The following is a 71,192-nucleotide window of genomic DNA, read 5'->3' as shown; positions in this document are numbered from 1 at the left end:
TTTCTAAAGAGTGAGATTACCAGGCCAAAGTTAAAGAAGGCTTTTATAACTCTTGACCTGTTTTACGGCTCTTTTACTGGTTGGATCACTTTATTCTGACACCAGCCGTTTAGAAGGAAACCATCTCCCCACGTTGCCAGCATGGCTATTATACTGCTGCTTTAATTTTTAATAGGTGACTATGGGACCTCACTGTTCTTTCATTTGCTTTTCTTGGCTTCATCAAATTCTACTTTAAGTAAATAAAGATAGAAGAAAGAAGAGGCCAAAATGAAACATTCCTTTTCAGATATCTCCAATGAGATTAAGATGAATAGTGACATTTTTTTTTCCAGTTTCACACCACATTGGATCAATCACTTTCCTCAGGCTCCTCAGACTTTGGATCTTCCCAGGAGAACTTGTCGAGGCTCCTCCCTCATAGCCCTACATCTTGCTCTCTTTCCTTCTGTAGTGAATAGGCAACATAGCAACATAGGAAGACATAGGGTCTGGAGCTAGAGTGAATGGATTTCTTTTATTTTTCTTTGTAATTAAAAAATATTTTTAGGGAGGAGAGAGAGAGAGAGAGAGAGAGAGAGAGAGAGAGAGAAACAATGACTTGTTGTTAGACTTATTTATACATTCATTGGTTGTTTTTTGTATGTGCCCCGACGGGAGATGATGCTCCAAGCAATTGAGCTACCCGACCAGGGCTGAGTGAGTGGATTTATTTTATTTTTTTATTTTTTTTACATATATTTTATTGATATTTTTGCAGAGAGGAAGGGAGAGGGATAGAGAGCTAGAAACATCAATGAGAGAAACATCGATCAGCTGCCTCCTGCACACCTCCCACTGGGGATGTGCCTGCAACCAAGGTACATGCCCTTGACCGGAATCGAACCTGGGACCCTTCAGTCCGCAGGCCGACGCTCTATCCACTGAGCCAAACCGGTTTCGGCTGAGTGAGTGGATTTAAATCCCAGCCCCATCTCTGCCATTTACTAGCTGTGTGACTTATGGCAATTATCCTTTCTTTGCTTTGGTTTCCCAAAATACCAATTCCCCAAGGGTAATAGTGACTACAGTAGTAACACCTATCGGGTTGTGAGGAATAGTTCCTTTATGCAAAGGACTCCGCTGGGATTATTATTGCAGGCTCTGCCTCTGGGAGCTACTCCTGTTCCATTCCAACCATGGGGTTTTCGTGGAAGCTTTTCTCCTCTTATGTGACTCTGCTTCCTTAGCCCCGGCATTTAGTCCCACGCCAGGGCAGGCTCCTGACACAGCAGAGCCAGGGGCCTTTCCTGGGATCTCTGACCTTGGGACCTGAGAAAGGAAGCCTGCAGGGCCTCTCTGGTGGGGAAGCTCTCAGATGTGAGCCCCCAGACTACTGGCAGCCTTGTTTCCAGCCTATGGAGAGAAGCAGACGATCGAGATAGAAGGAGCCTAATATTGTTAGAACTCTTGGCTCCATTTTCCCTAAGCTCACTTGCAACCAAAAGGGTTTTAATACACCTCCTAAGGCACCTTAGAACTGTACAGATTGTGCGGTCTCCTGTCTGACTGTCCACCTCTCTCTGGAAAGCCAAGAACTCTTGTAAGCCCCTTCCTAAAACACACACACACACACACACACACACACACACACACACACACACAGAATCAAGGCAATTCCCAGCTTCTTGTGGCTCCTTCTCCACCTGCACTGCCTGCACACGCCTCGACTTCTCCACACACACTCAGAGACAGCTGCACCAAAGCCCAGTCCTTAGGAACTGCACTTGCTAAACAGGATGTTACCCCAGAAAGCTGTGCCCTTCTCTGTACGCCCCTTGTCCCTTTCTCACTGCCCTATTCAGCAACTTCACAAGTACACAAGGAGCACCTGCCAAGAACCACATCAGGCCTGGGGCCCAGAGAGGCAGCAAACAGTTCCTGCTGTCAAGGAACCCACAGGCTTGCGGGACCATCAGGCTGTCAAAAGGCAACTCCAAGAGACAGTGGGACGAGTGTTGAACAGATGCTATTACCAAGTGCTGCAGCCGCTCAGAGGAGGCTCTGTCACTGGTTGCCTAGGACAGTCGTCGGGCTGGCCTCCCCCTCCAGTGTCTCCCCGCCCAGGGCCACCCTGCCCACTGCTGACAGAATGCCTTCTGAACACAGCTCAGCTGCTCCTTCCTGCATAGCTTCAGCACACATTCCTGAGCCTGGCGAGATCCTAATCCAGATAGTGATTGCCTCAACCTACTTTCTCTGCCACATTGCCCACTGTTTCCCATTCATAAACCTCACCCTCAAGTCTCACCCGCCCACTCACTTTTGGCATCCGTCTTCAGCGTTTTCACACCACTGTGCCTCTCCTCGCCCTGTTCCTTCTGCCTCCCATCCCTGCATGTGTCAGTTGTATCCAAGGTGTGGCAGTGTGTTCATCTCTCACGTGCCTGCTCTGATCATCTGGCTGTGTTGCTGTGTAGAGAAGGATTCTGTGGAAGCAGCTGGGCTCAGGGAAAGAGAAAAGGGGTCAGGTAGCAAAATCTTCCATGGACACCAAATTGAGTATGTGTTGGGTGAGTGTGTGTTTGGGGGCGGGGCAGGGGAGGGGGGACCAGACAACACATTTGGGATGCATTTGCAGACTTTGTTCCAGGTCCAGGTCTAATATCACTTCCTTGCACCTCCAAGTGAAATTAACCTTTTTTCTGGACTTTTATAACCTTCTCTCTACACCTCTATGAGAGCACAGATTGCTCCTTCCTTTTTATGGGTGTATCTTTTTTCCCCTATTTGAGGGTACAGATATATCATCCTATGTTGAGACCAAAACACATGAACTGAACAGATGGAACCATGTGGAGCACCACTGCCATTCAGCAGGAGGGGTACAGCCACTGAAGAGCCTGGGGTGGGGCGGGGGGCTGTCCTGAGGAGCGGGCTTTTCCTACAGGTTGCTGCCCAGGGCAGACTCGGAGGCTGGTGTTATTGTGGCCATATTCTCACTCCTGAATTCATGTCCTGTGTTGTTACCTCTGTCTGACCTGTCATTTGCTATCTTGTGAGTCTGTGAACACCAACATCTGAGCTCCCACCCTCTCTCTCTCTCTCTCTCTTTCATTCTTTTACTAAGTAAACCATTACTGATACCTCCTCGGTGGTCAGTTCTGTGTTTGCTGTTGGGGGTACAGGGAAGATGTCCTGCCGTCAACCCAATCACTGGCTTGGGGAGTGTGGGATAGAGATGGGGAAAGTCTGAGACCTAAGGAATAGGAGATAAGAAGTGACCTGGGCCCTAAGAAAGAAGCAGGGGGAGTACGGAGTGAGAACAGCAGAAGGCTCTGGGGTGGGGAGCGGAGGTTGTTGACACGCCCACACGCACCAATTCCCTTCCCCTCTGCACCCCTCAGCACCTCATACCCGAGTCGCCTGATTGCCACCGCTGCAAGCTCTGTCCTCCCCAGTGCAGGGACTTACATAGATGGAGTCAGGGAACATTTAAACAGCCTCAGTACATCTTACCACCTAGACCCCACCCACACAAACATGCAAACCTCAAAAGCTCAGCATCAATTACCCACCCCACCCTACCCCTATACCTGGGGCCCTCAGGCAACCCACTGGACTCCCTTGAATCTCTTTTACTGAGTTCACACCTGGGACTCTTGTCCAGGTAACCACCTGGGCTCCTGAGCTGCATGGGGCCCTGGTTGTTCTGTTCCCAGGTCTAGGTGATTACCATGATGTCCCTAAATGATTATAGAAGCTCCAGAACTATTGGCAGATTCGCTAAGGCTGCTCCACCCCTCCGTCCCTCTGGGTTTCTGGTCCCACAGCAAGCACCTCCCCCTCCTCCCCACTCCCCCCAGTCTCACGCACAGACATGTTTGGGCTGCAGGCCCAGCTGCAGAGCTGTATAGCCCCGTTGGCAGGAGACGGGCTGGCTCCAGAGAGCTGGCCGAGGGGAATACAGCAGATCACATTTCTTCAGCTCGTGCCAAATATTATTCAGACATAGCTTTTCAGACAGACACAAATTGCTCATCCAATAAACACAGAAGAGCTAATCCCTGGACGTTTATCAGAGTGGGGAAAGACGAGAGAAAGGGACAGTCACAAGGGGCCTTTGAGAGCTGGCCTGGGGTGGCTGGCCCAAGACCTCTATGCACTCCTGGGGTTTTCTCCTGAGAGGGCCTGAAACCCAGCACCAGGGCTTTGGGATTTGCTTTCATCGTGACACACAAAGCCTGTGTTGGTACATACACTTCCTGCAGTGAACAGCGAGGAGGAAACCTACATGGGCCAGGGTGCCTTTGTGGGCCCACAGGCCTCACCTCCAGTTGTCAGTCTGGGTCAGGGGACAGCTGGCTGCAGAGATGTCATAGCTTTCCTCACCGTGCCAGTGTCCCCTGGTCAATCTGTGTGTGTTTGTTTGTTTGCAGAGTTCTCAGGAGACATCCCTCCTGGCCTGGGATCTCTCACTTCTGGCTGACAGGTGTGAGAGCATGACTGCTGAGAAAGCAGGGACTAGGCTGACCACATGGCAGCGGACCAGAGACGCAGGGCTCCTCCATCCAAACCAGAGGGCTGGGTAAGCCACTAGGTCTTTGGCCAGCCCCTTTTTTGCTAGGCCCTTCTAAGGGGCTCCACGAACTTTCCCTTTGAGGGACTTAGCCCAGAAATGAGAGAAGCCAGGCCCTGCTCTGAGGCCCAACCTCAGGGCCCAGGGAGAGGAAGACCCGGTAAGGCCTCTGGAGACAGCCTGGGTCCTCCCACTGCTTAGGCCAGCCTCTGCCCTAGGCTCTGTGCCAGCCTGGGACTCTGAAGGATGCCCGGTGGAGAGGGCACCCCGCTGTTGAGGAGAGGCAATGGCTGGCTCAGGGTAAGGGCATGAAAATAATTGCTGATTTTTATATAGCTAGGCACTATTCTCACAACACGATGGAGTCGCTATAGTAATTAATATTGGTTCCATCCAACTAGTGAATGGGAGGCTTCAGAATCCGTGCTCTTAATCTGACTCTGCCCTATTTGCCCACAGGCCTATGAGAGATGCCTTGGTTTCAGAAATTCCAATTGTGCGGGAATCCTTAGGAGGGTCTGGAGGTCTGGAGTCCCCCACACCTGGAATGCCACCTTGGATGCACAATGCTAAGGCAGGTTCCCATTGCGGACCCGGGGGCTCTATAATAAGGGTGACTAACTTTCCCAGTTTTTTCAGAACTGAGAGGATGCTTGGGATGTGGTACTTTCCGTTTTAAAATCGGGACAGTCCTCGGCAAACAGGGATAAGTTGATCATCCTATCTGTAACCAAAGGTCTGGGCAAGAACATGTGCCCTGGACTTCAGGACCCACCTGCAGGCTATCCTCCTCCTCACACCTCTCAGGACAGAAACTCACAGACTGGTCTGCTGATTAGGAAGAGGGCAAAGTAACAGCTAGCTGGCAGCAGCTCTTCCCAGACGCTTGGGAGAGGCAGACAATGTCAGGTGGCAATAGCGCAGGGACACTGTGACCCTGGAGCTTAGTGGGAACAAGGTGCCTTCTGGTGTGGCCAACCCGAACACAACAGGAAGACTAAGGGGAATTCTCAGGTGAGGACTGGCAGGCAGGTAGGCCGCATGAACTGGTGACCTCAAAGGAAGCCAGAGGCAGGGCCTAACCCACTCTGACGGCAGGGAGGAAGTTTCTTTTCTGGTTCTTGAAACTTAATTCCTGCCAGGAATGGCCTCATTCTACCCACCTGCCATCTGGATTCACACTGACTGCATTCCTAGCCCAGCAGCCCTAACCCTTTTTCCTCTCTGACCTGCTCACCACTTGTGTCCTTTTGTTAGTCTCTTCGGTTGGGAAGATCTGAAACTCAGTGAAGCAGCACCCACATGATTTCAATAGAAGGAACTTGGCTCTGAAGCACTGAATCCAAGGGCAGAAGTGCTGCTGGGCCTTGGGAGGGGCCAAGAAGCCTCAGGATCACAGGCAGCCATTGCTTTCTTCATTTCCAGCCCCACTTCTCTGTGGCCTGTTCCATTCTTTCAGCTCATTTGCATCTCTGTGTATTGGCAGAAGACAGGATGTTTATGTAATTTCAATTCCAGCCACACCCAGGGACTGACGGACTGTCTTGATTGAATCTCAAATCCAAATTCTCTCTCTCTCTCCATCTCCCTTCCTCTCTCGTATTTTAAAAACCCCAAATATTAAAATAAATAAATAAAACCTGAACCCTAGGAAGTTTGTCAAACATACTTGACAAGAAAAGATTATATATCATTATGAAACAGTATTAAATTATTCATTTATCCAGAGTCATCATAGAAGATATCAAAGACAAATATAGGTTACTTATTGTTAGTTTAGCAACACTTTAGTTCTTAGGATTGAAAAGATTGTTTTCTTAAGTAATCAAGGACTTGATTAAGACAATATAAATCACAGAGCTATTTTAATAATACATAGACTCTGTTTTCTAGGCAGAAAACTTTTCATAATAGCTTATCTAGAGTAGAACAATAAATACAGGAAAAAACTGTCTTCAACAGAGCAAAAAAGAACTAAAGTCTAATTCTGTATTGGCTTATTTTTGATATTTAAATTCATTTACTTAAATTTGCCAAAACCGGTTTGGCTCAGTGGATAGAGCGTCGGCCTGCGGACTCAAGGGTCCCAGGTTCGATTCCGGTCAAGGGCATGTACCTTGGTTGCGGGCACATCCCCAGTAGGGGGCGTGCAAGAGGCAGCTGATCTATGTTTCTCTCTCATCGATGTTTCTAACTCTCTATCCCTCCTCTCCCTTCCGCTCTGTAAAAAATCAATAAAATATATTTTTTAAATTCATTTACTTAAATTTATTCCAATCTGATTCAGCTTAACAACACATAACATTTCCTTTCTCAGGATTCCTTTTCCACAAACTTTCTACAGCTTCATCCCTCTTAGTTTGCCTCTTCTTATTCAGAAATAACCAACTTTAGTACAAACTACTTTCTTTTAATTCCCTTAAACTGTATCTACATACCTTATATCTTCTATTATCAAAATCATAATTTCTTTCCATTTTAATTAGAATTCGTAACCCTTAGAAACCTTAATTTCTCATGACAACTTAAAAGTAATTAATCAGTTCTGGCTGTTCTTACTCAGCGGTTAGAGTGTAAGCCCACACACCAGAGGGTCATGGGTTCAATTCCTGGTCAAGAGCATATCCACGCCCTGGCCAGGGCACGTGTGGGAGGCAACCAATTGATGTGTCTCTCTCCCATTGATGCTTCTCTCTCTCCCTCTCCCCTCCTCTCTTCCACTCTAAAAAAAAAAAGTCAATGGAGCCCTAGCTGGTCTGGCTCAGTGGATAGAGCGTTGGCCTGCAGACCAAAGGGTCCCAGGTTTGATTCCCATCAAGGGCACATGCCCAAGGTTGTGGGCTCAAACCTCAGGAGGGGGCGTGCAGGAGGCAGCCAATCAATGATTCTCTCTCATCATTGATGTTTCTATCTCCCTCTCCCTTCCTCTCTAAAATCAATAAAAATATTTTTTTAAAAAAATTAAATGGAAAATATATCCTTGGGTGAGGATTAACAACAACAAAAAAGTAAGTAATCAGCATTCTTTAGATTGGCAAATTTATGAATACATTTCACAACCTTTAGAAACATAGGCTCTTTCATTGGCAAATATATTTACAATTTTTTTAAGAAAAATGCATCTTCATTGGGGGTTGAGGGCATGTATGGGAGTGGGGGGGGCAATGGTAAAATATGTACACATATAATACCTTAATAAAAATAAAGAAAGAAAGAAAGAAAGAAAAATGCATCCTATCTTATAAAAGAGTAACATGCAAATTAACCATCACTCCACTACACCCACAAGCCACGCCCACCAGCCAATCAGGAGCAAGTATGCAAATTAACCCAACCACGATGGCTGCAGCCACGGAGTGAGCAGGAGGCTTGGCTCCACTCAAGGCTACAAAGTTTCAATTATAGAAGATAAATAAATCCCAGATACTAGAGCCTCTGCTTGTGTCACCGGGCGGCGTGGCCAGCCTGCAAACCACCACAGGCCCCTCGCCAGGCCACCCCATACCCAAAGGGAACCCTCACCCTGATCCAGGACACCCTTCAGGGCAAACCAGCTGGCCCCCACCCGTGTACCAGGCTTCTATCCTTTCTAATAAAAGAGTAATATGCAGATTGACCATCACTCCAACACACAAGATGGCTGCCCCCATGTGGACACAAGATGGCTGCCACAAGATGGCCTGCAGAGAAGGGCAGTTGAGGGGGACCCAGGCCTGCAGGGGAGGGCAGTTAGGGGCAAACAGGCTGGCAGGCAGAAGCAGTTAGGGGCAATCAGGAAGGCAGGCAGGCGAGCAGTTGGGAGCCAGCAGACCTGGATTGTGAGAGGGATGTCCGACTGCCCATTTAGGCCCAATCCTACCGGGATTAGGCCTAAATGGGCAGTCGGACATCCCTTGAGGGGTCCCAGATTGGAGAGGGTGCAGGCTGGGCTGAGGGACACGTGCACCGGGCCTCTAGTTTTAATATAAAGTATAAGACATATTCATTAACAGATCCAAATTTATCTTTCCGTTTCTCTGTAATAAGAAGTCAAAAGTAGATAAATTTAGACCACTCTAACAATGTTTCTTTTTTTTTTTTTAATATATTTTATTGATTTTTTACAGAGAGGAAGGGAGAGGGATAGAGAGCTAGAAACATTGATGAGAGAGAAACATCGATCAGCTGCCTCCTGCACACCCCCCACTGGGGATGTGCCTGCAACCAAGGTACATGCCCTCGACCGGAATCGAACCCGGGACCCTTCAGTCAGCAGGCCAACGCTCTATCCACTGAGCCAAACCGGTTTTGGCTCTAACAATGTTTTAGAATTTCATGTTATTTGAGATATCTAGATATTCAATAATTTTTATCATTTAACTTATTAAAACTCTAGGTTTCAAGTTATGAAAAGAATTTGTGAAGCTATGTTTAACATATAATTATTATTGAAAGGCTTTGTCTTTAAAAAAAATGTTTTATTGCCCTGGCGGGGTAGCTCAGTTGGTTAGAGCTTCATCTCTGATGTGTCAAGGTTGAGGGTTCATTCCAAGTTAGAACTGTGGACGAAAGGGGCCACATGCTAACCTGACAAGCTAAGGGAAGGCCTGCATGACAGTCTTGCAAACTCAGAGACCTAAAGTAACCACAAATGATGGTCTGAAATTAAACTTTAATTAAAAGCAGTTATGGTGTGTAGTATAGGCCGGTATCTTCCTTGACAAGGTCAACCTTTACTTTAACTGAGCCTATCTGACTTTTTGCATCTATAATAACATAGCCTTGAAAAGTCTGGGTAACTTCCCTCTTTCTGGACCCCTTGGGGCACAACCAATGTGCCTGGGCGCCATGACAGATACCACAAATTCCTTCATTGTTATTGTTATCTTGTTAATTGTTGAGTGTTAACTATCCTGCACCCACCTAAGTATGTGTCTGTCATTGTTTTTTCTTGTGTCTGTCATTTTGGTTTTAATCCAACCCCAGAGTACCCCCCTCCGCCCCCGCTTTGCTTTCTCCCGCCTCACTAGTCTATCACCAATGGATTTCATGTAACCCACCTATGTCTCCTCCTTTGATTGCAATGTATAAAAATAGATGAAAGACCGCCATTCTCTGGAGCACTATCCCAATCCATTGAGATACTGCTTCCCAGCAATTGTCGACAGTTTGGCTCAAATAAACTCACAAAAATTCTTTACAGGTTTGAATGCTTTTACGTTGACAGGGCACATACAAGAATCAACAAATGGCTCAGCCGGTGTCACTCAGTGATTGAGTGTCGACCCATAAACCAAGAGGTCGCTGGTTAGATTCCTGGTCAGGGAACATGCCCAGGTTGCGGGGTCCATCCCTAGCAGGGGGCGTGTGGCAGGCAGTCGATTGACGATGTTTCTCAATCATCGATGTTTCTATCTCTATCCCTCTCCCTTCCTCTCTCTCTAAAAATCAATAAAAACATTTTTAAAAAAGAATCAATCTATGAATGTGTAAATAAATGAAACAACAAATCAATGTTTCTCCCTTCCTCTCTCTCTAAAAATCAAAATAAAAAAATGTTTTTATTTATATCTATTTATTAGTTAACTCTATGAGATATTAAAGTCAATTCCTATCCATGCTATTTTCTTGACAAATGTTTATGAGCTAACATGAACTTATTTCTGTAAATACAGGTAAAACAAAAATACATGTAATGTTAATGACTCTAAAAGACATGTTTATTTAACCAAAACTGAAACCAGCTTTAATATAAAGTATTTCCCAGGTATCATGTGACCATGACAGGCATTTGGGTTAGTTTCGTTTTCTCGTTTTGCTTAATCGTCTGTGATTTTTATTATGTCATAAAAGTTGACAAGGGAGCATTTGAGATATTCTTTCCTGGCATTTGTCCTCAGTATGGCTCAAATAAACTCTTACAAAAATTCAAAAAAGAAAGAAAAGAGAACAGAAATCAAGATTAGTTTCTTTATATATCCAATTTATATAAGTATTTAATTATTTTAAGGCATTTAAATATTACAAATTAGCAATACTATCTGGAGGTAGAAAATACCATATTATACATACTAGTAAAGCATACAGACCAACACAAACATGTCACAAACAGATTAAAACATAAACAGAATTACTAATAGTTGTATGGAAGGCACAATTTTTCTCATTTGCTCTTTACAATTTTTTGGGGGGGAAGATAGAGATAGAAACATCAATAATGAGAGAGAATCATTGATTGGCTGCCTCCTGCACACCCCCTACTGGGGATCAAGCCCGCAACCCAGGCGTATGCCCTTGACCGGAATCAAACCCAGGACCCTTGAGTCCACAGGCCGATGTTCTATGCCCTGAGCCAAACCGGCTAGGGCTGCCCTTTACAATTTTTAAGTAGCCTGGGGAAAAGGGGATGGAGAAGGTGGGGTGTCCAGGCATGAGAGATTTCAGCCACTTTTGTTTTGTAAGTGCTCCTTTCCCAATTTTTTTCCCTTAGGCTTCCCAGCCTCAGGTAGTTGTGGGCTGTGTTTGCATTTCCAATTACCCAGCAGGAAAATCATATGAGACTTTCAAAATATTCCTATCAGACTTTGAAAAATCAATTTCCAATTCTGCCAAATTTCTGATCAATTATTAAACCCTTTAAATCTTGTTCAAATATACTAATTTTTATCATCTTATATTTCAATAATCTTTTAAAAATTTCCACCTTGTTGGGAAATTTCTGTTGGCCAATGGTCTGACGTCCATGGTCTCTTATCTGTAGCAGTCTAGGGAGCTAAGCAGTGTTCCAGCCACTGAAAGTTTATTTAGAAAGTCACAAAGGTAGAAAAAGTGAGGGTAGAATGGGCTCAAGAAACAAGCTACAGAAGCGAAAGAAGGGCCCTTGGAGCTTAGGAGAAAGAGAGAGGCAAGGAAAAAGGGTCTGGGAGCAAGGGGATGGGGAAAGGTGCTGGCAGGTCCTTAGAGAGAGCTGCCCAGGAATAGATTCTTAAAGATATAAAGGAAGTGGGAATTTCTCAGAACAAGTCAGAGCCAGGACAATCAAATTTCCTTTCTTGACAAGTTCCTGAACTGACAGATCACAGAGCTGCACTTGTTGGCAAATTGGGCCTTCAGCAAGACCTTTAACAATCCCTGCCATGATATTCTTTTTTTTTTGCTAATCCTCACCTGAGGATACTTTTCCATTGATTTTTAGGGAGAATGGAAGAGAGAGGGAAAGACAGAGAGAAACATTGATGTGAGAGAAACACATCGTTTGGTTGCCTCCTGCACGAGCCCTGACCAGGACCCAGGACGGGGTGGAGCCTGCAACCAAGGTACGTGCCCTTGACCGGAATCAAAACCAGGACCCTTTGGTCCACAGGCTGAGGCTCTATCTACTGAGCCAAACCGGCTAGGGCTGCTATGATATTCTTATTGCTTAAAATGAAAAAATATGGGTTAGATGATAGTATAATTAAGAGGAAAATTAACCTCTAAATGACTAGAGTGGCCTTTCTAGGATCTGAGAAAGTTGTACTTGAGGCAAAGGACTGATCCCAACAGATCATGGACATATCCTGTCCTGGAAACAGATGTTGCTAGAAATGCATGGATGAACTCACTATCTGGGGCCTAGCACCAGTGTCAGAGGCATTTTTGTGGAGATTGGGATAAAGAGGGAAGAGGAGGAAGCCTACCTCACTTTAGGTCCTGGGAGGAAGTCCAGTTGGGCACTCAGAACAAAGTGTGGATGGGAGTAGCATCCTGACAGGCTGTTTATTGGTGTTGTGATAGATTAAAATTGGCCACAAATTCTTTATCACATTTTTCAACAATGGGTTAAATCTATTTCCTCTCTTCTTGAATCTGGGCTGGCCCCGTGACTTGTTCTGTCCAACAGAACGTAGCAAATGTGTCCAAGACCTGACTTTAAGAGATCTTCCACTCCCTCCTATGCATTTTGAATACCCCTTCTTACAGTTCATCTGCCATCTTGTAAGGAAGCCCAAGCAGCCACATGGAGAGACCTGAGGAGAACTGAGGCCTTTGGCTGGCAGTTCTAGCTAAGCAGCCAGCCAGCAATCAACAACTACTTTTGGCCATGTGAGTGAAAACATTTGTACTTTCCAGACATTCTATTACTCAGGCAGAAAAATACCTGGTTAATACACAGAATTTTAAGAAATAATTTTTCTTAAATAATTTGCTTTAAGAAACTAATTTTTGGTTAGTGTTTTTTAATAGCAAGGGTTGGCAAACTTTTTCTGTAAAAGATTAGATAGTGGTGGATGAAAAAAGGGGTTCTATGGAAAGTAGGGTGATCTGATCATAAGTTCCTAACTGGGCAGGTCATGGTAGGTAGTCATGCCCCAGACACATAACTTTTTAGTAAAAGGTTTATCTTTGCCTTAAGCAAGACCTGTCCATTGTTTCTATGCATCTAGGTTAAAATAATTTTGAAATAAGCCTTAACCACTGTCAAGAAAACACATAATCTTGCCCAGCCAGCGTTGCTCAGTGGTTGAGCGTTGACCTATGAACCAGGAGGTCACAGTTCAATTTCTGGTCGGGGCACATGCCCGGGTTGCGGGTTCGATCCCCAGTGTGGGGAGTGCAGGAGGCAGCCGATCAATGATTCTCTCTCATTTTTGATGTTTCTCTCATTCTCTCCCTCTCTGTTCCTCTCTGAAATATATTTATGTGTATATATATATATATATATATATATATATATATATGAAAAGAAAGCACATAATCTTAACATCCTGTAATCCAATCCTCCCTCATCCCCACTTTTTTCTAATTTCATGTAGTCTTTCTTACACTCTCTCAATTTCAAATGCATAAAAGAAGTTGCAAAAATGCCCTGGCTGGGTAGCTCAGTTGGTTGGCATGTCATCCAGATGCGCCAGAGTTTCAGTTTCCATCTCCAGTCAGGGCATGTGCAAGAATCAACCAATGAATGCATGGATGGGTGCAACAGCAAGTCGATGTTTCTCTCGCTCGCTTTCTTGCTCTCAACTCAATCCATCAATTAATTAATTTAAAAAAACACGAGGCTGCAAAACTTCATCTCAGGAGCATTTGAGATCTTGCCATGTTTTTTGGTTTGACTCAAATTCTTATAAAAATTCTCTACAGGTTTGGACATATTTTTTTAATTAAAAATATTTTTATTGATTTCAGAGAGGAAGGGAGAGGGAGAAAGAGATAGAAACATCCTATCTAATAAAAGAGTAATATGCAAATTAACTACCACTCCGCTATATCCACAAGCCACGCCCACCAGCCACGCCCACCAGCCAATCAGGAGGGAATATGCAAATAAACCCAACCAAGATGGCTATGGCCACAGAGAGCAGGAGGGAGGCTTGGGTTTCCCCGGTGATGGAGGAAGCCAAGCTTCTGCAGCCCTGGCAGGCCCAGGCCTCCGCTTAAGGCTACAAAGTTTCAATGATAGAAGATACATATATCCCAACAGAAATGGCTGCCACCATGGAGCAAGCAGAAGGCTTGGCTCTGCTTCAGGCTACAAAGTTTCAATTGCAGAAGATAAATAAACCCCAGATACCAGGGCCTCCACTTGGGTTGCCAGGGGGCGTGGCCAGCCTGCAAACCACCACAGGCCCCTCGCCCAGGCCGCCCCATGCCCCAAGGAAACCCCCACCCTGACCCGGGACACCCTTCAGGGCAAACCAGCTGGCCCTCACCCGTGCACCAGGTCTCTATCCTATCTAATAAAAGAGTAATATGCAAACTGACTATAACTCCAACACACAAGAGGCTGCCCCCATGTGGTCAAAGATCCTACCCCCATGTGGACACAAGATGGCCACCACAAGATGGCCAGCAGGGAGGGCAGTTGGGAGGGACCAGGCCTGCAAGGGAGGGCAGTTGTGGGTGATCAGGCCAGCAGGGGAGGGCAGTTAGGGGTGACCAAGCTGGCAGAGGAGGGAAATTGGGATGACCAGGACTGCAGGGAAGGGCAGTTAGGGGTGACCCGGCTGGCAGAGGAGGGAAGTTGGGGGCAACCAGGCCTGCAGGGAAAGGCAGTTGGGAGGAACCCAGGCCTGCAGGGGAGAGCAGTTGGGGGTGACCAGGGCTGCAGGGGAGGGCAGTTGCAGGGGACCCAGGCCTGCAGGGGAGGGCAGTTAGGCATCAATCAGGCTGGCAGGGGAGTAGTTAGGGGGTGATCAGGCTGGCAGGCAGAAGCAGTTAGGGGCAATCAGGAAGGCAGGCAGGCGAGAAGTTGGGAGCCAGCAGTCCTGGATTGTGAGAGGGATGTCCGACTGCCCGTTTAGGCCCGATCCCGGTGGGATCGGGCCTAAACGGGCAGTCGGACATCCCTCGAGGGGTCCCAGATTGGAGAGGGTGCAGGCTGGGCTGAGGGACACGCCGCCCCCCGTGCATGAATTTCGTGCCCCGGGCCTCTAGTCAATGATAAGAGAGAATCATTGATCGGCTGCCTCCTGAACGCCCCACAGTGGGGATGGAGCCTGCAACTGGGCATGTGCTCTGACCGGGAATCGAACTGTGACCTCCTGGTTCATACGTTGACCCTCAACCACTGAGCCACGGTTTGGATATTTCTTATGTTGACATAGTAAATATTTTAGGTTTTACAGGCAAGATGATCTGTTGCAATACTCAACACTGCCATTGTAGCATGAAAGCAAACTGACAATAGGTAAACCTATATGCATGGCTGAGTTCTAATAAAATTTCTTTACGAAAACAGGTGGTGGGCTGGATTTGACCTATGGAACCTATTTGCCAAGCCCCGCAATGGGTAATTTAAAAAGAAAGTGACGCCTGGAAGTGGGGTGCTTCCAAAACCCTAAAACACAGAGCATTGACTTTGGAAGCAGAAAGCTTGCAGAGTCCTGAATAGTAGCAAGGAGATTGCAAGTGCAGTAAGGAAATTGTTACTGGAGATTGTTAGAGACCTAAATCACATACAGGCAACATGCAGGTGAGAGTGGGAAGAGCTGGAGAAGGTTGCCTGAGCAATGTATCCAATGAACTTGTTTGTGGTCTTGCTCTGGAGCAGCGGTTGCCAACTGGTGGTCGGCGGATCACTGGTGGTCCTTGAGGTCTGAAAGGTTGGCAACAGCTGCTCTGGAGAATCCCAGGCAAAATGTTCAAAGTTCCAAAAGACTTGCCTTGTGCTAAATTGCCACCTTCCCCTCCCCACCTCTCACCCCATCCCTTTCTCTTCACTGGGTTTCGATTTTACACACTGTCAATGCTGTTTGGACTCCTCCTACCTATTGGCTTTTTTTTTTAATATATATTTTATTGATTTTTTAGAGAGAGGAAGGGAGAGGGATAGAGAGTTAGAAACATTGATGAGAGAGAAACATCAATCAGCTGCCTCCTGCACACCCCCCACTGGGGATGTGCCCGCAACCAAGGTACATGCCCTTGACTGGAACCGATCCCGGGACCCTTCAGTCCTCAGGCCGAAGTTCTAGCCACTGAGCCAAACCGGGTAGGGCTACCTATTGGCTTTTGGATTGAATTGCTCAGAGAGTAAGAGGAAGAAGGTAATTTGTTTTATGTTTTATAGTTCCCTGGAACCCGAGGAGCCACACCTAGGCCTGATTCAGTATATGTGCTGCCAAAGTGAGCACGTAGGCCTGATTCAAATGATTAGATTCTGGACCCGGAGCCTGAGGCAGAAGTCGTAATGGGATGTTCCTTTGGGGAATCTTTGGAGGAGATGAATGTATGTTACATGTGGAAGGAATATAGATCATTTGTGACCACTGGCCTACTACTGTGGATTACAAAAGATGCCTGCCAATCCCTTCTCCCAAGGAGTCTATTTCTACTCCCCCTGAATCTGGACTCCCCTATAACTAAAATGCCCACATAAGTGATGATTAGGGCTGGGCCTTAAGGAATTTAGATGGTTGTTGAAATGCCCCTTCTTGGGATACACCCTCCAGTTTGTGAGAAAACCCAAGCAACCATGTGGAGAGGTCCATGTGAAGAAGAACCAAGGCCCCTGACCCACGACCCATTCTGACCCAGCCCCCAGCCAGCACCAACTGCCAACCATGTGAGGCCACTTTGGAATTTCCAACTGTGCTAGTGCCCCAGCTGACACCATGTGGAGCAGCACAGCCCAGGAAACAATTGTGATAAAGTGTTAGTTTTAAGACATTACGTTTTGGGGTTGTGTGTTATTCAGCCATAGACAACTGAAATGATTGTCTACCAAGTACCAGGGCACTATTCTATGCCCTTCTGACCTACTAGGGTAAAACAGAAATGTAAACTGACAGGTGCAGACGAGGGTACTGTGTAAGGACAGAGGAAATGCCACTACCCAACTGAAGGCAGTCTGCAGAGAGAAGCAGAGGGCTGTGTGAGTCTGGGCAGATCAGCATGGGATGGGCAAACTACCAAGTCCAGATCCCAACTTTTGGCCAGTCAGCACAGCAACTTCCTCCTCCAAGCATCTCCCCGAATGGATTGTTTCACCTGACAAAGGTGAGAGTGGGAAGAGCTGGAGAAGGTTGCCTGGGGTCTGTCTGGCTCTCTAAATCTAGTTCATGTTGGACAATGTTGTTCTGATGGTTTCTGACCTTCTGGAGCTTTCTGATGCAAGAAATATACTGATTCTAGGTACCTCTGGACAAGAGATGGTGAGGCTGGTGTTCATGCCTCAGTGGACTCTGCATGTTCCTGAGGGATAGAGCAAGTGTCTGTCCCTTCCTTCACTTCCTGGCCACAGAAAGGGACAGGTGTGTCATGTTCCTGAGGGATAGAGCAAGTGTCTGTCCCTTCCTTCACTTCCTGGCCACAGAAAGGGACAGGTCTGTGACCCTAACCTCCTCTCAATCCTATCTCCTGGCCATTACCTAGATGCATGGAGGAAACATCTCCATTTTCCCCTCCCCTCATTTTTTCTGGTGGGGGCCAATCTGACCCATCCTCGCTCATTGGCCAGGCATTTTCCTCTAGGCATACATAGGCTGTTATCGAGTCAACTTCGTTGGCACCAACTTCCTGGTGAACAACTCTTGACTTTTGTGTTCTAAAATAACAATAGTTCTTCCCTTCTCCCCTTCCCACATTAGCAAGACAATCATAAACATTCACTTAACAGGTATTTTTACAAATATTTATTCTGTGCCAACTATGTGCCGGTTCAGTTCTAGGAACCGAGGATACAGCGTGAACATGGAAGTTCCTGCACTCACAGAGCTGATCTGCTGAGGGAGAGAGGCAACAATAAATAAACGTCTAATGTTGGGAAGTGATATCTGCTCTAATAGAAAATCAAGCTGCTTAAGCAGATTTGGGTGGGGGACTTTCTACAAGGTGGTCTAAGAGGACCTCTTGAGTGATCTGAGTGACACATGGGGGAAGAGTATTTCAGGCTAAGTGAACAGCCAAAGGCCCTGAGGCAAGAAGAAATGGGGCAAGTTCAAGGACCAGCAATTAGGCTGGTGTGACTAAAGCAGGAAGAGTGATAAAGGCAGGGAGGAGAAATTAGGCTGGTGTGGCTAAAGTAGGCAGAGTGATAAAGGCAGGGAGGAGAAATTAGGCTGGTGTGGCTAAAGCAGGCAGAGTGATAAAGGCAGGGAGGAGAAATTAGGCTGATGTGGCTAAAGCAGGCAGAGTGATAAAGGCAGGGAGGAGAAATAAGAACCAGAACTTTCTTCTGAATAAAATGGCAGGATGTGATTTATGCTGACAAAGATCTTCCTGGATGCTGTTTGGAGAACAGACTGGGGAGGGGCATGGAGGAGGTAGAAGCAGGGTGACCTGTTAGGAGGCTACTGTATAACCCAGGCCAAGATGATGGTGGTGGCTTGGTTTGGAATGGTTAAAACAGAGTTAGCAAGTGACGAAGTCTTACGACGTCTTGGAGGTAGCACTGACAAGACTTGCTGAGGGCTTGGAAATGGCATTTAAGAGTAAGAGACACCTTTTAGGTTCGGGGCTTGGGGAACGAGGTGAACAATGGTACCATTCTCTGAGGTAGGTAAGAGTGGGAGTGGAGTGTAGGTAGTAAGTTGTTGGGGGCAAGATGTGCTGAGTTTGAGATGCCAGTATGATAGGCAGTTGAATATTAGTCTGGGGGATCTTGGCTAGAGACAGAAACTTTGTAGTCATCAGCATACAGACATTATAAATCAACCCTAAGGAGTATAGACAGAAAAGAGCATCATGGACATGGCCTGGGGCCTTCCACAAGGGGAAGAGGAGGAGAAGCCCATCAGAGAGACAGGAGTGCCAGTGGAGTGAGGAAGACCAGCCAAGTCAGGTGTTCAGGTAGCAAAGTGAAGAAAGTGGATTCTGTAGGATCACAACCAAGGGCCAACTCCTGAGCGTGGGCTTTTTCCACCTGTGAAATGGAGACAGTAACAGTTCCTTTGCAGGGTAGCTGGAAGTAAATGAGATAAAATGTGTGAAGCAGATAGGCTTGTGTCTGACTGGCATATAATAAACTTTCAAACTCTGTTATTCCCCGAACTGCAGAGTGGCTGTCAGAGCCCTCAGCTTCTCCATCCACATATAAGTGATAGCGCCTCCATGAGTCCTCCTCAGGGCTGAGGTTTCCCTGCTCACTTAGGCACTAGGTGGGCATGAGGAGTGGCCTCTGGGTCAAATTTGAATCCACAAAACCTCCAGCCCTTACTTGCAAATGAACAAGGACTAAACATGAGTTTTTTAAAAAAGTTTTGGAGCCAGAATTCTGCCCCTGCCTCCCAACAGCTGTGGGATCTTATGCAAGCTTAACCTTCCTGAGCCTTGAACTCTTTATCTGTAAAATGGGGACAATTCCTACTTTATGGGATTGGGTCCAGACCTGTGTAGATTGTAAATAAAGCCGGCTGCTCTCCCCCTGCTTGCCTGCGTGGGAGTTACTGAGGCTCCTCTCTTCGCTCCTAAAGCGCGTATCCTCGTGGGGTGGGATGCACTAGAAGAGGTACCCCCACCCCCGTCCTCCGGGCGCGCGCGCGCGCGCGCGCGCGCACACACACACACACACACACACACACACACACTAAACCGAGGCGGGCAGGCCTCTGAGATCCCGTAGCCTGGGCTTTTCAAGACAAGCACACTCATCCACTTTCTTTTCCGCAGGGCTCGGGGTGAGCCACGTCTTCACGCTGGGCCCCACAGCCGTAGCCTAGCCGGCCTAAGGAAGAGGGTTCAGGACTTCAGGAGAATCCCTCCGCAGCTGTCCCACCTCCCGCCCGGCCGCAGCCTGCTTCTCGGACAGCCTCTGAGACCCCGCAGGCCCACCGGCTGGAACGCCGTCGCGGCCCCCAACCCCCCAAAACTGTAACCGGCTTGCTCTCTTCTCCGCCCTCTTCTTTGCCACCACGCCGTAGGCCAGGCCCACGTCCTAGCCCTGGAGCACCCCAGGAAGTGGCGGCGCCTCTCGAGGGCGGGTCGGAGGAGGAGGCGCGGCTGCCTGGCGAGCGACGAGGTCCCGCTACCGAGCTCGGGAGGCCGGCGCTTGGGGCTGTCACCGGAGTCCCAAGCCGAACCTGGGCAGCACCTTGCTTGGGGCGCCTTGGGGCTGCCAGCCGCCCCTCCAAACAGCTCCGCCCGCCGCAGCCCAACTTCCCAAGTCCCCGCCCCCAGATCGGCCCCTCCCTCCACCCCGCGCCCCAGAGACCCCGCCTCGCGCTTACCCTGAAAACTCCGCTTCGGCCCCGCCCCCTGCGACCCCGCCCCGCCCCGCCCGCGCCCCGCCCCCGCCCGCGCCTCGGGCGCCCTGCTCGGCGCTCGGCGGCCGGGCGGGCGCGAGTCTCGGCGTCCGCTGTGTGCTCGCCGGCGCTCGCTCCCGCCTCCCTCCGCCCCTCCCCCAATTCCCGTGGTCTGGCAGCGCCTGGCCGGCGGCCCGCGGGCGGGCCGCCCTACCCGTTGGAGCCCACCCGCCTCTTAAAGCGGCGGCGGGAAGATGAGGTTTCGGGAGCCACTCCTGGGCGGCAGCGCCGCGATGCCGGGCGCGTCCCTGCAGCGGGCCTGCCGCCTGCTCGTGGCCGTCTGCGCGCTGCACCTTGGCGTCACTCTCGTCTATTACCTAAGCGGCCGCGACCTGAGCCGCCTGCCCTATCTGGTCGGAGTCCCCCCGCCGCTGCAAGCCGGCTCGAACAGCGCCGCCGCTATCGGGCAGCCCCCCGGGGAGCTGCGGCCGCGAGGGGCAGCGCCGCCGCCTTCGCCTGTGGACGCCACTTCCCAGCCGCGTCTGGGTAGCGATTCCAGCCCCGACGCGGATTCTCTCCCCGGCCTCGCAAGCAACTTGACTTCGGCCCCAGGGTCCCCCATCACAGCACTGCCGCTGCCCGCCTGCCCCGAGGAGTCCCCGCTGCTCGGTAAGGACTCGGGTGGGCGCCAGTCCGAGGACTGGGACTCCCCGGGATTTCCCCGACAGGCCCCCTCCTCCCCCTGTCCCGGACGTGTGCCCACGCCCTCCTCCAGGACAGCCAGCCTACCTATTCCGGATCAGTCCCTAATCTCAAAAGAGGTTCCGGGCTGGATGGGGGTGAGAGGTTGGGAGGTGAGTCCCTTTGGATTCATGGTGGAAGCGGGGGCGGGGGCTGGATGGGGAAGCCGCTGGGCCCTCTGGCCCCAGAACCAGAGAGAAGGCCTTGGAGACTTCCCTGCTCTGGCCCAAGCCTCAAGAAGTTTTGGATTTTGAGTGCTTAGGGCTTGGAACAGCCTTCGCCCTGCTAACTCTGGTTGGGACCACAAGGCAGCTCAGAGTAACCCACTCCAGTTTGGGGGACAGTGAGCTGATCTCCCAGTTCACTTGTCTTCCTCAGAACCACTCTCAACTGAGTGTGTTAACCTCTTTTCCTGGGCATTCACGCAAGTGACTTTTCCCTAAACTTCTGGTTCCTCGCCTGTTTAATGGGGATAATAAATGGTACCTGTTTCCGGAAGTCGTTTTGGAAGATTAGCTACAGCAGTGTAAACAAAGGTTTGTATTAATGAGGGTAAACCCTCAGTAAATTGTCACCATTGTGTTCAGGATCCTTCTCCCCTGCTTCTTGCCCTTGTAGGTTCCCCAAACCTCCATGAGGTAGGTCTTTCCAGGGGCGGTTGGTGTTTGTGGGAATGGAAATGTGAGCCCTGGAGGCTGGAGGGCTGATACATAACCAGTTGGTACCGAGTTGTCCCTTTCCAGGAGCAGCCTGGAGTCGCAGTGATCCTGCCTAGAGGATGTGAACCTTAATCACCAGCCTCTCTTTCAACTAGACTGGGAGCTTGGGTGGGTGGTATCGAATTCCCTGTGTCCGGAGGAGAATGAGCCTCCTCAGGAACTTTTCTTGACTTGTATCCACAGGCAATCAAACCCAACGTGGCCACAGGTTTGCTTCCAAGATTACCAGACAGGTGGCTGCTCATTTCCAATGCCAGGGTTGAGAGAATGCTGTTCCCGGTGAGGGGCCCTGGCAAGCAGGCAGGCATCCTGCCAATAGGAACTCTTACACTTTTCCGCAGAATCCTGGCAGAGCAGGCCTCTGACATGCTCTTGCTCAATTTCTCCAATAATTACTTCAACATTTTTATATCCAGTTTGGGAGGAAGCTCTAGCAATTGGTCAGACATGAATTGTGGTAATAAGGGGGACTTTTCTTAAAGCAGAAAATTGAATTCTTTTGGACTTGATGATGGTCTCTGGGAAGCAGACTAGTCCCATAGAATGAAGTCGAATCTTTGCCCGCTGCTAAGTGCATGAGATACAGTTCCTCCGAGTCTCTCATGTATAAGATGAGGTTGTCTATGTTTAACTCACAAGGTTATTTTTAGAACAAAACGAGATCGTGTGTGTTAAGTATGTGGCAACTAGGACTTGGGACTTGAAGTTTTATTTCTCAGACTCCCATGGAAAGTTTTTGAAAAGAAGGAAGAGTGAGTTCCCTTACTCCAGAGAGGCCAGTTTCCCCCCATCACAGCACTGTTGCTCGGTCCTTTTGTTTTTGTAATAGTTGCCTGGACTTCAAGCAGAAAGAAAGAGAAATTAATTAGCAAATGAAAGTACCCCAAAGTTCATTTGATTGATGTTTGAAGTGTAGGGCCTTCCAGATGAATCAGGAGAGGGCTGTGGTAACTCACTCTGCATTGTTTTATAATAGTATTCCTAGTAATTGGTGAGGAGTTATTGGCGTCTCTGAGTTAACTCCGAATTGGTGGCTGGAAGGGACTCTCTGAGAGAGAAGCTTTTGGAGGGGGAGGAGAGAGGCCCTGGGTCTTCTCCAGCTTGTCTGTCTATGTGACAGCCAGGGGACCCTGATATTTAGGCGGTTTGTTGAGGCAGCCTCGGAAAGTGGAGGCGGACGGTTTTTCTCCGTTTTAATTGAGTCCTTAGGTTTGAGTGGTTGGATGTAGCTCTCAGAGGGGAAGTTCCTGGCCGGGAGGGAGCCTTAAGAGAGCTGAAAGTCTTCCTGGGAGTGTGTGTGTGTGTGTGTGTGTGTGTGTGTGTGTGTGTGTGTTGGGGGGTGGGATGGCCCATCTGTTCAGCTGGGCAGGTGTCTACCAAAGCCCTTGTGGGGTGGTTTTGAGGTTGGTGGGAGAAAGCATCCGTGGGGTTTAGAGCTGTGGCCTTTTCACTACTTGCAGTTCCTTTCTACAATGTAGCTCTACTTTCTTGTGTCCAGGGGTCTGGAGCAGATGCTTCGATCCCTCCCACTGGTAGGTGGTGGGTCACCGCCATGCCCTTCCATGGGGGAGTCATGCTGGGCTGTTGATGGGTCACTGTTAGATCCGTTGTGGGTTGTCAGAGCTTTGAGATTGACTTCAGATAGACTTGGTTTGAATCCCGTCTCTGTCTACACTATCTGTGTAACATAGGGTAGGAGTATAGTATTTGGAGCCATAGTAGGCCCTGCCTCTGGCACCCCCATGAGCTAGTGTGAGGCTCCTGAGTTCTCCCAGGGTGATCTGGCCTGTGGGTCGTGTCCTCCCGCCCACCCGAGGGTGGAGCAGCATACACTCCACTGAACTGCGGTGGTGAGGCCCCTTTCCTGGCTGCCTGGGTGTTTGCCTTCAATATAGTCAGCCTGGGAGGGGCAGTGACCTTGCATTGTTATCTCTGCTCAGGTTTGGCGGCAGCTCAGTGTGGCGCTGGCACTGCCATCCCAGAGAGGGGCTGGGTAGGGAGGGGGCAGTACCTCAGGTTGGACTGCTTAGGGGAGGTAGGGCTGACCTGAGGACTCCACTGGGGCCTGGGACTTTTGGCACAGTCCCCTCAAAGGTACATGGGGGCAGTGGGTGGTGGTGAGTATGAGACTGCTTAAACACAGAGGCCCATTGCCCAGCTGTGCCATGAGGAAGTCCCTGACCTACAGGTGGACACCAGAAAGTCATGGGCACCTGGGCCGGCACACAGCAGCCGCAGGTAGCCAGCGCTCTGGGAGCCATTTGTTCATAGACCAGTTGCCCTGGCTTCTGTGGGGGCTGTCAGCAGGGCCGCTGCCTCAGCTTGTGCCCACGGGAAGAAAAAGCATTTGCTGGATCTCTGCAGAGCTCTCAGCTCTCAGGTGTTTCTCTACCAGCGTGCCATCCTTGCCCCCCACCCCCCTTTCCCTCATATGCACACATGTGGACACGAGCCTAGGACAGTGTGTACTTTGAGGACATCTGTCTTGGCCTCTGTTCGGGCAAGGGCTCTCTCCCTACTTTGGGGTTGAGTCTTGGGACCTCATCACCTTCCATTTTGGGGTGGAGCCTCATCTAAGGGTTAGGGGAGGCACAAGGAGCCCCCCCTTGTGTCCAGATCTTTAAGTTTTGGGAGGTTATGTAACTAGTTTTGTAAGCCAGTATTGTCCTGTTGCTTTTCTGGGGAAAATATTTATTGATATACACACAGACAGGCCTTCTAGTCCAACAAGCTGCGATTGAGAAATACCCTCCATGGCTCTCTGGCTTCCTGATGGGGGCAGGAGTGATTCCCGCCTGCTGTAATTCCTCCCAGACTCTAAGCAAGTGTGGGAACCTTCACCTGATGAACCAGGTGGAAACTCCTTGGGGCACAGGGATCAAGAGCCAAATGTGGGATTGGACTCAAACGGCAGTGTCTGTGAAACATAGCATCCCAGGACGGGACTCTCTAGTCCCCTGGCCCCCAGCCCTCATTGTGCTAGAGGGGAGTGGCTTGCTGAGGCTGGAACCCAGTCTCCTGCTTCCCCGCCCAGTGCTCTTTTCTTTTTCTTAATTTATTTTTTAATTTTGAGAGTGTGTTTATTAAAGCTGGGGACAGTGAAACAAAGGAAGGGTGGAAGGCTTAGGGTAGAAGAAGCAAGAGGAGAGAGAGCCTAGCAGGTCCTCTGCTTTGGCTCTCCAGAAACATGCTAAAGAAATGTGCCATGCTGGGCTGCTGTTAGCTCACTGAAAAGTCAGAGAGAGAAGGGGTCTTGGAGACAGATTCACAGGGTAAGCCTGGGATGAGCTGCTGCTCCCCAGTGCTCTCGTTTGGACCCTTAGAGTTTAGGAGAGAAAAGTAAATATACACGCCTGAGAGGGAAGGAAGGCGTGGGCATGCTCCCGAGAGAGCCTGCCCCTGCTCTTCCTTGAGGTTATGGCTCAGTAGGTACCCAGTGCAGAGGCTCAAGGCAGCCTGATGTGGCATAGAGATCCTGGGAAGATCTTGTGAGGTGTGTTTTTGGGTCCCTTTGTGAGATTTTACATGATGGCATCTTGCCTGGATGTCCTTGCTGGCTAAAGCATCTGGTAACTTCATTTATTAAATTCCAACAATATGCCTGTCCTGTGCTGGGCACCAAAGCTAGAAAGAGGAAGATGACAGTCTTTAGGAACTCAGGCAGAGGAGGCACAATTAAACTGCTGACGACACTGAAGGAAACGTGTGTGTGTGTGTGTGTGTGTGTTTATTTTTTATTTTATTTTTTTATATTTTATTGATTTGTTACAGAGAGGAAGGGAGAGGGATAGAGAGTTAGAAACATTGATGAGAGAGAACATCGATCAGCTGCCTCCTGCACACCCCCCACTAGGGATGTGCCCGCAACCAAGGTACATGCCCCTGACCGGAATCGAACCCGGGACCCTTGAGTCCGCAGGCCGACGCTCCATCCACTGAGCCAAACCGGTCAGGGCGTGTGTGTGTGTGTGTGTGTGTGTGTGTGTGTGTGTGTGTGTGTGTGTTTAGTCTCTCCCTTGCCTTAGCCACCCTCCTTTCCTTTTTTTCTTCCTTATTTCTTTCTCTTATTCAGACATCCAGAGTTGCAATCAGAGTTCTTCAGTCCTGGTTTTATTTGATTGTGTGAAAAAAATGCCCCTCTGATTTCTGAACCCTAATATTAGCTCTGCTGGGTAATCTTTAACTTGCTGCTTTATAATGACTGTGATGAGACATTAGCAAGCCATATGGCTGGGTGTTACGGTCTTTGGGTAACAAGCAGGGTAGGAATTCCCAGCCTGGGAATTTGCTAATTTATGGGTTGTGAATGGCCAGACAGTTAATGCCAAGGCAGCCCCAACCCTTCCATTGGATTCTGCCCTAGGGGCCTGCCAGACTTTGGGGGTTCAGCTGGGTTCTGGGTGTGTGTGGGATGAGCCCAGTCATCCTGTGGTCAAGTCAAACCTGGTGATTTCTCCAGCCGCTTACCCAGTGCCTCCTACCCGTTGTTCCCTGCCTGTTTGCAAGAAGCAGAGACTGGAATTCTGCTTGAATCCACATCCACCTGGAAATTCTAGTTTTTCTTATCCTGTTAAGCACCAATACAGCTGTCTTCGGACAAATGGTCCACCCTTTCTGCCTAAATCCCCTGAGGCCTGGCACTGTGGCTATTTTCTGTTCGGCTCTGGCGCTGCCCAGTGTGGTCTCGGGACAGTGAGGTCACTATGAAGCCTCGCCAGCCAGACCCTGTCTCCTGCGGGAGTGAACAAGGCATGGGATGGGATTCTGTGACCACCACAGGGCCCCTCCTGCCCCTTAACTTGCTGAGGGGTCCTGGGAACCAGACTGCGGCTGTGCTTGTAAAGGCCTCCGTTGTGGGGGGCCTCTGTGTTTATCGGGGCCAACGCACGTCACCAGCTTGGGGAGAGATCTCAAATCCTGTTCCAAAGGTCAGAGCTCTTCAGGCTGGCAGGCTGTGTTGGCTTGGGGGTCGGGGACAGGGTCTGGCAGGGAGCTGGTTATGGGTGAACGTGGCCTAAAGGGGTTTGTCCTTAGAAGGCACAAGGGCTGACTCACACCCTCAGTGTTTCAGGTTCTGCTTTCCAGCCTGGCCCCAGCCGGCTTCTTTCCTGCACAAATGAAGGCCAGTGGCTATATAATTGGCTCTTGCTGAGTCGTTTGGCAGTGATTTTAATCTCTGGTCTGGGTGTGTGAGGTAGCTGCTTCTCCATCCCCAGCCGCCTCTCCAAAGCCCCTCACCAAAACCAGAGAGAGGAGGAGGAGGAGGATGTGCCTCACTGGGAGGCTAGGGCTGTAGTGGTTGGCTTGTTCCTGTTTTTTTTGTTTGTTTTGTTTTTGTTTTTGTTCTTTTTTAGGAGCCGATAATCTCTTTGTGTGAGATTTTACACAAAAATCTCATTACTTTTTCTGTAAAAAGTAATGCAGGCTCATTGAAAATAATTGGGAAAGTTGGGAGGTAAAAAAGCATACCTGTATTCCTGTCACCCAGACAAAATACGTTGGCGTGTTTTCTGCTAGTCTTTTTTCCTTGTACCTGTTTAAGAATATAGATGCTATCTTTATTTGAAGGACAGATAGATTAGTATAGATAGAGATAGCTTGGTGCCTAGTATTTTTCATTTAAGATCCTATCACAAGCTTGGTTCTACACCTTTAAAAGTCACAAAGGCTATATTCTTCTGTCAGCTGAATATGTATAACTTTCATCATTCAACAGCTGTTGAACACACACAGTTTTGAGGTTCTTTTTTTTTTTTTTTTTTTGTGGTCTTGTGCATAAAACTTTATGTACTTTTTGGATTGTTTCCATAGTAGAGTTTTCTAAAAAAAAAGGAAATAAAGGAGTGGGTGCTTTTCGAATAGGGCTAGGTTTTTAAGCCAGTTTTACTAAAGGATAGGCCCAACAAAAATTACATGTTTGCTTATTGCAGGCAGATAAGTATTGTCTATTGCAGAATGAAGGATGTGTCTAGAATTCTGATAAAAAAAGGAAACTAGATTCAGGAAGTGCTTGGGGCAGGGGAAAGGGCCAGGTTGTAGGCCAGGCTCTTGGGATAAAGCTGAGCGGAAGTCTGCTGTCAATAGAAGTGGGGGAGGGGGTGGGAGGAGACGAGGGGGTTGATGCCCCATGAGTCAGCTTTCTAAGTAACTTTTCCATTTGTCTCCTTGGCTAGGCTAGGCTTATGTGGACTGGGACACTGGGGCTATGGTGCTGGGTGAACAACCAGCTAGCTAACCCAGTGCTGTTGGCATGACCCACTTGACTATTTCCACAGAAGGTGTGGGAACAAGCTAGCAAATCAGACTCTGAAATACACAGCCAGCTCTCCCACCTCCAGGAGGTCCTGAGATCTGTGAGGGGTCATGAAGTAAGAAACCTGTAGGTTTCCAGGAATTCCTTTTTGTGGGGGAAAAGCGTCAGAGACCAGGAGAGTCTGGCATGAAGTAGGTGCTTGTTCAGGTGGGTTAGAGCAATTCAGGTCAGTGTACCCGGCTCTTCCCAAGGTGTCTATTTTGAGGTTATTCTACTTCGAGTGTCTTCACTGGAGCTAAATTCTCCTCTTCTGAGGGACACGTTGGGTTTGGGAATCTGCCAGGGGTCATTTGGCCCAGAGCCTGGGGATCAGGGGGAGGCTGCAGTGAGGGAAGGGGTAGGATTATGTCATACCAGCATGACCAGTACTGTATGCGATCAGGCTGCTTCCTGCCCCACCACTTGGGTCATAGGGAGGGGCCCTGGCGGGGGTTCAATCATTGCCTGGCTCTATGACAGGGTACATTCTAAAAATGCCTTAAAATTTTTCTTTAAAAGTTTCTTCCTGTTTTGCATAATGTTCTTTTGCCTTTGACATCCTGAAACTGCGGAGCCGTTGTTGTCGTTCTGGGAGCCACCAACTTAAAAAAACAGGAAGGGACTACTCCGAGGTAAAGGTGTACTAAGGAAACTGGTATTTGCATTGTAGGAGATATTAGGTAGTTCCTGGCATTCAAATGAGCGTTTCAGGCAGCTTGGGTAGGGTCTCCACCTGTCCGGTAGGTAGATTTGAGTCCTCATCCCAAAATTAAGAGGGACCCCAAGGAAGAGGATGAGTGGGGACTCATTTGTTCATTCAGCAAACTTGTATTGGTAACTATACTATATGAAGCGTGGGAGTTAGATGTAAACAAGAGCTGACCCCCGTTCTCTGGGATCCCCTCAGCAGTGGACAGACTCTGGCAATACCGTGGTTAGAGAGAGGAGAGGAAGCATGGTGCTCCCAGGGCCAGAGTCAAAATGCAGGGCCCCTCTCCCTGCCTCAGGCTGTTTGAACAGTCTCCCTGGTTGGGAGGGGCCGGGTTCTGCTGCTGAACACAGCCTGTAATTTCCTGTAGTTGCTGCACATGAGAAGAACGTCATAGCTGAAGCCCCGCTGTTGCGCTCAGTCACCAGCAGGGTAGGAGAAGACAGGAAGTAGAGGCAGAGTGAACAAAAGATGGTAAAAGAGAGAGCTGGTGTAGTTGGGACCATGCTGGGCAAGGGAAGGCTGAGGATAGGGAGGAAGGTGACAGGAGGGGGAGGGTACAGAAGGAGGGGTTTCATGGTCTGCAGAGGGTAGCCTTAAATGCCACTGGAGTGAGGATTGTGAGTTCTGGTTCTTCTAACTTGTTAAGTCATTTTGGGCAAGTCCCAGTTTCTCTTCCTCCTCTAGTCTAGGTTGGTGAGGGGAGAAATCCTGGTTATATCTGCAGCATGAGAGGCTTCTGGCACCCACTATCCATTTCAAGAGCTCTGGTAGTGAGGCTTCTGGTGAGGATTTTGTGGCCCCTGACTAACAGGCATAAAGATTGTAGTTGACGGATGACCTCTAAAATGTCATGGGGAATGTTTCTTCCTGTCACTCTGGCTAGCCATGTGATATGGGAAAGATACTGTCCTCTCTGCTCTCACCTGCAGATGTGAAGTTTTGGTAATAGGCATAAAAGGGCCTGAAACAGTGCCTAACATAGAGTAGCTCTGGATCTATGTTACATATTATTGGTAGTACTGATAGTTCTTATTTGTGAAGATTTTGGCGTTTGCTTTGTAGGATTTCTTCCTTTCCTTTTTTTTCAATCGAAACTGTCATTATATTAAATGTTTAAAAACATGATTCTTCTATCTACCATTGTAACAAAACATGTGCCTAACACTAGCAAAACTCAGTTTTCCTTCCAAATGTGTATCTACTATACTCTGTTGCAATTGTAGTGTGAAACTATTTTGCATTCTGTTTTCATTCAGCTGTTACGTTGTTTATAATTATCCTAATTATCTTATATAGCTGCTCTCTAATATTCTTATATTCTCTTAGCATCCAACATTCCAGATTTCACCATCATAGATAATCTTGAACATTTTTGCTGTGTGCCGCCGCTCATTGCTTCTGTTGAATTATTTCCTTGGGATAAATAGCTAGAGAGGAATTCCTAGGCCAGAGGATATTGCTATGTTTTCCAGGCCCTAAATTTTAAATTCCTGGGCCAGGGATATTGGCTTTTAAGGAGTGTGGATTCCGGGAGTCAGGTCTGTCTGGAGTCTCACACTTACACGCCCAGCCCTTGGGCCTTGTGTGTGTGCTAAGGTCGCTGCGTAGAGCCTGCCGACATTCTGGATTTGAAGCTTTTTCTTTAAGCCTTTGCCTCTGGTTCCTGCTGAGGTTTCTCAGTATGCAAAAAGCCTTACTGGTGGCTGTTTCAGTGCCTTTGCCAACTAGTTCATTTACACAGGACAAGAACTTTTCATTTTTCCTTTTTTTATGGAGCCAAACCTATAGAATGAGGGCAGACCCATTTAAAAGTCTGACTTTAAAATGGTGTTGATCTAAAACTTTGCAGATTGGTGGCTAGAAATACTACATTCAGGCATCCATAGAAACTATGTTAGGTTCTGATGGGCTAGCCAGGGTGGCTGACCATTTAACCCAAGTGGATGAACTCTGACCTGACAGCCCTGGTTTATGGAATCCAGAAAGGGGCCCAAGCAAAGAAAGATTTTTTTTGCGGGGGGGGGGGGGGGGGAGGGGGAGGGCTGGTGAGGGAGAGGTTAAATTGATCAAGAGTCCAAGGTCTGCAAATATGAATTGCCAGTTCTGTCCCTACAGCCATTCCCCATGCACATGCCCTTTTTATAGATAAACAGGAACCTGCTGACTTGCATAAACGGTAGAATGACTTTAGAACTAGTGATTTTGTTACAGGACAGGACAGGAGCTTGTCTCCCCTGGTTGCTTGTGGGAGTGGGGTTCTTGGGGGTACTGCTGGGATAAGCATTTCCAGAGGCTCCCAGTGGAGGATATGATGTGGTAGAAAGCTTTATCTATGTGGAATTATACCCCTCGGTTTCCAAAGTTCCGTTTCCTTTAGTCCAGTCATAGAAGTGTAGCGGAGCCACTGTCCAGAGTTCCCTTTCCATGTTGGAGCCAGGTCCAGTCCAGCATCAGGCTAGCTTGGGTTTCCCTGCTGTAGTCCATTGCATGTGGGGTCCGCATGGCCTGGGCCGTATGGGTGAATCCAAGAGAGACAAGCGAGCACGCCCTAAGCAACCAGAGTCCCAAGAAAGTGAAATTCTTTGTTTAGGGGATTATGTTTTCCCAAATGTTCTTGTGTGTCTATCTTCCCTTTGTTGGACACCCCCTCCTGTGATCTGCAGGGACTGGCCTGGTATTCCTGGTGGAGCTGCCCAAATGACACATCTGGCTTCCCTTTTTGCTCCTTTCCTATTATTAATAACTAGCTAATTACAATGGTATCAGTTTCAGTGACCAAAGGTTTACAAATCCCGCAGGCAGGGTGGATTCAACCTGGGACAGCTGCTCCCTTCATCTTGTAGCCACTCCATATGTCCTCTCTTCTACTGCATTCCACAGCAGTCAGCTGTGACTTATTAACAGGGTGCTCTCTGGGTCCATTTGGAATCAGGCCAGAGCTGCTGTCCAGCACATTGTTCCTGGGGGACCCAGGGCAAGACTTGCTTCCTGTGTAAAATGGGGAGATACTTCTTACCTCATTGAGTTGGTAAAGGATTGAATGAGATGAGGTTTGTGGCAATACCAGTACTCTGTATTTTGATCAGTGCCTAACCCATCCATCTCAGAAGACGTCCATTCAACACAGTGGGCTGCGGAGTATAATTTCCTCCAGAAGCAGTTTTGGGGTGTGTGTGTGTGTGTGTGTGTGTTTTATCATCTGCCCTAGGGCAGAGTTAACAGGGAGAAGGAAAGGTGAGGCTGTAGCCACAGGTTAGGGACAGGATTTAGCATGAAACCAGGGTTTAGTGGAGACTGTGGCCTGGCTTATACATGAACATACCTGCCCCAGGCCACAGGGAGAAGGCCTCCCATTTTGTTGAACCCACAATGCTGGGAACTTGGAGTATGTGTTGCCATGTGTCAGTCGGGCCAGGATTCTGTGGTGACCCATAGTCTTCCCTTCTCCGGCTGGACTTTCTTTATGTGTCTTGGGGAGATACCATCATAGGTTACAGATAGCTGAGTGGTAAGGGGGAGGAGCTGGAAGGAGCATTGGATATTTGGTGGAATCTCAGGAAGTGAGAAGGGATGTTAAAAAATGGAGACTGGATGTAAATGGGCTTAACCTGGGGTGCCCAGTGGCCTGTGTGTTGTTAGAAAAAATTAGGCCTAGGCTGTAGACAGCCTGTCTTTGCTTAGGAGCTGCTGTTGGAAGTCAGGACGGCAAGCCTTTCAGTCCAGCTCTGGGGCCAACCTACAGATTAATCTGAGAGAACTCCTCTCACTAAGGCCTTGGTTTATCCATCCATAAAATGAGATGAAGGGTTGGCTTGGATGCTCTCTGGAGTCCCTGCCTGCCTGGGTATTCTGATGTAGCCATGCACTCTACATGGCTTTGCTGCAGGACGGTAGAGTGCTGTCCCCTTGAGGGCCGGTCATGTAGAACTGGGGTGATTCTCAATGGGTCCTGGGAGCCAGGAGTGAGTCTGACTGGACAAATCCACACCCACCCAATCCTCCAGCAATTTCAGTGTCTAGGCACAAAATCGAAACTTGGGATGAATGTGTAAGTTGGTCGGTTTGAAAACCCAGTCAGTGGGAGCCACTGTGAGTCTAGGGCCCTAGGCTCCAGCAACCACCAGCCAGCCACTCGCACAACAGATGGTGCTAATGCAGCACTGGTCAGGCGTGGGGAAAGTTCTTCATACGCATTACATTCATTCACTCTCACAGCAGCTCTTTTTCTTGCCTAATTGTCTTGGTTAGAACTTTTAGCACAATGATAAGAGAGGACATCCTTTTCTTGTTCTTGTTCTTGATCTTAGGGGGAAAACATTCAGTCTTTCGCTATTAAGTATAATGATAGCAGTGGGATTTTCATAGCAGAGTGGGTACCCGATGTTCCTCTTTATCAGGCGAAGAAAGATTCTAGTTGAGTGTTTTTTATCATGAATAGATGATGTGTTTTGTCAAATGCTTTTCTGTGGGCCGACCGCTGAACCACACCAGCAGGGCTGATTGATTTTTTAAAAAAAGATGTAAGTTAATCTTGAATTCCTGGGATAAGTCCTACTTGGTCATGGTGTATAATCCTTTTTATATGTTGGATTCAGTTAACTAATTTTTGTTGTTGTTGTTAAGGATTATTTATGAGATATTGATCTGTATGGCTTTTTTTCAGCTTTATGAGGGTATACTTGACAGAAAAATGATCTGTAGTCTTCTTTCTCATGATGTCTGTATCTGATTTTGGTACCAAGGTAATACTGACTCCTAAATGGGGAGGGAAGTGTTCCCCCTTCATTTTTAGGGAGAGTTTGTATTCTTTAACTGTCTAGTAGAATTCACCAGTGAGGTCCTCTGGGCCTGGGCTTTTCTTTGTGGGAAGCTTTTTGATTACCAATTCAATTTTTTTACTTGTTACAGGTCTATTCAGATTTTCTATTTATTCTTGAGTCAGTTGGTAGTGTGTGTCTTTCTAAAAATTTGTCCACTTAACCTAAGTCATTTAATTTGTTGGCATACATTTGTTGATAGTATTCCCTTAAATTCCTTTTTATTTCTATAAGGTTGGTAGGGATGTTCCCTCTTTCATTCCTGATTTTGGTAATTTGAGTCTTTTTTTTTTTTTTAATCCCCTTTCTGGTCAGTCTATGCCACTTTTTTTTTTTTTTTTTCAAAGAACCAACTTTTGGTTCATTGATTTCCCCCCTTCCCTATTGTTCCTCCATTCTCTTTTTTCATTAATTTCTGCTCTAATCTTTATTTTGTTCCTTCTGCTTAGACTTAGTTTGCTCTTTTTCCAGTGTTTCAAGGTGGAAGATTAGGTTATTGATTTGAAATCTGTAGATCATGCACTTGTACCATTTTGATAGGTACTGTCAAATTGCCCTCCAATTTATGCTCATCAGCTGTGAATGAGAAGTGCCTGTTTCCCACATCCATGCTGGCACTGGGTGTTATCAGTCTTTTTACGTTTGCCAATATGATGATCAAATATGGTATCTTGTTTGAATTTGTTTCTCTAATTAGTGGTGATGTTGAGCAAACTGTCATGTGTTTGTTGGCTATTTGTATTTCTTCTGTAAATACAGACATCAATCAGTTGCCTCCCATACGCACCCCTGACTGGGGATTGAACCTACAACTTAGGTATGTGCCCTACGGGGAATCGAACCCACAACCTGTTTGGTGTATAGGATGACACTCAACCAACTGAGCCACCCAGCCAGGCACCTGTCTTTTTTACTTTATCCCTGGTAGCTTTGATCAGACAGCCAAGTTTTAAATTTTTATGTATTTAAGTTTGTGTTTTTCTATATTACTTTAAGTCCCCCCCCACCCCACACACACACTTAGGAAGGTCTATATCATTCCAAGATTATAAAATTTTTCTTCTGTATTCTTTTCTAAGCTGGTTCTTTAACATTTTAGTACTTGTCTCTGACAGTAAAAGATGAGCAGAATTGTTGTTCAACCCTTATGTTTTATAGGAAGGTTATGTCATGCCCCCCAAAACATTTGAGGTCCCAGGCCCTTCTTCCAAGTCTGTCACTGTTGCTAGTGTTCAGAGTAGAAAAGTGGAATTTTAGTCTCTTGTGATTGTAGAGCTGTAATAACCCTGTAGGCTTTGAAGTTCTAGGGAGTCAGTGAGAAGGCAAAGTAATATTTATTGATATCTATTAGTGTTAAGTACTGTGATAAATATGTGTACGCGTTATCTCATTTACCACCTGAAAAGGACACGTTGTTTTATACCTACTCCTTAGAGAAGGAAATTGGAGGGAGCTGGCTACATTTAAAGTGGTCCTGATACCCCAGAGGTATTGCCAGGAGTGCATGGTTGGCAGACTGCCCAGATGGCCCATAGAGAAGCAGGCTCTCTACAGCCCAAAGCCTGGTTCTAGATGTAGAGAGAAGAGGATGTACTTGTCTCCGGCATTACTGGTGCAGAAATCCAGTCAGGGCTCCAGAATATCGGAGGAGCAACTTAATCAGTAATAAAACTCCCAGGAGGCTTATTTACCTGCTGGAAGCTAAACTTCTGATTTACTGGGAAGATTAGAACTGTTGTCAAGTGCCTTAGAGTTCTCTGGCTGCAGGCAGCACTGGGAGGGAAGGCAGTTCACAGCCAGTGAGTCAGAAGTCAGAGCACGAAAGTGAGTACTCTAATGGGGGGTGGTGTCGGGCTGTTGTAGCTGATGAATCTGACCCCGCAGGATTGCACACCTGCTCAGGGACCTTGGTTTGTCTAGAGGCCAGGGCTCCTTTCTCCCCTGTACAGTGCTGGAAGGATACATCCAGCTCCATCCTCCACCGCTCCCCTATTTATTTCCTTCGCTACTTTCTTTTTAAAAAAAGTATATTTTATTGTTTTTTTTACAGAGAGGAAGGGAGAGGGAGAGAGTTAGAAACATCGATGAGAGAGAAACATCGATCAGCTGCCTCCTGCACACCCCTCACCCAGGATGTGCCCGCAACCAAGGTACATGCCCTAGACCAGAATCGAACCTGGGACTCTTGAGTCCGCAGGCTGACGCTCTATCCACTGAGCCAAACCAGTCAGGGCTCCTTCGCTACTTTCTTCCTGCTTTCCTTTCTTTCCATCCAGCCATCAAACTGTTTCATGCCCATTATCATCATGGACTCCCTTTTATCCTCATTCACACTTCCATTTCTCCACCCCACCTCCGGCAACCATTCTAATGCATTTAATGTGTGACTGTTTTTGTTCTTGCCAAATGTGAGCTGCTGTTTTACATATACCGTATTCATTTTTTAAAAATATATTTTTATTGATTTCAGAGAGGAAGGGAGAGGGAGAGAGATATAGAAACATCAACGATGAGAGAGAATCATTGATCAGCTGCCTCCTGCATTGTCCCCTACTGGGGAATCAAGCCTGCAACCCAGGCATATGCCCTGACAGGGAATCGAACCGTGACCTCTGGGTTCATAGGTTGAAGCTCAACCACTGAGCCACGCCAGCCAGGCTATATTCATTTTTTAATTTTATTTTCAGATGAGCATATAGTAAAAATTTTTTTGGTGTATAGGTCTATGTAACACAAGTATATATTTGTATGGCCACCACCACAATCAGGATACAGAACTTTTCTATCACTGCAAAAATCCCCCATATAGTCCCATTCTTCTCCAGCCCTTCACCCCTGGCAACTCCTGATCTGTTCTCCGTTACTATCTTGTCTTTTTGAGAATGTCATATAAACAGGTCATACAGTATAAATACATGTATTTTTAATTTATGTAAAGAGTATTCTTTTGTAGCTCATTCTGATTCTAACTTATTTCACCCAGCTCTTTAAAAAGATTTTTTAATTGATTTTTTTTTAAGAGAGGGAGGAAGGGAGAAAGAGGGAACCATCGTTGTGAAAGAGCATGCTCAATTGCCTCCCTTACACACCCCAACCGATCGAACCCTTGACCTTCTGGTGCACAGAATGATGTTCCAACCAACTGAGTCACACTGGCCAGGTTCCTCTCGCTCAGTCCCTAGTTCTTTTTAGTAGAGAATGGTCTTTAGAAACCAAGAACTGGGCTCCAGATGCACACCGTTGTTTTTGAGGTCCATTCACATCGCTGTGTGTGGCCCCAGTGTCCATGGTGTTCATCCCAGGTTTCTTTCTCCCTTCCTTCATGATAGGCTCCCACACTAATTCACAAATACCGCTGTAAGGAACAGCCACCCAGCCAGGGCAAGCAGTGGCACAGGGATTTGAACCCTGGTCTGTGACCTTTTCCTACCATGCTGCTTCCCATGGAAATGGCATTTGCTTCCTATGGAACTGTGTGTTGAATTTCTACATCTTTTCTAACAAGCTAAGAAAGTGTAGATCGAAGGGTACTCCCCCAGCATCCTGAGGAGGGGAAAGTAATCAGAAGAGGAACGGAGGTAAATGTGGCTTTTGCCATCCTGGGCCTTGAGTTCTCAAGTGGCAGGCCCTGGGCTACCTGTTGGTGACTGTCTTCAGGCCAAGCGTGGAGGCCTCAGAAGAGGCGGGGGATCGGGGGACTGCCTCAGTATGGAGGGGAAATTCTTAAAATAAAAATACCACATTGTTGCCCAGCCAGCATGGCTCAGTGGTTGAGTGTCGACCTATGAACCAGGAGATCACAGTTTGATTCCCGGTCAGGGCACATACCTGGGTTGTGAGCTCGATCCTCAGTGTGGAGTGTGCAGGAAGCAGCCAGTCAATGGTTCTCTCTCATCATTGGTGTTTCTCTCTCTCTCTCATTCTCCCTTCCTCTCTGACATCAATACAAATATATATTTTTTAATATATTTTATTGATTTTTTACAGAGAGGAAGGGAGAGGGATAGAGAGTTAGAAACATCAATGAGAGAGAAACATCGATCAGCTGCCTCCTGCACACCCCCTACTGGGGATGTGCCCGCAACCAAGGTACATGCCCTTGACCGGAATCGAACCTGGGACCCTTCAGTCCGCAGGCCGATGCTCTATCCACTGAGCCAAACTGGTTTTGGCCAATACAAATATTTAAAAAAAAAAAAATGCCAGACTGTTATTCTAATCCTTTCTGAGAAGTTCAAATCATTCCTCCCAGAAGTGCTCTAGTTGTAAGAGGAGATGGGTGCAGAAGGTCTTCCTGGGCTCACACAATTTCCAGGCAGGTTGGCCTCCTGAGCCTTTCCTGGTAGTGATAAGAGGGCAGGCACGCAGTTTTCACAAATTCCAGCAGAGAGGTGGAGGGAGGGAGAAGGGCTGGGTGAGGAGGAAGTCTGCTTTTGGGCCAGGACCAAGCAAAGCAGAAATTCCTCCTGGGACAATTTTCCCCAGTGGACAAACACTGGGAGGCCTGTTTACTGGGCTTTGAAAGCCTGTGATCCTCAACGCTGTTTCTTGACCTCAGGACCTTGTATCTATCTCCGTGGTTGCACTTCAGGTGAAAACCTTTCTGGGGGGAGGTAGAAGAGGGTAAAGGGATAAATGACGATGGAAAGAGACTTGACTTTGGATGGTGAACACATAATACAGTATAAAGATGATGTATTATAGAATTGTACACTTGAAACATATATGCCCAAGCGACCTTGATGACCGACGACTGGTCAGTAGCTATGATGCACACTGACCACCAGGGGGTAGACGCTCAATGCAGGAGCTGCCTCCTGGTGGTCAGTGTGCTCCCACAGCCAATCTCCCATAGCTAGCCAACTGCCTGCAGTCCCTCCCCCCTGCCGGCCCCAATCGGCCCTGATTGAGACTGGGCAAGATGGCCCCGATCGCCGGCCAGGCTGAGGGATCCCACCCGTGCATGAATTCGTGTACTGGGCCTCTAGTATAATTATATTAACCAATGTCACTCCAATAAATTCAATAAAAATTTAAAAAAGAAAACCTTTTGGGGTCACCCCAGGACAGAAGTATACTGTCATGCCCCCAGTTCTGGGATCTCCAGAGCTTCTCAGCATTCTCTTCTTGATTCTTCTGCTTTAGAAGTCAGGAATTGTGACCTTGTGTGTACAGAAATGTGCTTGAGGAGGGTTAGGTCAGTGATGTCAAATAAGATTCACTTTTATGCCACCTGGGATCAGTTGGTAGCTCCTGGAGCCCTAGGTTGAGAAGGTTTCTGAGACAGAATCCCATGGGCACAGTGTAGGGAGAGTAGAGGGGCATGTGTACCTCGATTTGCTGTCCACTCTGTAGATGCATCCACGAACACGAGAACTCTAAAGGATTAATAAGGGGAAGATAAGGGTGGCTTTTGTTGTTGTTGGGTGGTGGGGGGTGCAGGGAGATCCAAGAATGTTAAGAAAATCTGTCAATCTCTGGCCTTCAGTTTCAAACTCTCATGTGTAACATGGGGCTGAAACATAATTCTCAAAGTCCTTCCAGCCCTGGTCTGCCAGGATTCTTCCATGTTCTAGTTCAAAGAGGATCCAGACCCTTGAAAGTGATGGAACCTGACCATGGCTTTGGTCCCTTAGGTTAGGCCTTGATACCATTGGTGACAGGATCCTGGACTGAGTGACCACATAAGGTTTTCTGATGATCTCACGATCCACACCAGACTTTGAACTTTGGGATTATTCTCTTAAGGAACAAGTGGTATTTAGTGAAGTGCCTGTTTGATGTGGCAGTGTGAGGTTTAGCTAAGGAAATTGAACATTTTCATTAGGCTGTCCACTGCCACAAAGTTTTGAATTATAGGCCTAGAACCTGCAGGAAACTTATTTTAACATTAGAGGCCTAGTGCACGAAATTCGTGCACTGGGGTGGAGGGGTCCCTCAGCCCAGCCTGCACCTTCTCGCAGTCCAGGACCCCTCACTCCTTACTGCCCGCCTGCTCGCTGCTCCTTACCAGTTCAGCTTGCTGCTCCTTAGCGCTGCCGTGGAGGCGGGAGAGGCTCCCGCCACTGCAGCTGTGCTTGCCAGCCGTAAGCCCGGCTTCTGGCTGAGTGGCGCTCCCCCTGGTGGTCAGTGTACATCATAGCGACCGGTTGTTTAGTCGATTTGCATATGGATTGAAGGTGGGGGTGTGCCCATCAATCACAGATCAGGTGCTATTCTGAAACCAAAGGCATCTTAAGAACACAGAACGGGGAGTGTTTTTGCCCTTGGTTGCCTTGGTTGTACATGTGTATTAGGACAATCTAGATTCTCAAACATTAAAGGCAAGATGGTTCCCTGCTCTGTTAGCTCTGCTTCTTAACTTGCAGTTGAACTTGTGCTGTGTGGATAAACACATGTTTGTGCATGCTGCGCTGCCAGTAACTGTCCCAAGTATACTAGTAAAAAGGAATGGCATGGCATACAACCCCTGCCCTCACAGAGATGAGGGAGCAAGCAGGGTGCCCTCATCCTGCAGGGCTCAATGTTGTGTCAAGGGTATTTTGGGCACCTGGAGCAGGGACTGATTGGCCTGAGGAGCTTGAGGAGCTGTAGTGGTTTAGCAAATGTGAAAGTGAGGCGAGGCGTCCACGCTGGGTTGGCTCTAGATTAGCAGGGCTTGCTGTGCCGAGCAAGGGAGCAGTGGAATTTGTCTGAGTTGAGCTCACACATTGAAGTTATTGAGTGACTTACACGCAAGGCCATGACCTGGACTCCCAACTGAGAAGCCCACGTGGCAGGGCTTTAGCTGGGGGAGCCGAGGACAGGCTCACATCTGCTCATCTGCTTACGTAACCCTGCTTCCCAGCTCCCAGAGCCAAGAAAACACACAAGCCAGCCCAGCGGGGCCGAGGGCCTGTGGTAGCACACGCCATGCGCCTCACAGCAAGGGAGCCTTGGCTTAGCATGAGGACTGTCACGAAGCTTTCAGCCCTTGGTTTCCTCCCCTCGCCTCTCTCTGAGGCCTCCAGCCGTGGCTCTGAGACCTGGCCCCAGGTCTGCAAGGTTCTGGGCAGAGCTGGTCACTACCCTCCTGGAGTATGAGCTCTATGAATTTTCTCACTGGGACAGAGCCAGGGGTGCAGCAGAGGACAGCTCCTGGAGGTGGCTGGAGATGTGCCGGACACTCCTGGAGGCCTCCTGGCTGGTACTGGACCCAAGGTCTGGGGCTGCCACTGACTGCCAAGTGCTGTCCACTCTCAGGTGAGATCTGCAGGATTCTCAGAGCTGTGGAGGCTTCACAGAGAGAAGGTGGGGAAAGAATTGCCAGATTGGGCAGGGAAGGCAGGATCTGGGGGTCAGTGTGCCTTCAATGTGTTAGAGACAAGATGGGGGTTGTGAGAAGGGTGCAAAGTGGAGTGGGAGAGTGAGAAGAGGCTGTTCAGTGATAAAGCTCTACATGAGCCCTTGGAGGAGCCAGTGGGGGTGGAGTTCTTCTGGAGCAGGTTGAGTTCTGGTCCCTGCAATTTACGAAGGGGAAACCAGTATCCTGAGTGCAGGCGCTACTTGCCCAAAGATAGATCACCCAGCAAGTCACTGATGGAGCTAAACCAGGGCCCAGGCATCCCCTCTCCTCTCCAGGAAACATCAGGACCCCCTTTCTGGAACTCCTGAAAGGGCAAAACTAAGACCAGCCTGCAGGTGTCTGCTTCAGGAGGCTGGGCAGACCAAGTGTGGATTCCTCTTTTCTGGGCTGGTTTCCGAAAGTATGAGTAAGTTGGTAGGGTGACAGTCCAGATGCCTCTTGGGTTCCTGAAAATGGGGTTATGTTTAGTAGCATCTTGAGAAGCAAAGGTACAGCAGGGCTGGGGCTTTGCAGATGTTGTGGGGCCCTCTGAAGTGAGAAGAGCCCAGTGACAGATCTTTTTCATGTTTTTCACAAGTGCACTGTGCAGCAGGGCCTCCCAGGAGACTGCTTGGGGCCGTGCAGTCAAGCAGTTGAGGCCTGCTGGACCCCGTTGGGAAGGGCTGCCTCTATGACCTGTGTGTTGTAGGAGACCCTGAGGACCCTCCTTACCTGCAAGCCCCAAGACTTGTGAAGATGGGAGGTTCCTCTCCCCATTGCCCAACTTGCCCAGACAGAGTCACCTAGGCTCTGCCCAGCTGGTTTGGCTCAGTGGATAGACCATTGGCCTGCAGACTGAAGGGTCCCGGGTTTGTTTCCAGTTAGGGACATGTACCTGGATTGTGGGAGGCAACCAGTCGATGTGTCTCTGTCTCATCAGTCTCTCTCTCTCTCTCTCTCTCTCTCTCGCTCTCGCTCTCGCTCTCGCTCTCGGTCTCTTCCCCTCCTTCCATTCTCTCTAAAAAGCAATGGAAAAGTTTCCTTGGGTGAGGATTAACAACAACAAAAACAGGACCAGAATCACCTAGGCTCCTTGTTAATTACCCTCCTAAATCCTTCCCAAGCTCCAAGAGAAGGGCCTGAGAGTCCGTATTTTTTACAATTGCCTCAGGTGATTCTTATGATAGGTTTGGGAAAAACTGGTCCAGGTATCCCATTACTTAGTCCTAGAGTATAAAGCCAATACTCACCTGAGGGCACCCTAGATCAGTGGTCGGCAAACTCATTAGTCAACAGAGCCAAATATCAACAGTACAACGATTGAAATTTCTTTTGAGAGCCAAATTTTTTAAACTTAAACTTCTTCTAACGCCACTTCTTCAAAATAGACTCGCCCAGGCCGTGGTATTTTGTGGAAGAGCCACACTTAAGGGGCCAAAGAGCCGCATGTGGCTCGCGAGACGCAGTTTGCCGACCACCATACTAGAGTATCTGTTCTCAAACTGCATCCCCTGATAAAATGATTCTGTGGCGCACAACTTCTCAAAGCCTTTGGTGTACGTCCTGACTTTCCAGAAGCAGGATTTAGTAGGCAGGGTTTCTGCCCTCATTTGACCAAGGGGACATGTTCTTCTGTTAAGCATCCTGCTAGGATTAGTGTTTCTTGGAACCCTCTTTGAAAAAGTTTGTCCTACAGAGAATACTGGGGGCCTGGGTTCAAGTCATGACTCAGTCCCCAATTCCCTGTGTGTCCCTGGGCCAGTCACCTTTCTTCTGCCCTCACCATCTGTGCTGCCTGAGGGACAGTCCCCAGCAGCCCTCTTGTAGCGCCACCTGTTTCTGTTTAGGAGACAAGAACTTCCATGTCTGTATCTGGGTCTTGGCCTTGGCCTTTCCCTCTGCTCCTAACTTGCCACTAACTAAAAACCCACCATCCGTACATCTTATCAGTTTTTCATCTAAGCCAAAGAGCTCTCCTACTAACTAATTTCTCTCATCTGGAGCCACGTTCTTCTAGGCTAGAACCTTTGTGGTCATCCCTGACTGGATTCCCTCCCTTCTTCATCCGTCTCTTACCTCTACTAAGCGTTCTTCTTTGATGTTCTTTCCAACTGTTTTCTTCTCCCTTGCCCCCTCAGTCTCCTGGGGTCTCATTTCCTCCAGTCCTTCTCATCAAGTTTGTTTTATCTGTGCATCAACCCATGAGTCATGCCACTCCTTGCTACCTCCTGCTTTTCTCAACACTGACCTCTCCAACACACACATACACACAAACACACACACATTTCCTCAACTAGGCTAAGTTCAGAGAGAACCTGTCCAAAGCCACACTAACTGGGAGGTGGCAGAGCTATGTCTCAACCTCAGCATTTCGGAGAAAGTGCTTTCTCCTCCGTGCTCTCTGATCCTTGCAGCAGCCTGCCAGGAAGTCAGAGCAGAAATGGCCCCATTTCCACTTTACAGTTGAGAAACATGGAGTCCGAAGGGAGTGTGGTCTGCATAGGCAAGTGCTTCGCAGGGTGACCCGCCATCCTGGTTTGCCCGGTATAACGAGTTTCCTGGGATGGTTGGTCACTCTTGTGCTGGATATGGTCCCTAGTGCTGGGCACGAATGCCTTTTCCATGGCCGCACTTCCTCTCTGGAAGAGCTGTCTCCTGCGGCCTGGCCACCTGGCACCCCCTGTGAAGCAGCGAGTCCCACAGCCTGCTAACTTCTCCTTCCTCCACCCCTTTAGTCGGCCCCATGCTGATCGAGTTCAACGTACCTGTGGACCTGACGCTTCTGGCGAAACAGAACCCCGAGGTGAAGGTGGGTGGTCGCTACGCCCCCAAGGACTGCATCTCTCCTCACAAGGTGGCCATCATCATTCCATTCCGCAACCGGCAGGAACACCTCAAGTACTGGCTGTATTACTTGCACCCAATCCTGCAGCGTCAGCAGTTGGACTACGGCATCTATGTTATCAATCAGGTGAGGTCTGGAAAGGTGGAGCCAGGGAGGAAGTCTGAGTGTGTGCACTGTAAATATGAGAGTAAAGAGACAGGCAAGGAAAGGAAGTAATTTCCTTGATATCTGAATTTTACATCTTGATCAGTATCACCCTCTTTATTTTAATTAGTGTACATAGGCTAAACGCCATACAGCGTGCTTGCTTCTTGCTGTAACTCTTTAGGCAAGGAAAATTGCTGGGATGCTTTGTTTGTGTGTTTTGTTTTTTTTGGAAGTACCCTTCCAACAAAATGGAGAGAAAAATAACAACTCTTATTCTCTCCAAATAAAGCAATGACTATTTTCTGTCTCTGGGTAGCTGTGTGTTTTCCTTTTAAAAAAATAGAAATACCCATTTGGAGTCAGACTTTTAGTTAACTTCAGATTTATCCGGTTTAACTGCTGTTTCTGAGGTACTCACAGGAGACAGTGCTCTTTGTTCAGGCCTAAATGCCAGGCCCCAGTAAAAGTTTGGGGAAGTTTTATTTGTGGGCCCCTGAAGGTCATGTGGCCTGAACTGAGTCTGAGAAAAGAGAGCTTCTCTCAGTGTCTCTGATCCATGTGTGTATTGGGTTAATGAAGCTGTTGGAGGCATGTCAGCCTTCAGCACCATGACGTGGAGAAATCAGATTGATTTGCGAGGCAGTATTGTTTTTTTGTTGTTTGTTTTTTCACTTTTTAAAAATATTTTTATTGATTTCAGAAAGGGAGAGAGAGATAGAAACATCAATGATGAGAGCGAATCATGGACCGGCTGCCTCCTGCACACCCCACACTGGGGAGTGAGCCCATAATCTGGGCATGTGCCCTGACTGGGAATCGAACCGTGACCTCCTGGTTCATAGGTCGACACTCAACCACTGAGCCACACAAGAACACAGACTGAGCAAGAACACAGACATGTTAAAGGAAGAAGGAAGGATAGAAATATAACTTTGGTATACCAAGTTTATTTTGAATACTTACATTCACCTCTTTAGACTATAACCTTCTAGGTGCAATAACACATCTAACTTATCTGTATACCAAATTTCTTTGACATTCATCTGAAGAGACAGAGTATGCCCATTTCTAAAAGGCCGAATGTCCATTTCAAGATAAATTCTGAATCTGCTTGAGGTAGTAAGGTTGTTGGTAGTTGACAGCTTCTATCAAAGTTGAGGGACTTTGTGTGGCTCCCCTTGGACCAGAAGGGAAGCTGAAAACAGCAGTGTGTCCATCAAGCATTTCTGAGGCCCACTGTGCATAGTCCTGCACCAGTTGCTGCAGAGAGATTCTAAAGAAGTGTAAGGCCCCAGTTCTACCTGTCCCAAAGCTTCCATTCCCCCTTCTGGCAAGTGGACCCTTCCAGAAAACAATCTGTTAACAATCCCAAATAGCAAGTGATTGGATGGTGGCCCCCAAATGCTCTGGAAGCTCAGGAAGGAGAGCAATGGCTTGGAAAAACCAGGATGAAAACTGGGTTCTAAAGGCTGGAGGGAGACATGGTCATCTTAGCTGGGGCCAGAGAATGGGGACTTTTAGGGAGAAAGCAGCCTTGCATGTTCCTGGAGAGCGAGATGACCATTGGGTAGGAAGGCAGCAGAGGTTCCAGGGCCCCATGTTGGAGCTGAGTCTGTCAGACAGGAAAGAGCAGATATCTGCTTTTTAAGGGAACTGAAGCTCAAGATTGGGAGAATAGATTGTGGGCAAACCCCTTGGGTCTCTTTGAGTTTCTTGGCCAAGTGAGGCATGGACCAGGGCCCTGAGAAAATCTATCAGTGAGATTTACCTTAGAAGAATGTTGGAGAGAGAGCAAGTAAATGCCAGGCCAGGAAAAAAAAAAAAAAAAAAAAAAAAAGTAAATGCCAGGCCACTTCAATCCAACAAGTATTTGTTTAAGAAACAAATGTGAGAGAAACATCAATCAGCTGCCTCCTGTACCCATCCCTACCCGGGATTGAATCCTCAACCTGGGCATGTGCCCTGACTGGGAATTGAACTAGCAAGCAGCCTTTCGGTGCACCGGAAGATGCTCAACCAACTGAGCCACACTGACCAGAGAAGCCTCTACATCTTTTCCTTCTCTTTCAAGGGTTAATTTTCCTCTCTGTCTCCCTCTCCCTCTCCCTAATTGTTTTCTTCTGCTCCAACTCCACCCTGGTTATTTCTTTGGAAAAATACAATCTGATTTTGAGATAACCAGGTCTAAGGAGAAACTTAATTTTGCCCTATCTTTCTAGTAGAGAGAGAGAGACAGACAGACAGACATAGAATAGACATCTTTGGTTGCCTCCCATATGCACCCTAACTGGGAATCTAATCTGCAACCTTTTGGTGTACTGGATGACACTACAAAGAACTGAACCACACCAGTCAGGGTAAGCCTTTTGAAAGAAAGAGGCCAAGGAGAAACACTGCATCATTCCCCCACTCCCCGCAATTTAACTTAGCAACTTCTTGTGTTCTCTGTTTTAGAGGAAGAAAGGGAGTTCAGAAGGGCGTTTGTAGCATCAGGCTTCGACCTTCATGTACTATTGAGCAAATAGGCATCATTTGAGCCTCTCATTGTCTTTCTGTCTCAGACGCCCCACTGTCATTTTGACCATTTATTCTCAACCCCAATTAAGATTAGAGAGAAAGAAAAAAAGAAAAATAATTTAGAAAAAAGATAAAGAAAAAAAAACCCCAAAAGATTATAGAGAAAGAAGGCTTAAAATAGGAGGGGGCTCTGAGACATCTAGTCCAGTGGTTCTTAAGTTTTTAAGAATAGAACCTCAAAAAAAAAAAAAGAAATAAAAGAAAAGAATAGAACCTCCACCCCTTCACTTCCCCTTCAGTCTTTGCTGGGATTTGCCTGAACCTCTGAGGCCAGATAGTGTGAAAATGTCTGCTCTGTTTCACAGGTGAAGCAGCTGAGGCTCAGAGAAGGGAAGTAGAAAGTCACATAAGTAACTGTAGGGCTGCAGCTCAGGCCCCTGTCCGCGATTCCTGATGCCCTCTCACTGCACGGGCAGCAGCTCTCTCCTCAAGGCCATTCAGTCCCTCCCTAAAGAGTTTCTTCTCAAAGCTGGGTCTCCAGGGCTGGGCGTGAGCTCGGATTGCCTGGGTTCTGGCTCTGCTGCCACTAACCAGCTAGTGCCCTTCGGCATGAGTTCTTTAAATTTTTTTTAAAACGTTTTTATTGATTTCAGAGAGGAAGGGAGAGGGAGGGAGAGATAGAAACATCAATGATGAGAGAGAATCACTGACTGGCTGCCTCCTGCATGCCCCTACTGGGGTTCTAGCCCACAACCCGGGCATATGCCCTTGACCGGAATCAAACCCTGTACACTTCAGTCCGCAGGCCAATGCTCTATCCACTGAGCCAACCCGGCTAGGGTGAGTTCTTGCATTTGAGTTCAGCTGAGTTCCTGTGGGAGGGCAGAGTTTTAGTACTTCCCACACAGGGCTGTGAAGCACCTGACACCTGGTGAACCCTCAGTAACACTGGTTATTACTGCGATGACTGGAGTTTCTCCTCCTCACCCCCCTTCTTCCTGCCTGTTGTCTCTAATCAGTGCGGAGGTGATAAACTTTTTACTGCTCTCCCTCTTCCTGCTTCACCCCCCTCACTTACTCAGGACCAGCCTTGGGACTCTCCCTCTCATTTGTATGGCTTCCAAGGAGTCAGAGGAGAGCAGATAAGGACATAAAGCCGAACCATCAGATAACAGAACCTCAGGGGATGTAGGGACCACATCAGCCTACCAGCTCCTTCAGAACAGGGTCGTGTCTCAAGTTCCACACACAGGGGTGAGCTTTCACAGGTTTTTGTGGCTCCTACCCCTGTCCACATTAAGCTATTAAGCACCCCATTTTGGTTTAGGCCAGTGGTCAGCAAACTGCGGCTCTGTTGACTAATGAGTTTGTCGACCACTGACCTAGACTCTGGATTCCAATAATTACAGGCTGTTGTTGTTCCTTGTGATTAAGCCCCTATCCCAGTGGTCGGCAAACTCATTAGTCAATAGAGCCGCAGTTTGCCGACCACTGGTTTAGGCCCTTCCAGGCACCATGAGAACTTACCGTACATCTCACAATAAGGGCTTACCAGTCGACACAGAGAACAAGCATTGCTGTTTGTTCTCCGGTCTTCTGCCCGAGCACACCAGTGTCTGAGACTCACATTAGGGTTCTGGCATGGCCAGCCTGCTGGAACTAAGGGTGCTGCTCGGAGGCACAGAAGCCCTCCCCGAGGTCCAGCACTGGAACCGTGGTGCAGAGTGGACATCAAGGTGTCAAAGTGGGTGGGGGGCGGGGTGCGTATTGCACTTCCTCATACTTTAAGGAAACTAAAACCACCCAAGGTAAAGGGAAGACAAGTTGCCACCTGGCAACACCAGCCCTGAATAAATACAGGATGTGTGTGGGATTACCCGGCACAGGAGGAAGTCACCACAGGTGAGGAATGCAGGCCCACCTGGCCAGGTGGATTTGTAATCACCATGGCAGCGCTCTGCCCTGGAGCCAGCACCCAGGACTGGTCTCTCCAGTTCCATTTGTATATCCCCTGGCACCTCTGAGCTCGCTCAGCTGCCCAAGATATTTCTGGTTCTACCATGCCCCGCCCTTTCTTTAAACCCTTCAGTGTGTCCCTACTGCCCGCAGGCAAGGGTCTGCAGGGTCTGAAGCCCTGAGGTCAGCATCCAGGACCCTCTGCAGTCCAGCCCTGACCTGCCTCAGCCACCTCCTCCTCAGGCTCCATTCACCCCTTTGTGTCACAGCCATCCTGGATTCTCCATCTTCACCCAGACACACTCTGCTCCCACGGGTGCCTTTGCTTATGCTTTCCCCCCTGCCCTGCTTGCCTGCCTTCCCTCCCCTACCTGCTCTCTTTCTGGCCACCATTTGAGGTCCCTCCCATCCCCCCCACCCCCAAACTTATTAGCTCTGTGAAGCCCCAGGTGGGGCTGACCTCTCCCTCCCTGCTGCTCCCAGGCTACTTAGCAGATCCCTAGCGAGGGATGAAAGGTGATTGCTGTGAGGGATGAGGGGTGATTGCTGTGTGCACGATCACCCAGCTGGCAGCTCCTGGACACCCAGCCCCCAGTTCTGACCGCCTCTGTCTCCCTGACCACCCGGCTCCGTGTGCTCGGTCAGGGTTTGGAGCACGGAGCCGTTCCTCCCTGTGACTCCTGCCCTGCACTTCCACCCACTCTCAGGACCCCTTGCTCCCTGTTCTCCTGTGAGGACTGTGCCTGGAAGTGAAGCCTCCTTTCTCGGTCAGGCCAGGGCATGATCTTTGGGAGCCTGCACAGCCCCTCCCAGGCCTTTCCCCGGAGTTCTCTGCTCCCTGCTGACCAGAGCAGGCCTAGGACACAGCCCTTGGGAAAAATGGAGAGAATCCATTTTAACCCTGTGGTTGTTGATGATCATAAAACTTTATGGTCCTTTGGACTGAACATCTTTCATGGTCTCACTTTGGATTTTTACTCGATAACAACCCTCATTGTTTCTGCTGAGGGAAGGCTGGGAAGGTAAGTAGCTTGCTTGGGTCCCTGATGGCTGGGTGGTGGAGCTGGGGTTGGACAGAGATCGCATGAAGCCTAAGGAATGCCTCTCTTCCCCTCCCTGGGGAATAGCTCCACTCCCACTTGGTGATGCTGTGAATCCCACAGGTCATGAGGGGTGGGCCTTGCCTTGGGAGCAACAGCCTCAGAACCCTCTGTGAGGCTTGCACATGATCCTGCTCACAGGTAAATCCTGGCCAGAAAGGCTGAGGCGTGGGGGACGGTGGGGAAGGTGGGAGGGGAGGCCCAGCTTTTTCAGGCTTTGAAGTTTTTCCATCTGTGCACTGTTGTGAGACGGTTCCAGGCTGCTGGTCTGGGACCCAGTGTGGGCAGGTTTGGAGAGAGCCCGTTGTACCCTCAATGAGGGGAAGTACCTGTCACCGTTCCTCAGCGCTTATCTCTGTCCCTGGGCCGGGTAGTGGGTTCCTAAATGAGGCCCAGGTGAATCGGGTGAAGCAGACTCATGAGCCTGCCCCATTACTGAGGATGGCTGCCTGGGCCTGTGGCCCCCACTGGTTTGGTCTCTATCTTGACCATCTTTTACCATCCACCATCCCTGCCTTCCATTCCCTGCCCAAGTGGTCAGCCTCCAAATTGGTGTGGGTGGGAACGGGGCTCAGGAGTGGCGGGGTTGATCCCGTCCTGCAGCACCCCCTGCTTTGAGCTTCCTGAGGGCTGTGGGAGGACTGGGTGTGTCTGTGTCCCTCCACTCCCTGTGCACTGCCCCCGTGTGCAGGCATCCCCTTCGCTGTGTGTTTCCCCTCTCTGTCCATGGTTCACTCCGTTCCTCCTGGGGAATGTGTCACAGCACTCAGGTACTCACCCGGCTGGTGAATTGTCTCCTTGGACATTACCTTGGAAAACACCATTTTCTCTGCTCACCCTTAACTTCAGGGCCAGGAGTGGCCACTCATTAGTGATTTGCCTTTGCCCTGGTACAAGGGTGGTCAGAATGGGCTCCTTCCCTTTTGCAGCCGTGCCATTTGCCTTCCTTCCTTCCTTCTCTCCTTTGCTTCCACCTTTTCTCTTTCTTTCCTTCTAGTGGGGGCCTTTTCCCTTTCCTTGTCAATTCTGTTTGTAGCCAAGCCTGCTGATGGAGGAGCTTCTTCTGGGGTCTGCTTCTTACTCTCCACCTACCTCCTCTTCTGCTCCCTCCACCTCCTGGAGAGAGGAGCGCCGACCTAACCGCTGCTGTGACTGCTGCCGCTGCCACCGCCGCCGCCACTGCTGCCACCCCACCCTGGTAATGTGCACACCCCCAAGTCAAACCCAGAGCCCAGGCCCTACAATCGGGGAAGCTGTGTAACCTGCCGTGTGCCGGCCTCGGGCCCTGTGGGCTCCCGGGCAAGGCCGGGGGCTCTGGCGCCTTGCTTGGAAATGCCAGCCTGTTGTGCAGAGGTCTAAGAGACTTTGCCTTCCTGAAATTAAGCCACCATTGGGCTCACACTCTGTACGTATATACTTCTGTATCCTGCTTTTTCTTAATTCCATGTCATCACATCTCCCCATGTTATTTCATAGTCTTCATAATCATCACTTTCCATGCCTTCACAGTAGTGGAAGCATGCAGTTCTACCATAATTAACTTAGCCATTCTATATTAGCAGCATTTAGACCATTTCCACCTCCTCACTAGTGTGAATAATACTGTAATGAACATCTTGGGTCTAAAGCTTATTCTGAGTTTGTTTCTACGTTTCGGTTTCTCTAGGCTAGGTTTTCAGATACAGGATTATGGGTTCAAAAACAGTTTAAACTTTTTACAGTTCTTAAGATAAATGGCCAAATGGTTTTCTGAGAGAAGCCTTTATTTTCTGAAGTGTTTTTCTGCAGGGAGTCCGTGCCTCGGGCCTAGGGAGGGAGACATATCTTGCCGTGGCTCCTGTGGAGCTGGGGTTCAAAAATTCTCTGTGTCCACCTCATTAAGAATCACCACTTTCAATTGGGGAGTTGGGGCACAAATCCTTCCTGGACTTGCAAAACGTGACCCTTGTTTAAAACCATCAAAGGCTTCCTGTGGCCTAAATCAAAGATAACGCCTGAGTATTTTAGCAGAGTACCCAGCTTCCCCTCATGATTCTCCATCTCATGATTTGTCCACCTCCACCTTCATATCTTATTCTGGCTTCCACATTGTGTACTTCTTGCAGTTCCTTAAATGCTCTCTTTTCCCCACAGCCTTTACAAATGCTGCTCTCTCTCCTAGGACTACTAAACGTGGCTACCTTCTTTGAAGCTTTCTCCAGTCCCCTAGGACTAGGTTAGTGTCCTCACCTCCATTCCATCTGTGCTTGGCTCTGTGACTCCCCTTCCCTCCCCCCCTCTCCCCTTCCCCAGTAGCTGTGCACCACAAAGCGCTCATCGCTCAGCACCCATGGCAATTGCCTGTTTATCTTGCAACACCTCAAAAGCGGGGCCTGTTTATTTTCCTTTTTTGTGTCCCTGCTGTTAAACATGACGTAGACACTCAACGAATGGCAAGAATGAATATATCAAACACGAAACACAGGACCCTCTGGCCCTCTTCTGTCTCTGGGGCTGGCTTGCTCTTTCCTTTTCTTGGTAACTGCTTTATTGAGATGTAAGCACATACCATAACATTCACCTATTTAAAGTCTATAACTCAGTAGCTTTTAGTATATTTATCTGAACCATAAAATCAAGTTTAGAGTATTTTTATTGAGCCAAAAAGAAACACCTCTTAGCTACAAATCCCTCCATTCCCCACCGCCCTAGGCAACCACTCATCTTTCTGTGTCTGTGGATTTGCCTGTTCTGGACGTTTCATATAAATGGAATCATAATAAATATGTGATCCTTTGTGACTGACTTCTTTCACCTGGTATGTTTTTAAGGTTCATCCATGTTGTAGCATGTATCTGTACTTCATTCCTTTTTATGGCTGAATAACATTCCATTGTATGGATGTGCCACTTTTGTTTATCCATTCATCTGTTGATGGGAATTTGTATTATTTCCACTTTTTAGCGATTGTGAATAATGCTGCTATGAACACTGTGTAAAAGTTTGTGTGTGGACATATGTTTTCATTTCTCTTGGGTCTATACCTAGGAGTGGGATTGCTAGATCACATGGTATTTCTTGGTTTATCTAATTGAGGAACTGCCAGACGGCTTTCCATAGCGGCTGCACCATTTTACATTCCTACCAGCAGTGTCGGAGGATTCCATTTTCAGTGGACACACTATTTGCTATTTCTTTAGTGTAAATGAAGGCTCTAGAAAAAGGTTTTAATAGCCCTGGAGAGCTATCTGATACTTCTTAAGACATTCCTCCCTGCCGCCCAGATCTGCCAGAAGGGGCACTGGGTTTCCACTTGATGTATCTGAAGGTAGCTTCTTTCTTCTTTCCTCTCCTCTGAGGAGCGTGGCCTTTAGGCCTGTGCCAGGCCTCCCACCTCGGGTCTCCTCACTCTCGCCCACGCCAGCATGCCTAACCAAGCTCAGGTTCCTGTTCTCTCTGTTCTGGCCATTGGTTCCGTTTGACCAACCTTCCACCCACTATCAGGATTGTATGCCCAGTGATAAAAGTCTTCTCTGTGAACTTCGGTCAGGGGGACTGCCGTCCTGTCCAACTGTGGAAATGCCATATAGTTTTTGACCTTTCTTCTTTCCTCTTGTCCTCTCCCTCTGTTAAGAGGAGCCAGTTGCCCTAGAACAGTGGTCGGCAAACTGTGGCTCGCGAGCCACGGTTTGCCGCTCTGTTGACTAATGAGTTTGCCGACCACTGGACTAGACTAAATGTTACCGTGTAGTTGGAAGCTGTGAGGATTAGGCAATTGTGGCATATTTTGTGCAAAGAGGTAAAGGGTAGTATATGACAGTGGTCGGCAAACTCATTAGTCAACAGAGCGGCAAACTGTGGCTCGCAAGCCGCATGTGGCTCGCGAGCCGCGGTTTGCCGACCACTGCCCTAGAAGGAAGGGATAAGTATAGCTCTTTAAAAAAAAAAAAAATGTTACTGTTGATAGTATTAGGGATAATTACAACTCTTATCTACCGATGTAAAGAAGCCTGCACATTAGCCCGGCTGGTGTTGCTCAGTGGTTGAGCGTTGACCCATGAACTAAGAGGTCACTGGTTTGATGTCCAGTCAGGGCACATGCCTGGGTTCTGGGTTTGATCCCCAGTAAAGGGTGTGCCGGAGGCAGCCAATCGATTATGATTCTCTGTCATCATTGATGTTTCTGTCTCCCTATCCCTCCCTCTAAAAAAGAAAAAATATTTTTAAAAAAGAAGAAGAAACAGCCTGCACTTTGAAGAGCCCTGTCTTTCAGAAGGACACCTGCAGCCCGTGCGCCGGCTCCTCTTCACCGAGGGGGCTTCCAGGCATTTCCCAGTCTCTAAAGGCCTCTCTTTCTTTCCTCTGCTGCTACAAACACTCGAATTCTGTGAGTCGCAGGTTAACTCACTTGAGGCTTAATCCTTTGAAGAAATTACCCCTCCAGAGAAGCAGGATTTGGGATGAACTGAAAGTTGATTGGAAAGGACACACACAAACACGAGAGGAGTTTTCTCCAGGTGGATCTCTGGGAGACATTTTTAAAAATATGTATATTTTTATTGATTTCAGAGAGGAAGGGAGGGAGAAATAGAAACACCAGTGATGAGAGAGAATCATTGATGGGCTGCCTCCTGCACACCCCCTACTGGGGATTGAGCCTGCAACCCTAGGGTGTGCCCTTGACTGGAATCGAACCCGGGACCCTTTAGTCCGAAGGCCGAAGCTCTGTTCGCTGAGCCAAACCAGCTAGGGCAACATTTTGAAAGGTCTGACTATTCCAGGTGAGTGGGAAAACCTCTGCTCTAATGATAGTATCCGACATTTGTTGCCAGGCAATTTGCAAAGGCCTTTAATGTGCTGTCTCATTGAATACAACCCACCTGTTGTCATCTCCGTGACCAAGTGAGGAAATTGAGGCCCAGATGCCCATAGCTAATAAGTGAAGAAGATGGCATTTCTGGGGTAAAAATGCATGTCTGTCACAACATTTTGGCTTTGCCAAACTGATAAATGTTTACTTGAGTGAATGAAGTAGCCGGTGCACTGAGTAAATGTGCCCTGTGAGGAGGGGCAGGAATGAAGGCAGGTGCCTTCCTACTTCCCGCAGAGGAATGGGCACCTGCAGTTAGTAGTGGGGGTTGGTGGCCTTGCCAGGGCCCGTCTTTCTTAACAAGAAAGTTACCCATGTTATTACAGCATTTCACCCGAAGAAGCCTGGAACTGACATTTCTGTAATCCCCGGGGAGGAAGAGGAAGACACATACTTTCCTCCTCTGTCCCTCTGCTGCTCTGGTGTTCCTGGGGCTCACGCTTGAAAAAATACCCTGCTATTCCCCTCCCCCAGGATCACTCAGGTGAGGCCCGGCTGGGAAGAAGGATGGGAGAAGCGACCTGTAGTTCAGGTTATTTTGGAAAACTGCCTGAGTAGTCTTCAGTGTGGACCACACACTGGAGCGCCTTCTTCAGGGGAAGGAACTATTGCATCACAGGTTGGCCAAGGGCAGAACCAGGTCTTCTTGTTTTCTTGTTAGGGTTCTCCTCCATTATGCTGGGAACTTGGCTCCAGAGGGCCTTGTTTGTTGCTCCAAATTACCAGTTTCTGGGAGAGGGAAAATACTTAGTTGGCGTCTCATTTAAGCATCTGCTTAGATCAAACAGTAGTGACCAGGAGGCCAGATCCTGTGGTTCAGACATGACTACCAGGAGCACACACACCCCCCCCCCCCCCCCCCCCCCGCTTCTTACAGGAGAGTGTAGCAAGAGAAGGGAGCATTGGGCAGCCCCCCCTGTGGGTCTGCTGCACAGGTGTGAAAAGGCTTTGTTGAAACACTGCCCTTTCACTGGTTGGGAAAAGTGCTCAATGGGGATGAATTGTGTTTGAAAATATTCAGTGAACTCTTCTAGGGTCTTCATGGAGCTAGAGGAGCAAGATGGAAAGCACCAGATGCGGGCCCCTCTCCCCATCACCAGAAGGTAGAAGGTGTGGGAGGAATGCGGTAGATCTAGGTCAGAATGAAAGTGGTTACAAGATTGTCGAGATGATTAAGTGACAGGGCATGCAGGTAAAACACTTACCCTTTGCCTGGTATACCGTATCCGCCCCGCCCTCCCCCCTCCATGAATGTTAGCAATGTATTGTTCTAGTAATAATTATTACAACAGCTTCGTAGTTTTCCCATGCAGTTTCTCAACTCTGAACTTCTTTTTGCCTCATGGCTTATACAGAATTAACGGAAGGCATGACTTTCAGGGGTCCTCAGACTTTTTAAACGGGGCCAGTTCACTGTCCCTCAGACCGTTGGAGGGCCGGACTATAGTTTAAAAAAAAAAACTATGAACAAATTCCTATGCGCACTGTGGGCCCGGGACGAGTCGGCTGCTAAGCAGGACAGGTAGCGGCACCCGGCGTGCCGGATAAATGTCCTTGGCGGGCCGCACGAGGCCCGCGGGCCGTAGTTTGAGGGCCCCTGGAGGTGGTGGGACAGTCGGAGAAACAGTGTGTGCCATTCGTCGGTCACAGCTTTCTCTTTTCACCGAGTGTGGTTAGAAAGCTTTGTCATGGGCTGAAGAAAGGAGCTCTTGTGGAAGATGTTTCCTTAATTGAGATAGTATTCTCGTGGGTGCTTTGTCTGACTTCCTGGTACTTACTTTTCTTAAGTGGTTGGTTTCCCTGAGGCTGGGCGGCTGTGGTGAGGTCTGCCCGCTCTGCACTCACAGGTCGCCTCCTGGCACACATTTCCAAGTCCTCTTGGGAGCCTGGAGAGAGGGTTGGGCATCCCACTTCTGAGACTGTGTACCCACTGCAGGCCCTTATGGGATACATTTTTCCCCAAAGCAGAGGCCCTGATCTTGTTTATCCCAAGAGATAGGGAAAGAGCATAAAGTGAGGGTTCCAGGGTGTTCGGCTCCAGTCCCAGGGGTGTCATTTGTGTGGCCTTAGTTTCTTCAAGGTGTGATGGGGAGGGTTCCGGTCAGGATGAGAACATGTGCCTGGAGGGCTTGTGAACTGCTAAATGTAAGGGTGGCAGTGTCGATGCTGTTCCTGTCCTTACTAACCCAGGGCCATGGGCGTTGGTAAGAGCAGAGACCCATGCTGGTGACGCTAAGGCGGCCCTTTGGTTGGAGCTTCCCAGCAAGGAATGCTCTGACATTGTATGTTGAAACCCACCCATAGGTCTACTCATCCATTCATCCACCCACCCACCTATCATCCATCCAGCCAGCCAGCAGTTATTTACTGAGCTCTTATTTTTTTTTCAAATGGTTAGGTTGCTTTTGTTATTCTTTTTTTTTTAAATATATTTTTATTGATTTCAGAGAGGAAGGGAAAGGGAGATATAGAAACATCAATGATGAGAGAGAATCACCGATCGGCTGCCTCCTGCACGCCCCCCACTGGGGATCGAGCCCACAACCCGGGCACGTGCCCTTGACCGGAATTGAACCCGGGACCCTTCAGTTCACAGTTGAGCTCTTATTATATATGCCAACCAGTGTTCAAGGCACTGGTGAATAAATAGTAAACAGTTCCAGCCTTCATTGAGCATGCTTTCCAGTGGCGGGGCTGGGGGGGGGGGAGGGGGTTGAAATAAACAAGATAAATAAATAAAATATGAAGTACATTTTCATGAACAGACTTGGTGCTTTGAGACCCAGTGGTTGGCATCCTGAAGCAGGCGTTGTCTTCTCTCTCATACACCCTGTTTCTGTTGTGTGTACCACACTGCTTCCCAGCAGACATTCCGAGCACCATGAGGGCAGAGATTGGGTTGGGTTTGCCATATTTCTCTGTGCCTAGTTTAGTGACAGACACCTGGTAGGCACGCAATGTGGTTATCAATCACAGTCAACCATATAAAGAGGGTAGAAGTAAAAAGTCTCACAGGAACCCATTTCCTGAATGTCTTTTCTGGAATTAATCTACATGTAGTATATAAATAAGTGACGTATGTTTAAATGCCTCTTCACTTAACAATAGTGTTTTGAAGATCATTTCCTTTTAAGAGAGTTCATATTTTTTAAAATAACTGTATCCCATTAAATGGATGTACCATCATTTATTTAACCAGTTCCCTAGTGATTCTTATGTCATTGTTTGCAATCTTTTTTAAAAAAATATATTTTTATTGATTTCAGAGAGGAAAGGAGAGGGAAGAGAGAGATAGAAACATCAATGATGAGAGAGAATCATTGATCAGCTGCCTCCTTCACACCCTCTACTGGGGATCGAGCCCGAAACCTGGGCATGTGCCCTTGACCAGAATCCAACCCAAGGACCCTTCAGTCCGAAGGCCGACACTCTATCCACTGAGCCAAACCGGCTAGGGCTGTTTGCCATCTTCTGCTGTGATGAACACTCCATGGGGAATAATGTCCATATGTCATTTGCACATTTGCAAGTCCTGCAGGATAATTCTGAAAAGTGGGAATACTGACTCAGGACATACCACATGGTATTAATTCACAAATGAGGGCAGAAAATGAGGCCCAGGAGTAGATTAATGACCACATGTAGTGGGCAAGTCACTAATCCCTGTGTTCTGCTCAAAGTCCTTGCGGCATCTGATATCACTCCTTTTGTTTCTGCACTAGGCTGGAGACTCCACATTCAATCGTGCTAAGCTCCTCAACGTTGGCTTTCAAGAGGCCTTGAAGGACTATGACTACAACTGCTTCGTGTTCAGCGACGTGGACCTCATCCCAATGGATGACCGGAACACCTACAGGTGTTTTTCCCAGCCCCGGCACATTTCTGTGGCAATGGATAAGTTTGGATTTAGGTAAGAGCTGTTCACCAGAGTCTATAGGAAACACGTTCCTCTCTGATATGACAACTAGGAGATGCAGTTTCTGCACCCAGGAGAGCGTCTATGCCAGGGGTGGGCAAACTTTTTGACTCAAGGGCCACAATGGGTTCTTAAACTGGACCGGAGGGCCGGAACAAAAGCATGGATGGAGTGTTTGTGTGAACTAATATAAATTCAAAGTAAAGGAGCGGAGGGGAGAGCAAGAGAACCAGATAGAACAGCTGTATCCGGCCCGCGGGCCGTAGTTTGCCCATGGCTGGTATGCTCTGGGGAAGAATGTCTCCTCTGAGTAATAATTCTTTCCATCCTCCCTTGCTGAGGGCATGAGGTCTGTGAGATAAATATAGGGTTGTTGTAAAGTCCTTCCCCCAGATCAAAGGTATTCAGGCCCTAAACTTGCTGTCTTGAGGGGAGGGATTTAGCTGTAAAAGTCACTCTGTGCCCCCCATCTTCCCTCCCAACCTCCCTGTTTGTGTGTCGTCTTTTTGAGATACACGGGCTTATACCCTGACCCCTCTTTAATTCCGCCCTTGAAGTATGGTGGGGATCACCTAGTTCTTTTCCATAGCACCATGTCTATTTTCCCAGAACCTCTTAGGCTTAGGGGATGGCGCAGGAGGTAAGAGAAAGCAGCAGAGACAGCAAAACTAGATCCTGTCAGCTCAGCTGGTACTTCCCCTAGAAGTGGCTAAGAGTCCATTTCTATAAAAACACTCATTATCAAAAAACATTATTGGCATGGCCACTTTGGGTTCAAACCCTTACATTGCAAGTGCAGACTGTACTGTGAGGAAAGCAAAAGGTGTCTGGCTGACTTGGCACCTCAGTGATGGTAGCTTATTACACATAGATGACCTTAGATTCATTAAAGCAGGTCCCGAGGGAGCTTGCTTGTGGATACTTGCGGTCAGAATTCAGAATTCCTAAATGGATTCGAAAATGATAATTGCTTTTTTTTTTAGGTTTTGTTTTTCTTGGGTTCTATATGGATTGGCTGACTTTTCTCTTGAAATCTGAGTTAGCGTTTTTCTTAATTTGTGTGATAAGTTTTGGTTTCTCTAGATTCCAGTAAGAGCCTGAGTGTGGTTTGGAACTGCACACAGGGCCGAGAAAAAAAAACCCACCGCCTTTAAAGGAACCCCAGAAGGCCTTTGCATGGCCTCTGGACATGTCCTCATTCTGATTCTTAACATTTCTCATCCGTGCTTCCTCTGTATTCCTCAGGAGGCCACAATTCATAACCATTGAAACATTGAAATACAAAAAGGTTTGGAGGAATGAGAGCCCAGATGCCCTGCTGCTTGAAAATGTGTCAAAATAGATTCACCATTATGCATACAGCTAAGTCAGGATATGGTAGAAATTTCGAAGAAAATTTTCAGGAATGCTATCTTTTTTTAAGTCAGAAAATTTACCCATTTTATTGATGCATCACAATTGCTCTATATTTTACCCTGTTATGTAGAAAATACTGAAAATACAAGCTACTTTGTAAAACCAAAGACAACCATAGAGTCCAAAGATAAACTATGTTTTACACAATGAACCCTCCTCCACCCCTCACCCGACGTTATTGGTAAATTTTAAATATCTATTTATTTTGTGAAAATGGTTTTTTTACATACTCCCTAAGTACATCTGCATTATAAACAGGCATTCTCAGAAACTGTTTCTGGAGGCTTGTTGTAAAAGGAAGCGCACAACCAGAAAAGGGAGAAAGCAGAAAAAGTTTAAACCACACACAATAACGAGCATATAAAGTACATTTAATAAAGTTGGAATTCCGTTGCAATATCAAGGAATCAAAGTGGACATACTAACATTATATATACTGTACATATAATGTACTGCTACATGTAGTGAGATTATTTCTTCAAGCCGAATCAAAACCACACATTAAATAAGTTTAGCAACTATTCTGATGATGAATGCTGCACCATTCATCAGTTAAAAACAAAATCAAAATAGGAAGCAGGCTTGAGCCATTCCTGTCATTGAGAAGCAATTTTTATTTCCTAACTGAAAACAAACCATCCTGAGCAGTGGGTGTTTGCATAATAACGATGACTAAAACACACATCACTGTGCTTGCCTGACTGAGGGCAGTCAAACTTAGCTCCTCTCCTGGGGGATGATGGATGGCAGAAATGCTATTTTTTTTTTTTTTAAGATTTTTTTAGAGGGAGAGAGCGAGAAACATCGATGGGCTGCCTCCTTCATGCCCCCTATTGGGGATTGAACCCACAACCCAGATATGCACCCTGCGAGACTTTGGTGCGTGTGATGATGCTCAACCCACTGAGCACACGGGCCAGGACCACAAATGCTGTCTTGACTATTAGAATCAGTCAGTTTTCAAGCCAGTAAACCTTTAGAGGAATGAAAGCTGGCCTGGTGGATGGGATGGGCACATGGCAGCGTGGGCACAGAGAGGCCCTGGAACAACCTCAGATTCCAGGACTTCCTGGATGAGGATTTCCCGTGCAGGAGCAGATTCCTGATTTTCTAGATCACCACAGAAGTGACACAATATTTTTAGAAACAAGATTCTATTTTTTGACACCTGTGTCTTCTCTAAGATAATCTGAGTGAGTCTACTATAAAAACAAAACAAAGAAAGCCCTCATAAATCTCCAGTTAAAAAGTTCCAGAGAATAGCAATAACTTCAGGAGTGTTTATTTTGAGCAAGTTTTATTTCGAGAAAGTCAAAACTTACTAACCACTGGTCCTCTGTGTGTGTGTGTGTGTGTTTTCTTTTTTCCCCCCCCAGCTTACCTTATGTTCAGTTTTTTGGAGGTGTGTCTGCCCTAAGTAAACAACAGTTTCTCACCATCAATGGATTTCCTAATAATTATTGGGGCTGGGGAGGTGAAGATGATGACATTTTCAACAGGTAATGGTCACAACTTAGATCTCCTTCTTCTTTGTCTCTCTTCACTTCTAGTTTTTCAATCAATGCTTGATTATTCTGCAAGGCTTTGACTCTCAGGAAGGATGCAGTCCCCACTCAGCCCAGGGTCTTACACGTGCCCAGCTATAGACACTGTACATGCTGAAGATGTCTTTAGGAAAATTAGCTACTGCTATTTAAAGAAAATTTTTTAAATTTATTGATTTTTAGAGGGGGGGGCAGAAAGAAACATTGATTTATTGTTCCACTTATTTATACATTCATTGGTTGTTTCTTGTATGTGCCCTGACTGGGGATCAAACCCACAACCTTGGCGTATAGGGATGCTACTCTAACCAGCTGGGCTACCCAGCCAGGGCAGCTTCTGTGATTTTTGCATTAGCCTTGGAAAATGTAAAATGAGAACCAAGTGAGGGAGTGTACTTTGATGCATACCACGTGCCATTTTGTCCTGAAGGAGTAAACATGTGTCCTTCAGCCCTAGCTGGTTTGGCTCAGTGGATAGAGCATGGACTGTGGACTGAAGGGTCCCAGGTTTGGTTCCCGTCAAGGGCACATGCCCAGGTTGCAAGCTCAATCCCCATTAGGGGGCATGCAGGAGGCAACTGATCAATGATTCTCTCATCACTGATGTTTCTCTCTCTCCCTTCCCCTTCCTCTCTGAAATCAATAATAATATATTAACAAACAAACAAAACAAAACAAAAAAAACAGCACACGTGTCCTTCATAAAAATTCAGCATCTCATTGTGGTCCTGTTTGAGTATGAAACAAGTTTCTTTGGACAGGATCCCAAGTTCTTCACAGAATCTTGGTACTGTTTTATTTATTTAACTTTTTGGACATACACAAAAGAGGACAGAGTAGTATGATGGTTGCTGTGTACCCACTGGCCCCAGCAGCCATCATTTCACAGCCAGCCCCCAAAACCCACACCCTTGGACTCCCTGGGAGTTGGTAGACCTTTATCATGTAGCTTGTCATTGCAGGTGGTATAAAATCACCTGCCAGTAGCATTTGAAACCACATTCTGCCCAGTTCTCCCTGGCAATGGAGCCTTCAACCCTGCCAGCTGCGGATTAAAAGCACCTACTCCCTCTGGGAGCCAGTCTGAACTCAGCCAGTCTGAGTTTGATGTCAGAATACACCCTGGTGCCTTCCTGGATTGCAGAACACTAATTTGATCAGTTAACCGAAGGTGTCTGTCAGAGCAGCACCCAAGTCATTCAAGGTTAACTTTCTGTGAGAACTTGGCATAGGCCCAAGTCTTTAATACAGGCCTTGAAGAACACTTGAGTTTTCAAGTATGCAGCTCAAGTGTCCGCTGCATGATTGCCAGGTGGGCCCAATCGGGAAGACACTGAAGACATGGACATGGAGTCCAGACAGAAACAAACTTGCTCCCACAGTACCACAGCTGGGCAGACACTGGGCTGATGTGACAGCAGAGACCTGAGTGGTCAAAAAGGTTGGGGGACGTGGGGCCCGGAGCACACAGTACCAACATCCTAGGCTGGAGGGACTAGAAGGGTGAGTGGTTTGTGGAGCAGCTTTCTTGGAAAATAAAGGACCTAACTCTTACTATACACCTACTCACTGTGTGCCAGGTCCTGGGGGCAAGGCCAGCAACCTTTAAAGTCATCCAGGAGCACTGCCTCTTTTTTTTTTTTTTTTTTTTTTTAATATATTTTATTGATTTTTTTACAGAGAGGAAGGGAGAGGGATAGAGAGCTAGAAACATTGATGAGAGAGAAACATCGATCAGCTGCCTCCTGCATACCCCCTACTGGGGATGTGCCCGCAACCAAGGTACATGCCCTTGACCGGAATCGAACCTGGGACCCTTCAGTCCGCAGGCCGACGCTCTATCCACTGAGCCAAACTGGTTTCGGCAGGAGCACTGCCTCTTAACTTCTCTATTCCTGCTTTGGTCTTGGTCCTCATTCCTTTCTCCTAGCACAGTGGTCAGCAAACTCATTAGTCAACAGAGCCAAATAACAGTACAACGATTGAAATTTCTTTTGAGAGCCAAATTTTTTAAACTTAAACTATATAGGTAGGTACATTGTTATTAACTTAATTAGGGTACTCCTTCAATCGCACTGTACGCGTGCGGCCGCACGTGGTATTTTGTGGAAGAGCCACACTCAAGGGGCCAAAGAGCTGCATGTGGCTCGTGAGCCGCAGTTTGCCTACCACTGCCCTAGACCTACACACAGAACCTTCCACTCGGTTCTGGCTGCCCCTAGTCTTATTCCCTACTCCCCCTTTTTATACTGCTTATCAGAGAGATGTCCCCTTGGCTAAAAACCTTTGGGAAACACTGTGTTACATCCTTTTCTGACACTGGCATGGTTCACTGGGTTGCTTGAAGCTTTGAGAAGGCCTCCATGATTTAGCCTTTGCCCATCTCTCCAGCCTCATCTCCAGCCACTTCCAACCCCAGATCCTTTCACCAGTCCCCGAGGCTTGTGTTGCTCCTGAGGGCCCCATGTTTGGTCTCCCTGCCTGCCTTTGCCTGTGCTTTCCTGGCCGCCCAAAGGGCTCTGGCTGATGCCATTCATCTTCATGACTTGGCTCTGCCTACTGTTGCTCTATGATGATGATTTGTCCCTTTGCTCTTTGCAGATTAGTTTTTAAAGGTATGTCTATATCTCGCCCAAATGCTGTGGTTGGGAAGTGTCGGATGATTCGCCACTCGAGAGACAAGAAAAATGAACCCAATCCTCAGAGGTGTGTTCTATGTTTGTTTATATTCCTTCTTCCCTCTCTAGGATGGGGCAGAAATAAGGCTCTGGGGAGGGCTCAGTCCAAAGGGGGAAAGCAACAAAGTGCAAACGTTTAATGCTTTTTTTCTTAAGATTTTTGTTTTGACACCAACCTCTTGCTCTTTTTTGTCCTTGTAGGTTTGACCGAATTGCACACACAAAGGAGACAATGCTGTCTGATGGTTTGAACACACTGACTTATAAGGTGTTGGACATAGAGAGAAACCCGTTATATACCAAAATCACAGTGGATGTCGGGACACCGAGCTAGCATTTTGCTACCCTGATAAAGAGACCTGAAAATGGCCAGGGACCTCTGCTGTATCCCTGCCAACGTGCTGGGCTGGTCCCTCGTTCTTACCAATCAGCGTGATGGCCCCCTCCGCTCATCATTTACATGCCTTTCTGGCTGACCAGAACAAGTGGGATATTTTGCCCCCAGCTTGACTCGGCATGTGACTTCTTAGCTCTACGTGGTGTTTGTATGTGTAGAAACTGTCAGCCTCTGGGGGTTCTCAGCATGTTCACAGTGTCACCCCAAAGAATCAGAGTGTATACAGCCCCAAATTTGGTAACTGTGGGACTCATTCCCAGTGGCAAACTGCAAATTTGTTGTGAAATAGGTAAGAATTTTGTTTTAAATCATGTATTCTTACTACTTTATGCAAAATTGGAGAGTGCTGCTGAAATTGGATTGGTGTGATATTTTTTGGTTGTCATATTTTAAGCAGAAAAACTTATAGGCATTCTCATTTTACGTCTCCCCCTCTTCTTTTAGTGCTATACAACTGTTCCAATCACTGTGTTATCTCTTCTTAGCAAAAGAATTTTAAAACGTGAGCCTCAGACCTTTTGCCCTGCTAATGTGTGAATTCCAAGGCAACTTTAGCCATCAGAGCAAAATCCTGGGGTGTTCTCACATTCAGTGGCCTTTCTCCACATTGCCTGATTTCTGAATGTAAAACTTTTTAAAAAGAGCAGATTGCAGTTTATATTTTAAAGACCAAATCAAATTCTGATTACTGATCTAGCTTGATTTTGTGTTGATCCAGATTTTCATGGCTGACTAGTGTTCAAACATGGCAATTGATTTTTCTGAGTATGCTATGTAAACTTGAATTTCCTATGTATTTTAATGTGGTGTTTTACATGTGAGGAAGGGACTGAGCATTTTTAAGGGGTGGGGCAGGGGGCGATGCTATATGCTGTAGTGGCCATGAGCAGGCCTCTGATTTAGCTGGCCGGCCAGGTTTTGTGAAGAGCAAAATCACCTTTGGGTCCTTTGACGAGGCAAGGCCCCCCCGGACCTCTGCAGGAAGGCAGAATCCTTGGCCTGCCAGGCAGTGCTCCCACCTCTTTGCCCTCCCCAGGTGGGCAGGGCAGAGGGAACCTCTACCACCTCCTTGGACTGACACCCAAGACCTCCCACCAGGGCCCTCGGCTGTGGGGTTGTAAATGACCGCAGTCAGAACTGTTTACTGGCCCTTAGCCTGGGGAGGTGGGGAGAACCTCGGTTCTGGCCCCCTCGGACCCAGGGGCTCCCTCCCTCCGGTTTGGCCCCACACTGCCTGTCCCACCTTGCAGGACCGGTTCTCCTTCTTCCTCCCCGCTTCTGCCCTCCCCTTTTTTGTTCCTTTGCTTTTTGCCTGTTCCCTAAAACTTGCCTGTGGCACTCAGGGTCAAATACACTATTCATTCTCCAGCATGAATGTGCCTTTTAATTAGAAACATAGAAATTCAGCTGAACCCACTCACACTCCCCCACGACCACTCTGGTGCCTAAAGCCTCCCTTTCCCCCCTCGGGTCTCTAGCAGGTGCTCCCCACTCCTGGGAGGCTGACCCACAGGGCAGTCTTCTCCAAACCTGCCTCTGCTGGGAGAGGCTTCGAAGCCTGGGGTGAGGTGCACGAGGCAGTTTCAACACTGGGCTCAGGGCCTGAGACTCGGCTGTTTAATCCCAGGCTTGACCTTTCAGCTGGTGGCCGCTCAGACCTCCTGGGAACCAGCCCTCTGTGTGGAGGCTGAGTTGGTGTCCAGCGCCAGTCTTACCTGTGCCTTTATTGTTTTGAGCATCTCAGATGCTAACTTGGTTCTTTTCCCAGAAGCCTTTGATTAAATTTTATGTTCCACTGCACAAGCTTTGGGGGTATGCAAAGAGTATTCCTTCTGTCAATCCCCTGCTCCTTAACAGAGATGTTAATAAAATTCAGAACTGCACTGAGAAGGAGTTTTGGGAAATGCAAAGAATGAAGGCCTCTCTTTCTGACCCCAGATCCTGACTTTTCCAAAGTGCCTTAAAAGAAAGGAGACAAATACCGTGGGAAGTAACTTCTTTGTTACTTACTGTACTCTTTAAAAAAAAAAAAAAAAAAAAAGTCTTTTTTTTTCTCCTTTTTTAAAAAAAAAATATTTTCTTCCATGTTACATTGGAATATTCAAGTATGTGGTTCATTCTCAGAACCAAGGGAATTTCTGCGTCACCTGTTCCTCCTTCGCTGACCTGCCGGTGCTCTCATGGGCGCCACCTGAGCCCAAGGTTAGGCCTGGAGGCCTGCCTGGTTCATAAGATGCTGTAGGTCCTGTTTCCTCCCTGGGGAGTTCAGGGCAAGAGGGTTCAGGGGCATTTCCTTTACCTGGAAGTTGTCACCATGAACTTGTCATGTTCTGTGCCTTTGTTTCTGTCCTTCCCATTGCTGGTGACCCTGTGAAGTGGCTTTGGAGAAGATCAGAGGGCAGAGGTGGCCCGGGAGGGTAAAGGAAATGCGGTCTGGCTCTCAGCCTGGGCAGGGTCTCTGCTGACCTCAGGGCTGGCCATGGGGTGTCCCACACAGCCAGGACAGAGCTGTCCTGTCCTGGAGAACTGTTATGCTGTGTGTTTTAATTTCCTATGTGTGCAAATGTATGTATTGACTATTGTGAGTGGGAGGGGGGAATGTCTGACTTTGATGTTCAAAACAGAACTGTATTTTTGCCTTTAAAATCCAGTAATATAACACGAATAAATGTCCCTATCTTTGTACCTGCTGGTGGTTTCTCTTCTGATTTAAGGTTTGGAGTCTGCCAGAGCTGGTGGGCAGTGGTGGGGCTACCTGCTGGGAGGATTTGAGGTCTGCCTTTTGTGCCTCCCTGGTTCAGGGTGTCATGGCTGGGGTCTTGGGTAGCAGCCTCCCCACACACTACCCAGGAAGCACACAGCTGGTTACACACACCTCCCTGGAATCAGCTGATAAGAAAAAAATTCCGAGATGTTCTAAATTAAGTTACAGCGGCCTGAGAGGGAGAGAGACAGAACTGTTAGTCTGTTAATGGCTGCAGGCCAGCTAATGAAAGACATCTCAGCCCTAGCCAGTTTGGCTCAGTGGATAGAACGTCGGCCTGTGGACCAAAGGGGCCTGGGTTTGATTCTAGTCAAGGGCATGTACCTTGGTTGCAGGCTCCGCCCCAGCCCGGGCCCTGGTCAGGGCTCTTTTTTTTTTTTTTTTTTTAATATATTTTATTGATTTTTTACAGTGAGGAAAGGAGAGGGATAGTTAGAAACATCGATGAGAGAGAAACATTGATCAGCTGCCTCCTGCACACTCCCTACTGGGTATGTGCCCGCAACCAAGGTACATGCCCTTAACTGGAATCAAACCTGGGACCTTTCAGTCTGCAGGCTGACACTCTATCCACTGAGCCAAACTGGTTAGAGCCCTGGTCAGCGCTCTTGCAGGAGGCAACCAATCGATGTGTTTCTCTCACATCGATGTTTCTCTCATTCTTTCCCTCTTTTCCACTCTCCCTAAAAATCAATGGAAAAATATGCTTGGGTGAGGATTAACAAAAATAAATAAATAAACACAATCTTTTTTAAAAAGCCTATATAATAAAACCCTAATATACAAATAGGCGAAACGACCGGTTGCTATAACGTGCACTGACCACCAGGGAGCAGACACTCAATGCAGGAGCTACCACCTGGTGGTCAGCATGCTCCCACAGGGGGAGCACCTTTCAGCCAGAAGCCTGAGTGCAGCGGCGGTGGAGGGAGCCTCTCCTGCCTCCTTGGCAGCGTTAAGGACCCCTCGGGGATGTCCGACTGCTGGCCTAAGGCGGCAGTCGGACATCCCCTGAGGGGTCCCATGTTGTGAGAGGGCACAGGTGGGGCAGAGCTCCCCCCACCCCCGCCGCCCCACTGCACGAATGTCGTGCACCAGGTCTCTAGTAAATAAATAAAAGGCATCTCACATTCCTGTTTTGCCTGTTGGAATTGTGGATTAATTTCCAGGTGGCTAGATCCACAGATTATTTTAGCCAGACACCTAACTCCAGGAGTCTCCATTTGTTTGCATGTGGACTTTCTGGACCTCTGCCCACAGCCACTCCACTGGTGCAGACATTTCTTTATTCGACTCTGTTGCCCCAGAGCTGGCCCTGCTTCACTTTCTCCCACCCCTTTGCCTGTAGTTCATGTAAATCCTTTCAGACTACTTCTTTCTTCCTTTTCCCCTGACTCGATGTATTAAACCGGTTGCAAAACTCTGGGATGACGGACATACCACTTTTTCTACCTGGCCATGCTGCTGGTGGTTTAGACTCCATGCCCCAAGACCAGTCTTTTGGTTAGCATTTTTGGCTCAATAAAACCTTATTTTTAAAAAAAGACTTCAATCATGGAAGTTAAATATAGCCATTTCCTCATCTGAACCTCATTTCCTTATCTGTATAATAGGAATAATAACATATAGATACATTTTGAGGCTTAAAAGATGTGAAGTATCTAAAACAAAGATGGACACCTGCAAATTTTGTTGACCACCTACTAGCTGCTAGGATACAATGGCAGAGGAGATTCGAGTTTAAAGTCTAATGGGAGGAAAGAGGGAGCACAGACGTTTTCAAAGAATCAAGTAAGCGAATGGAGCCTGGCCGGTGTGGCTCAGTGGTTGAGATCCACCTATGAACCAGGACGTCACAGTTTGATTCCTGGTTGGCACATGCCCAAGTTGCTGGCTTGATCCCAGTGTGGGGTATGCAGGAGGCAGCCAATCAATGATTCTTTCTCATCATTGATGTTTCTTCCTCTCTTAAATCCCTAAAAATATATGTTTAAAAATTAAAAATTAAAAAAAAACAACAACACATGACGAACACCTTACAGGTAGGTACTCATCACATAGTAGCTAGCACCACTTCAAAGTAGAATTTTCCCTAGCACTTCTCTGGCCACATCCCTGCTATTTTCAACAAATGCCAGAATAGTTCTGAGATAGTTGTCAGAGCCACTTAACAAGGTGTTCAGTGTCATTTGATCAATATGACCCCAAATAAGGCTCTTGTCAGCCTCAGGAAATTTAACTAAAGGGTCTTAGTTGTGACCCAAGGATGTGGGACAGGAAGTACCCAGCAGCAGCCTCTTATGTGCTGCTTGGATGGAATTGGCATCTGGGAGGAATAGGCCAGAGGGAAGCAGTGTGCAGGCGCGATTGCCCCTGCTGTCCGAGCTGAAGTAGCTCCAGGCCCTGTGAGGACAGAGCTGCAAAAGTGGGACCAGTGGGAAACGGGAACAGAAAGGGCAGCCCGTTGTAGCTCCCCTCTCCAGGCCATCTGGCTGTCTCTACCCATCCCTGTGCTTACCGGAAGGATCCCTGTGGCCCCAGGCCTGAGCAGAGGTGGCCTGGGGCTCAGATTTGTCCGAGCAGGAGACTCTGGTCCTTTGGACAAAGTGCTGCCTCACAGGACTTTGCAAGCTGTAAGGTCTGGATTCAATGGAGCACACTTCCCTCCCCTAAGATGCACTGTCCACACAGAAGCATATACACAAACATGCATAACACACCTGGTGTGCCTATGAGGGGCCAGAATGCCTCTTGCTAGTTCTGTGACCTTGAGCAGATGACTTCGTCTCTCTGTGCCTCAGTTTGTTCATCTGTGTAAAGGGTATAGCAATACCTATTTTCATAAAGTTATTGCAAACAACAAGCCAGTTAATACTTATAAAGCACTTAGAACATGCCTGACTCATACTAATCATTATGTGTTACAAATGTTTGTTGCTTTTTTAAATGCACATGAACACACCTGCTGACGTACATATAGGTTGCTGTACACACATTACCAACATACACACATGTCAGATATAGTGGAGCTCTTTATTCTTTCTCTTCTAGGGCACATGTCTGGGGCTTACCTATGTGGTGGTTGGGCAGGTCAACCTCAGGGTAAGTGACCATTTCTCTTCTGAAGACACCCAGGACCTTACCAGTGGTGTGTCCCCACCCCTTCCCCACCTCACCTAAGCAAAGATGTTTGGAATGACTGCCTTGAGGAGGGAGGGGTCTTGCACCCCCACTCACCCCCTGGGCCCCAAGGGGCCAGGAAAAGAGAAGGAAGAGGGTCAAGGACAGGTTCCTGGGGTTGGCCATTTCCTTGGGAAGTGGTCTGTCTCTAGTCTCCCACTTTACACGGGACCCAGACCAAGTAGAAGCCAGGTAGAGCCCAGTAGTTGTGAGTATGGATTTGGTGGGCATCAGGTCTCCCCCACCCCCACCCCACCCCACCCCACCCCGCCCACCCTCATATAGTAGCTCTTTTCCTTCTGAGAATGTGACCTGGATGCCAAATCAGTGACCCACAGATGTCCTTTGGAGGCAGGGCTGTGTGCCCAGGTAGGTGGGTGCCTATGAGGTATGTGAGTGAAACTCACCCCAGGCAGGTGACAGGGAAGCTGGGGAGGGTGGGGGAGAGATCAAGGAAATGAGAAGATGATCAAGTCCCCACCACAATCCCAGGCATCCATTGTCTTGTTTCTTCCAGGAGGTGCGAGTTCAGACTTCCCTTGGAACCAATTTCTTCTTAGAACTGGAACTTCTTACCCCATTAGAAAGGAAATGAAGTTTGTCTGGCCAAGCTAGTTGTGCCAGACAAGCCTCATTTCCTCCTGGCAGCGTCCCAGTCAGGGAACGTGGCTGCTGCTTTTGTCTAGGACTCTGGGACCTGTACCCAGGCTGTGAGGCAGAGGAACCTGCAGGGCATGGTTGCCATGGGAAGTTATAGGATCAATAGACCAGAAACCAGAGGAACGTGGCACTCCAAGGACATCTGCACTGGAGCAAGAAGTGCGCCAGGTCACCAGGCAGGGGCCCGGGAAGACAGCCAGGAAGAAGCCACACAGTGATCATAACTTTGGCTCTTCTGCCTTCCCACGCGCCATGTGAGTCTGGCTAGGCAAGTCGATTCCCCAGTCTGAGCCTCAGTTTGTTCTTCTGTTTTATGGCTTACTCTCAGAATCTATACCTGGTCTCCCCATAGCTTTGCCTAATAGAAAGTGCCCTGTTCTTAGTAAAAATAGCAAGATCTCCCCTGCCTGCACTCTCCC

General features: G+C 48.0%; 1 protein-coding gene across 1 annotated transcript; it reads left to right on the top strand.

The window, feature by feature from the left end:
* The first annotated feature begins 20,253 nt into the window (after positions 1 to 20,253).
* B4GALT1 (beta-1,4-galactosyltransferase 1) lies at positions 20,254 to 66,859 on the top strand. The gene is made up of 6 exons (XM_080668077.1): positions 20,254 to 20,868; positions 43,540 to 43,775; positions 57,941 to 58,128; positions 60,927 to 61,049; positions 63,696 to 63,800; positions 63,974 to 66,859. The coding sequence occupies exons 1-6, from the start codon at positions 20,454 to 20,456 to the stop codon at positions 64,104 to 64,106; spliced, it is 1,200 nt and encodes a 399-aa protein (XP_080524203.1). The 5' UTR covers positions 20,254 to 20,453; the 3' UTR covers positions 64,107 to 66,859.
* Positions 66,860 to 71,192: the final 4,333 nt, after the last annotated feature.

This window comes from Plecotus auritus (genome assembly GCF_963455305.1).
Source record: "Plecotus auritus genome assembly, chromosome: 5".
Taxonomy (NCBI): Eukaryota; Metazoa; Chordata; class Mammalia; order Chiroptera; family Vespertilionidae; genus Plecotus; species Plecotus auritus.
Note: the sequence above shows the minus strand (reverse complement) of the source record. Positions and strands in the feature narration are given on the sequence as shown.

Excerpts from the sequence above, each read along its gene's own strand:
- B4GALT1 (XM_080668077.1), top strand. The coding sequence starts at position 20,454 with ATGAGGTTTCGGGAGCCACTCCTGGGCGGCAGCGCCGCGATGCCGGGC. Across the intron at positions 61,050-63,695 it reads GATGATGACATTTTCAACAG|ATTAGTTTTTAAAGGTATGT; the intron begins GTAATGGTCACA and ends TGCTCTTTGCAG. Across the intron at positions 63,801-63,973 it reads AATGAACCCAATCCTCAGAG|GTTTGACCGAATTGCACACA; the intron begins GTGTGTTCTATG and ends TTGTCCTTGTAG.